Raw genomic sequence first — 72,089 nt, 5'->3', positions numbered from 1 at the left:
GCAACATAGCTGACAGTTGTCTCTGATGCTGCTAATCACAAGACTACACTTTGAGTCTACTCTAAACAACCATTTCTTCGATATCTTCATGGCTCACTTACATCCACATCACCTGGAGTGCTCATTCCAGACTTAGGGGAAAAACCCATCTGTTGATGGCATGCCATGTGATTACTATCAACATAAATGTTTGAGACTCCTATATCATGATTCTCAAGCTTGACTTTATTCATTCTGTTATTTTATAAGTGTCTAATACCTTAGTTCTATTTTCAGATATTCTCATGTAATGATATGGGGTGCAAATAGGCCATCAGGTTTTGTTAAAAAAAAAAATTCTGAGGCAATGCAAATATGCATTGAAGTTTGGGAACCAATACTTTGAGCACTATTTAAATCAGATATCATGGAAATGCACTTAGAACTTTGTTAAAGGGCCTTGCTAGTTATAAAAGCTGATAGCAAATTGACAAATTCTTCGGACATCTTGTGATTCAGATATGGAATGAGTTAAATCTACTTCGTATCAAAAATTGCCATGTTTATTCATTAATAAAAGGAGTTCTCTTCATGTAATGCAAAGGCTGCTTTCTTAAAAGAAATACATATTTAATGTTGCTATTTAATGAAGCTAGTCTTTTCTACAGAACTTTATTATACTTTGTTTTAATTGGAATTTTAGTTCATCTTTTGCCTTTTCACAGAAATTAGAGTCACAGAGAACACTTACAGCATTGTCGTCATAGCCTCAGGATTTTTCATTAACTCCTTCAAGTTATTGATAGGGACAGTCAAATCGTCCACTAATCCAGAGGAGGCTAAAAAGGCACAATGCTGGGTCATGTAGTTCTGTAAAAATGTGTTGTTTCTGTGTATGTTTATCTGTGTGTGTTTGAATAGTGTGGGGGAGGAGTAATACTTAGACCTCAAGAGGAATTTCCCATCTGGAAACCTTCTAGTAACTAAAAAAGTATGTGCTGATTTCTTGTTTATGTTGTTCCCCTTTAAATGATTATTTTATTGTTATGAACTGTTTTAACAAAGAAGGTTCTTTATGTTTTCTACGTCTAGGCATTGAAATAGGAACAGATAATTTTTGTATACAAATGCCTCCAAAAATTATGTTTTTATAGGACCTTAATATTTTTAGGTATTAAGGAGCTTGGAGGCATTTTATGCTTTCATACGTTCAACTAAGTAGTTAGGTTCTAGGGATGCTTCATCTCTCCATCTTTCATGCATTTCTCATGATTTGGAGTTTTGTCTCACTCATCCTTTAACTACTTGACTAAAGGAATATGAGCAAATTATAGTGGTTGCTGTAAATAATATCTGGTATGTTAGAATAAAAATAATTCCTGGACTAAATCAGAAAATAATGCAAGACATAGGGTAAAGGATAAAACAGACAAAAGAACATAAATTGCCATTATTAATAGGCTTGAGAGGTGATCTCTTCTGTATAGTCTTCTACTTTTCTAAGAAAAACTTTGAAGACTCAGGAAAAAAGATACTGTCTTAAACCTAAAAAATTTAATAATATCAACAATAAAAACAGAAAATGTCATATTCTCTCTGGGGAAATTTTTGCTAAATGTGATGAAATAGATTCTGAGTAAGAAAAATCTACTCTGCTCCAAACAAAGGTTTAGTCTTCAATTTGACAAAAGCATAAGAAAGGAGGCTTTAGGAAGTAATTCATTTTGTGGTCTCATGTTGATTTCATGTATCATTGTATCTACTAAAATTGAGAAAGCTAAGAATAGAAGAGGATAGCTGAAGGTAGAATGCATAGTCTTTGCATGAAAAACTCAATACGAGAATTGAATACACAATTGAAAGCCAAATACAATGAAAACCAAAAAATATTTACACATTAGCTTGGAAAAAATCTCTGAATTTAAGGAAAAAACATATTGGTAATTTTATTAGTTAAAATTGTGGAGTAACACAAATTGCCATAAAAAAATCAAGCAAAAATTCATGATCAGCTTGGATGTAAGTTGATCAATAGAAATTTATAGTAACCAAGTAAACACTGAATCAGGAAAAGGGCAGCAGGAATGATAGAATTTTGTGATGCTCTGCTTGCCTGATCCTTTCCCAGGCTCAACAGTACCTGAGGATGGAATCCTGTATACCTAGAGCTTCCTACTCATAAAAGAGAGAACACATCTTTTTAATTTGTAATTGAGTTTATCTGTTCTGTTTTAGGACTGCTGAAATAATAAATACAGAATCCTATCTTTGTTTCACAGAATGTTTAAATAACTGTTGGCAAAAAGTAGAAGGCAGTCCTCTAAAATATTGAGAGGATAGTGTTCACCTCACAAGTAACCATGAAAAATATGGCAATTAAGGCCAAAAAAAAAAAAATGTCCCTGAAGCCTGGAGGGAAAATTCAGGATAGAGGTTTTGTGATATTAGGGTATTCAAAGTGCTAGTGTGTACTAAAATTTTATAAATCATAAAAATCCCTAAGGCATAATCGTGCTTAGAAAGCTCTTGGGAACATGCTAATATATTTCTGAATGATCCATACTGTCATTTCAAAGTGAATATTGGAGAAAAATCTTTCCATGCTTTTCAGGTGCAAGGAAATAGCACAATTTTGAAATAATATAAAACATTCTCTTCATTTTCTTTCTTGATTTCACTTGAGTCTAAGCCAATGAGAAGGAGGAGATAAATTGATCCTACCTGCTGGATCTCTCTAGTACCTAAAACAGCAACTAATGCTTGGACTAGGCCAAAATGGTTAGCCAGGAATAAAATCTAGGTCTGTTGCATGGGTGGCAGGAAGCCAAGTACTTGAAGACATCACTTAATCTACTGCCTACCTGGGTACATATTAGCAATGAGTTGGATTTGGATTTGGGCCTCAAATGTAGCACTGTGGTTTGGGATGTGGAATTAGATTTTCATAATATCCAAGCCAAATGCTCACCTGTACTTCTTTTATGACTCTTTTTAAAATTGTTTTTTGATATAGTTTAGTTGGCGCTGGGGTCTCTCTTCTCCCTCCCCCACCACCTGCACTTCTTAACAAAGACTGACAAATTTCCAGAATTGCTATCTATGCAGTATTTTGACTAGTTATAAAACATCATACACACACACACATATATATCCATACGCATACATACATACATATACAGATATAGACACAGGTAGTGTATTTAATAGGCAATAGACACTGTTTGAAAAAACAATGACAAATGCCAGAAACAGACTCAGAGACGACAAGGATGTTGGAATTAGAAGACCAGTAATTTCAAAGAATTGAAGTCAATGTCCCAAGGGTACTGTTGAATATAGGTCTCATATATTAAGAAAATGGTCAATTAAACCAAAAATAACTTATACCCTTCTGCCTACCTGGATATGTAAACAGAAACAATACTGGAAATTTATTAAGAAATTGTTTATGGCATTTGAGGAAGGAAAAGATAGATCTATAATAATTGTTGATAGTATCAATATTATATTTTTGATAAGGGGTAGAAAATACATAGAAGTTTAACAAAGATATATGTTAAAACCAATATTGTAAACCAATTATACCTAATGGGCACATAGAATGCTCCACTCAGCAACATCAGCATACATAATATTTACCAGTGTGTTTGTAACATTCTGTAGAGAACTTGTATCATGCCAATAAAAAGTCTCAGTAAGTTAGGAAAGATTGAAATCTTAAAAATGTCTTCTCTGAACACTGCAGAATGAAACCAGAAATCAATAAAAGAAGGAAAACAGTAAGATATACTTATATGTGGAAGTTAGATACATTATTTATGAATGGCTCAAAATAGAAATAACAAGGGCAGTTTAAAATATATTGAATATTTCTAAGCATAACAAAATAATAAAATTATGCTGTATGTGGAAGGCCACATGTAGAAGGAACTTTAAAGCTATTGATATTAATACTGTAAAAAGATCTCAAATCCACAGCTTAATTTTATTCTTAACATGCTAGAGAAAAAAAAGGACAAATCAAACATAAAGGTAATGATAGAGAAAATAATAAAGATGAAAACAGAAGTACTAAAGCAAAATAATAATAGAGAAAAATTAATGAAACCGAAGTTTGGTTTTGCGGGAGATAATCTTATAAACCTTTAGCTAAATGACTAAGTACAGGTAAGAGACTCAACTCAGAAATGAAGTGACAGTTCTTCAAAGATTCTTTTTGTTTATACTCCCGTTTATCATTCCAACTTTAGTAGCCACTAGTAGTAGTTGTTGTAAAAATTACTATAGACCTTATAGAACTGAAAAAAAATTGAGAAAACGCTATAAACAATGGTACACTGATAAATTGGTCATCAAGTTCAAGCTGGCAATTTGAGGGAGCTCAGAAATCACACAAGATATCTCAAGAAGAAACAAAACTATTTGTGGCCCTGTGTCATATAAAGGCCTGAATCAATCATCAGAGTCTCCTTATAGCAGAAAATCCTGGGCCAGAAAGTTTCAGTGTTGATTTCCACAAACATCTGTTTTTTTTTAAAAATTAGGGCGGAAATGTTCTAATTCACTTTATGAGGCAAGGATATTCCTGATAATAAGGCCAACGGTTCTCTTATACAAGAATACTTAAGACTAATAATCCTATAAATATGATTGACCCTAAGAATGCAAATAGTAGTTCAAATAAAAAATAAATTCAAGTAATATTCCAACTTAATAGAAGGAAAGAAAAATCCACATGATCTTCTTTATTGGTTCAGAAAAAAGTATTCGACTTACTCCCATACCCTTTTATAATCAAAACACTCAGAAAACTAGGAAAAGAGGAGTATCTCTTTAAGATGATACAAGGCCTTTATTAAAAATCTCACAGCTGCTTACATAATAAATGATAAAAGACTGTAATTGTTCTCCTGTTGTAAGGAGCAAAGCAAATATACACATTTTCACTACAGTTACTTATTTCGATGGATATGATAGCCAGAACACATAAGCAACAAAAAGAAACTGAAAAGCATCCAGTTTGTGAAAGAACAATACTCCATGTATCTGAAGATGATGTGAATGTATATAACACAATATAAATACTGTGTATGTAATTGTTATAGTCTTATTGTTATAAAGATGAGAGGCAAACCATCTGTACATATTCAGTACATATGCTTTTTTAAAATATTTTAATCCATGAGTGGTTGAATCTATAGATACAGAATCCATAGTTAAAAAGGGCCAATTCTATATAAATCCCAAGCCGTCTACAATAAGCTGCTAGAGATTATGGAAAATCACTATGTTTCAGTGTTTATAAATCAGCATGCAAAAAATTGGTAGTGTTTCTACATTCCAACAGTGAACAATATTAACTAAAAGGAATTTTTTAAGAAATCAGTTTAAGATGACATTTAAAAATATCTAAGCCTCAGCTTGCCCCAGGAAGTTAAAGATTTAAATATTGAAAATGCCAAAATAATCCTAGAGAATGGGGTACAATGACATTTCATGTTTATGGACTGGAAGACTTCATACTGCTATGATGTTAATACTACTTGGAGTTATCTATAGATGTAATGCAACCCATATCAGCATTCCAGTGATGTGCAGAAATGGAAAAGGCAATCTCAAATTCTTATGGAATTACACGAGTCCTTGAGAAGCCAAAACAATACAAAACAAAGCACAAAATTTTAAAAAAAGGAGAAGAAAATGAAGGTGCAAGCTCATTCTTCCTGATTTGAAAATCCACTGCAGAGTTACAGAGATGAAAGCAGCCTGGTATAGCATAAGGTTGATGTATAGATTAATACCTCTACCATCAACTGACTTTCAAATAGAACCTCTCAGCTATCCACCAGTGGTGCTAAGATGCTTTTACAGTTGGTTCTGGGACAACTAAGTATCTACCTGCAGAATAATACATATATTTTTATTTCATAACATAAGTAAATATGAAATTAAAATAAGTGATTTAAATTCAAAGATTAAAACCAGTAATAACGTGAAATGATACATAGGAGTAAATCTATATTATCACGAATCTGATCATGGATTTTTGAAAATTCCACCAAAAATATGAGCACAAAAGAAAAAAAATTAAGACAATTACATCGTACCATACAAAAATTGTTTTACATTAAGGATGCTATCAAGAGAATAAAAAGAATATGTATAGAATGGAAGAAAATATTTTCCAAATCATGTATTTGATAGTGATCTCGCATTCCGAGTAAAGAACATTACCTTGCAGTTGTAGGAAAAAACAACGCAGTTTAAGCAATGGAACCAAAACTTGAATATATATTTATGCAAAGAAATACAAATGGCTAATAAATATATGAAAATTTATTCATCATGTATCAGTAGGGAAAAGCAAATAAACTCATAATGAGAAATTACTTCACATGCACTAATTTGCTCATAATATTTTCTATTAAAAAATTAAGAAGTGTTAGAATAGATACGTTAAGTGTTGAACACATGGTGCTACTGGAAAAATGAAAGCTTGTAGCACAACTGTGTGAGACATTTTTGTGATTCCTCAAAAACTGAAATATACAATTACCATATGGTCTTTCAATTGCATCCATAGGTATATGTCCCTGCTCAAAAATAAAAGCAAGCACTTAAAAACTTGTTCGTGAATATTTGTAACAGATCAATGTACAAAAAACAAAAATTGATAAAAAATTGTTATCAAGGGATTAATGGGAAATTTATCGATGTTTATGGTTAACAGTATTCAATTGTAAAAAAGATTGAGATAATGGCAAGTGTTCTAAGTTGGATGATGCTTAACAAACATTATGCCAAGTGACAAAAACAAGCACAAATGGTCCACGATTCAATTTATATGAAATATCTGTACATAATCCCACAGACACAGAATGAGTGTTGATGATATTAGGTTTGGGGGAGGAGAGAATGACAAAGAGCTGCTCACTGGATTTGAGTTTCCTTTTAGGATAATTAGAATGTTATCCCAGTTAAAAATTTTGGATGCAGATAAAGGTAGTGGTTATATAACATCAGGAATTATACTATATACTACTTGATTGTTTACTTTAGAATGACTAATGTTTTGTTACACATCAGCATACGAAATTGAAAAAAATGACGTGTTAGACATAATAGTATATGTGTATGCATATTAGTTAATATATACAACTATAATAAGATACAATAAAATCTCAAAAGGAAAATAGGAGGGTATAGGGATTACTGAACCAGTGAGCTGAATACTATAGTAAATAATGAGTAAGACAAGATCCACTCAACCATAGCTTGCCGAAGGGGTGGACGTTTTGGGACAGCAGGATAACCGGGTACATGTAATGCCAGTGTCCCACATCGGAGTGTCAATTAGAGTCTGAGCTGCTCTGCTTCCAATCCAGCTTCCTGTCGCTATATCTTGGGAGACTAGTGGATAATTTCTCAAGTGGTTGATTCCCTCTAGTCCGTGTAAATATCTGGATGACGGTCTTGGCTCTCAGCTTTGATCTACAACTGTCCTGTCTATTATATTAAGTGGGGCATGGAACAGAAGATGAAAGATCCTTTTCTTCCTGTCTCTGTCATGTTGCTTTCAAATAAAAATAGATAAATGAGTGAACTAATGTAAGACATTTTTAAAAATATCAAAGAAAGAAAATGATGACATGGTTTTAGAGCTAGTGAAAAAGTGATCATGATGATACATTTTGTGAACTATAATATTAAATAATTTATACGAGCCAAATAAAAAAAGTCAACTTTTGTGTCATACTAAGAAATACACTGTATTTTGTTGGCAGTAGGTAGTATGAAGTAAATTAACTGACAATGCATCAGTGTTATTAAGAGCTTTGGCTTTCCTGGAAATCCATGTCCCCAAATTGGACAGTAGGATGCAAATGTCACTTATCTGGTTAATGATAAAAATTGGGAATATGAATTGGCAGGTACTCGGGATTCTGGGTAGAAAAAAGAGGATGAGATGATGGATCGAGCATTTCAGACATGATTATGGCAGAAATCGTGCCACTTTTAAATTCAGAGGTTGTGGGAAGCGAGTGAAGAGTCATTTCAGAGAGTTGTTTCTCTAGAAAAAGGGTAGAGAAGACTAGACAGTGAGCAGTAAACAGCAGTTACCATGAAAAACATCCTCATCAGAAAGGCCTTCGAGGCCTCAGCTGTGGCCTTTTAGAGTCAGTCAGAGATAGTAAGTGCAGAGTTTAGCATAAACTCTGCTCAAAGACGGTGTTGGATTGGATGTGAATCATTTCAACTTGATGGCATCTGGAAATTGTCACATATTAACGCTGTGCAAGTATTAATTTATTTGTTATTGTTACAGTCCTAAATATGAAAACCTGAATTTAAATAAAGAGATAGATAACACATTAGGAACATTGAGCGTGTCTGACTATGAACCATGAGAGCAAAATAAATTGGAATGTTGACACTTCTGCTTTTAAACTTCCAGAAAGTAATACTTACTGAGATGATTTGGCTTTTAAGGATGCTGTGAACATAAAACGTTTTTTGAAATGGAATTTTTGCAGTGGTTTTAACCCCTAAATATTGCTTTAAATCATACTTTCACACCTGGAGAGCAACCCTTGGTTTCCTAGTTCTCTCTCTAAGAAGTTTCTGTTCTGAATATACTGCATTATAACTCTGAATTCAGATTTAATGAAAAATACTGAAAACAGAATTATTTTCATGTTTGTTTGAAGTGTGAAGTCTAAGAAAGCATTTTTTTTTCCATGTTCTTTTTAAGTTTATTATGTAACTAAACTCCAGGAGAAAATAGTCAAAAGTGAAAATGAATGATTTGGGAAAATATGAGAAAAATAGATTCACATACCAAAATGGAATCATATGGCCACTATTATGTTCCCCACTTTAATTCTTTAAATAGTATTTATTACCAGTTTCCGTTTTGTTTGAAGATATATTGTGTTGATTTATTTTTTAAGATTTATTTTTATAGGGCCTGGCACAATAACCCAATGGCTAAATCCTCACTTTACAAGCACTTGAGTCCCATATGGATGCCTCAGATTGGTGTCCCAGCTGGTCCACTTTACATCCAGCACCCTGATTATGGCCTGGGAGGGATGCCACAAAACCTTGGGACCCTGCGCCTGCATAGGAGACCTGGAAAAAGCGCCTGGCTCCTGACTTTGGAACGTCTCATTTCTGGCCATTGTGACCATTTGCAGTGAACAGGTGAAGGGAAGATCTTTGTCTCTCCTCTTTCTAAATCTCATCTGCCTTGCCAATAAAAGTTAATAGATATTTAAAAGATTTCTTTTTATGTGTTTCAAGATTGAGTTACAGAAATAAAGGGAAGAAGGAAGAGAGAGAGAGCTACTTTCCTTCCTTTGATTCGTGCACAGTGGCCAGGCCCATACAAGGCTGAAGTCATGAGCATGGAACTCTGTTTGGGTCTCCCACGTAGTTGGTGAGACTGATGCTCTTTGGGGATGCTGGCACCACAGGTAGTGCTTTAACACATTGCTGGTCTGTAGTCAATGCTGGCCTGTAGTTTGTTAATTGTTTCTGTACTTTATTGGTAACTGCTTCATTGTTGAGTATGTGAATTCACATAATCTTGGAGGATATATGAAGCATGATATTTAAGAATTAATGTAATATAAACTTGATATATTAAATATATTGTTTCTAAAATGGTTAGTATGGAGGGAGGGAGGGAGATAAACAAAGGAAAGAGGGAGTAAAGGAGTGAATGGAAAAGAAAAGCAATTTGAAAGAACTGAACTAAAATTAACAATAATTATTTTGGGTTTTTTTGTGGGTAGTGATTTTTTCTAATCTTAACATGTTATATGATCAACTAACCTGTAATCTTGTAAATCTCATTGAGGTCTATGTTTATACTTAAATGTTTTATTTTTTTTTTTAAGATTGAAGAGGGTGCAATGCCAATACTTTTGTCTTCCCAGACATGTAGCATATTTAATTTTTTTTATTGCAACTTGTGATTAAATCAAAAGACAGATACCCTGATCAAAATTGATAAACTGGGAGGAATATTTCTATTCCTGTGGATTTTCTTTTAAGTACTAGGACTAACTTGCTAACATTTATACCCTCAAGGACAGTCTAGGCGCCTGAATCTGTGGCTTACAGTTTTTCGGAAGCGAGGAGCATTTCTTTGTCAATGTGTGCTGAATGCTCGCTGTGCTCAACTGCTCTTTATTCTTTCTTTCTTCAATTTGTGAGAAATGGGAAGAGAAGAATATGGGATGAGGTTGTGTACAGGAAGCTGCAGTCAGTCTTTTTCTTCTTTTTTTCAATAATATAAAGAACAGATTTGACTCATTCCATAGATTTGATCATCACATTTCCCTCATCCCTTCATTCTCTTCCATCCCTTCCTTCACTCTGTATTCACCAGTTTTTGTGAAGATGAAAGGATGTTGTATTGAATCACATACTTTCTCTGCATGTATTTGGATAATCATATGGCTTTATTCTTCAGTTGTAAAATTGATGTGTCACATTTATGAAATGCAAAAGTTGAAACATCGCTGCATGCTAGGGATACACAGCACATGGTCTGGTGGGATGATATTATTTTGTTTTGGACTTGATCAGCTAGTATATTGTTGAGAATTCTTATATTCATGTTCATCAAGTATATTTGTTTATGGTTATCTTTGTTGTATGCTCTTTTGTTTTTGGAATTAAGGTGATGCTCGCCTCAAAGGAAATTTAGAGAATTTCTCCCACCCTTTTTACAATTGCTTTGAGTAGTTGGAGAAGAGTTGCAATTAGTTTTTCTTTAATGCTTTGGGGTTTAACAGGAAGCCACCATATCCTGATGGGAGAGTCTTTACTATTGATTAAGACCCCATCTTACTTATTGATTTATTTAGTTTCTCTATATCTTCATTAATCAATTTTCACAGATTGTAAGTGTCTAGAAATCTATCGATTTTTTCTAGGTTTTATAATCCTTTGGCATATATGGCTGTTTGTAGCAATTATTGATGATTCTTTGTATGTCTGGTGCCTGTTTTTTGTATTTCTCTTTTCATCTCAGATTTTATTGATATGAGTCTTCCTCTGATTTTTTTGATTTATTGGGCCAATGGTGTGTCAATTTTGATTATTTCATTTTTAGATCCACTGTTCATTTCATTGATCTTTCTCTTATCTTTTTTGATTTCACTTTTATTTGCTTATTCCCTGATTTTTTATTTCTTTTGTCCTAATAGTTTTAGGTTAGGTTTGTTATGTCTACTTAGTTTTGGAGGTACATTACTAGGTCTGTTGATGCCTTTTCTGTGCCTTTATATATGCATTAATTACTGTGAGCTTCCCTCCTAACAGTTGTTTTGCTGTATCTCATCAATTATGATATGTTGTGTTGTCATTTTCATTTGTTTCTAGGAATTTTAAAATTTTCAATTTAATTTCTTAAATGACCCACTGTTCTTTCATTACTCATGTTTGTATATTTTCTGGGGTTTCCTAAATTGCTAATTTCCAGCTTCACTCCACTGTAGTCAGAAAAGATACATGAAATACTTTTGTTTAAAAAATTGCTGACACCTGCTTTATAGCCTAACGTATGATTTGTCATTGATTAACTTCTATGCACTGAAGAATAGAAAGTGTGTTCTGCAACTGGGAAGAAATGTTCTGTACATATCAGTTGGATCCAGTTAGTCTAAAGCATAGATTAGCTTTGTTGTTTCTTTGTACTTTTGTGTCTAGTCGATCTGTTCATTGATAAAAGTGGAATGTAATCACAACTTCACCTCTTCTCTTCCGCAGTGATCCATATCTGGTGCCAGCCTGTAACTGCTGCGGTCCCTACTGCGTCTGTGCGATCCTCAGTGTGAGCACAGCTCCCAACCACAAGTCCTCCAGGCAATCAGGGAACTCTGGGCCTCTGAAGACAGGCATGATAACTGGCCAGAGATCATGTGCATTCCTTGCCCTATTGTACAGTTATAGGATTTGCATAGTCCAGGGCACAGGAGATTCACACTCAATCCCACAGGTCATTTCTGTTCACAGGGAGAGCAGGAGCATTCCTGGAACCAGCTGCTTGTGGGTACTGGACCTTCACAGTTTGTACCCCAGAACCTGTGATAGACTGGGATTACAGGAGTACCCCATAGTCCTAAGTGGGTACTCAGCCACCTGTCAACCTTCCAGTCCAGACTCAAGTCAGTGGGGAATACAATTTTATCCCTCTAATACAATCCTTTAATAGCTTGTGTGTGTGAGTTGCTGCAGCCTGTAGTCATTTTAAAATGTTGCCTTCTCTCTGCTGATTGCCAGATGCGCTTTTCCGGCAATATTTAGAAAGATGTTTTTCCTTTACCTGGTTAAGCGGCCCCTACTGCCCCCTACTGACCCCTACTGGAAGGACTCAAATTCAGTGTGGTCTACCCAATGTTCTTCCTTAGGCAATATTATCAGTGAAATGGACTATCACTGTCTGCTCTAAGATCACTCCCAGAAGATCTTTTTCCTTTTTCCCTGTTATCTTCTGATCAAAATCAGAACTTTTTTTTTTCCCCCTGTTCAACCATCTTGGATCTTTCCGTAGTCATTCTTTTACATTGCTTTCAGGAAGACTCACAGCTGATCCAAAGGTTGATTCTCAGTCATTGTGAATATCTATTCTGAGCTGCTGTGATTACCTACCATTTGTCTATTATTGAAATCTGTCTCTCTACCTTATTATCATCTATTTATGTTTGTTCATAATATTAGAACGTGATATCTCACCCATCTCATATCTTGTGTTTTCATGTGTTAGTCATCCTGACTAGACCCCCCAAACACAGAGTCTGTGAATTGATTACTTTTTGTTGTTGCAGTTGTTCACTGATTAGCAATATCCAAATCCTTACTTTTCTGACATGACTAGATTTTGGCATAAGGAGACAAGAGAAAAAAGGTCTTTCCATTTCAGTTCCAAGGCAGACTCTTTGAAACAACTTTATACTTAGTGTCAATCATATCAAACTGTGCTCGTCTGCAAGAGAATTTTTTCCTTTAGCCTGATTTCTGCATGCTGAGATAATCTCTGAGCAATGCATATCTACCAAGAGCTGTATTGCTATATTTTGTTTTGTGTAAAAGAAAGAAGCTACCTGGTGCTAGGTATAACTTCCTTGTAATGATTTCTGATATTTTAAAAGTGTTTCACATGCAGCACTATCACATAGATCAATGCTGCACAAGAAAGCAACTGGAGATAGTTTCATTTCTATAAATGAAATGGATCTAATTAGTGTGATTTATTATTTAAATTGATTTACTTGAATGTGCATTCAAAAATTAAAATCCTAATATTAAATATATAACTAAAATGATAACTATTATTAAATCCTGGTGTTACTAAATGTCTATGCAAAGATCGCTTAGCTTTACTTTATGTATTTCAAATATTTATTGAAAAACTCAGTGTATTAGGACAGAATAAAATTAAAATGTATTGATCGCTTATATGGCCTGGGGCAAAGCATACATTATTTGTTTCCTGTTTTGTGGAAATATGTATAAACTATGGTTATGACTAATGTTTGTTAAACAAGGATTTGAGACTTACAGAAGTTTCTTGGTATGCCTGAAGATCCCTAACTTGTGAGAGCTGAACGCCCAGTAGTCAGGCCATCTTATACTGCTTTCCCAGGCCGTATGGAGGGAGCTGGATGGGAAGTAGAAGAGCGGGACCATGAAGCAATGCTTATATGGGCTGCCAGCACCACAGGATGGGCTTTACTGGAAACACCAAAGCATCTGTTTCCACAATCACCATTTTCTATAACACAAGAGCTCTGATTGTTCAATTTTGTTTATCTATGAATTTTGATGTATGCTTTTATTTGCATTTCTGTTTTACTGCAATAGTTAATAACTTTCTAAAAAATATATATTTTTAACAATTCAAGAATGTTGCTGGCAGTGACCTTGCTCTGGTTTCTTGTTTATTGTCATTTGATTTTTTTTCTTTGTTTTTAGAAGTATTTCAAAATAGTACATTTATTTCTTTAAAAAATTTTTGAAAGGCAGAAACAATGAAAAACTGAAAGAAAGCTTGTTTCTGTTGGTCCACTTCTCACATGCACCAGATGCCACAGCTGGGTCGGGCAGAGGAAATCAGCTGGTGTCTTCACATGGCTGGCAGAGACCCGACTGCTTGGTGTATCCATTGCTGCCTTCCAGGGCGCGTGGTGCAAGAAAGCTTGGATGGAGAGCATAACCAGGACGGCAACCCCCAAATTGCGATGTAGGATGTGGCCATCCTAGTTGGTATCTCAGCAACCTGATTATCACATCTTCAAAACAAAATTATCTTTTGAAGAGTCTTCTACCATGTATCATTTAGAGTTATTTTTTGCATTTTTGCACTTTATTTCATCATTCCTTTTAAATAAGTTTTATTTATTTTTATCAGAAAGGCAGATGTACAGAGAGGAGGATTTTCCGTTTGATGGTTCACTCCCCAAGTGACTGCAGCCTCTGGTGCTGCGCTGATCCGAAGTCAAAAGTCAGGAACTTCTTTCCAGGTCTCCCACATGTGTGCAGGGTCCCAATGTTCTGGGCCATCCTCGCCTGCTTTCCCAGGCCACAAGCAGGGAGCTGGATGGGAAGTGGAGCTGCCGGGATTAGAACTGGTGCCCATATGCGATCCCGGTGCGTTCAAGGCGAAGACTTTAACCACTACGCTATTGCACCGGGCCCATTATTTCATCATTCTTTCCAAGTATTTCTGAGTGATTTCTTATCAATTCTTTGAATACCTTCCAAACAAGACATTTTGTATGTTTTAGGAATACTCAACTTCAAACAGAAATTTGCACTTAGATATGACTTGTTAAATTCCAAATGTGTTAAAACTCCATTAAATAAGATCTTTCTGTGTATCTTTGACTCTTTAGTCCTGATATTTACATGTTCTTCTACACTAACCACTCTTGTGCCGTCCTTTAGCTCTTTTCCCATATTGCCACATTTTATTTTATGTATTTTTTAATTTACGAAGCCCTGGGTGTTTTTGAAATGTTATCAACTCTACCTTTTCCTTTCTATGCATGTATAAACCTTCTCTGTCCTACTTACTTCATGTAGAAGTCATTAGTTTTTTTTGACAGACTTCATAATTTTGCATCTTAACTTCATCATGAAAATTGATGATACATCTGAAGGGAAAAATTTGAGTTTTAGATCAATGAATAGTATCTTTATTCTTTCTGCTTGAACAAAGTTATTAGAGATCAAACTTCCTTAGAGGTAGGCACTTGGTAGAGCAGTTAAGTTGCCAAGCTAGACACCCATATCTCATAAGGTTTTGTTTGGAGTCTCAGTCCCATTCCCAATTCCAGTTTTCAGCTAATACACACCATGGGAGGGAGCAGGTGATGACTCAGAGTGGACTCATGTATGAGATCTAGACTGAATTCCTTACTTGGATTCAGCATCAGTCCAGGCTGAGCTGTTTTAGGTAGTTCAATAGTGAGCTAGCACAAAGAAACCTACTTACTTTCTCTGCTTCTATTATGAAGACAGATTGGGGCATGGCACAGTAGCCTAGTTGCTAAAGTCATTGCCTTGCATGCGCCAGGATCCCATATGGGCAATGGTTCTAATCTTGGCTGCCCTGTTTCCCATCCAGCTCCCTGCTTGTGGCTTGGGAAAGCAGTCGAAGACAGCCCAAAGCCTTGAGACCCTGCACCTGCATGGGAGGCTCGGAAGAAGTTCCTGGCTCCTGGCTTCAGATTGTGCAGCTCCGGCCATTGTAGCCACTTGGGGAGTGAATCATCGGACGGAAAATCATCCTCTCTGTTTCTCCTCTCTGCATATCTGACTTTTCCATTAAAAAAGAATCTTAAAATTAAAAAAAAGAACAGGTCAATATCCTTGTCTAAATTAGGTAGATGTTATGCTTAGTCATTAACACCTGATCAATTAGTTCTCTTAATGTCAAAATTGACACTTGGATTTGCTTTGTGGCAAGCAGCCTAGTGGGTAAAGCCTCAGTTTATGATGCCAGGATACCATATGGACACTGGTTCAAATCCCGGCTCTCCCAGTTCTGATCCAGCTCCCTACTAAGGTGCTTGGGGAATGGCCCTGGGGCACCTGGTACCCACAGGGTCAATTTGGAAGAAGCTCTAAGTTATTTCTTCAGACTGGTCCAGCTCTGACCGCTTTGACCATTTGGGGAGTGAACCAACATATAGGAGATCTTTCTCCATTTGTGACTCTCCTTTTCTGTGTTGTATCACTATCTTTCAAACAAATAAATCTTTTTTTTTTTTTAAGATTTATTTATTTTTGTTACAAAGTCAGATATACAGAGAGGAGAGAGACTGAGAGGAAGATCTTCCATCCGATGATTCACTCCTGAAGTGAGTGCAATGGCCTGTGCTGCGCCTATCCGAACCTGGGAACCAGGAACCTCTTCTGGGTCTCCCACGTGGGTGCAAGGTCCCAAAGCTTTGGGCCGTCCTTGACTGCTTTCCCAGGCCACAAGCAGGGAGCTGGATGGGAAGTGGAGCTACCGGGATTAGAATCGGCGCCCATAGGGATCCTGGTGCATTCAAGACGAGGACTTAAGCTGCTAGGCCACGGCACCGGGCCCCACAAACAAATAAATCTTTTTAAAAAATCGTTTCTCACTAGTGAAAAAGAACAGCAGAGGGTGGCTTCTTAAAAGAGAGGCATAATGAATAAATAACCCAGAGAAATAAGTAGTTTTCTCTCAGAAATTAGAAGTACTTTGCAATGGGGAGAGAAAGATATTTGATTTAAATGTAAGGGTGAAATTCTAAATATGAGAAAAGGACTTACCCTCTAATAAAACCCCTTTACATCTTCCAATATATGCCTTATCTCCTACCGTCATTCTTTAAGCACCTTAACACTGCATAGGAGCCATCACCTCTTCATATTTTACCTGTCACCTCTCACCCTTACCATTTCGCCATATTCTCCCTTCGGCTTCCTGCTGGAACAACACTCACCTGCCTATAATTCTCAGACTCCTTAGCATTTTGTTTTGACTATATTCTTTGGTTTATCTTAGCTCTCCTTCCTGCAGTCTCCCTGAATCTATTACATAGATATTGATCATTTAAGTCTCAATGTAAAAAAAGACTCAATATACACTTTTTTTTTTTAGAAAAACTTGTTTACGCTAAATGCTTTGTATGGTCCCTTTATGTTTATAGTACTATGTTCCATTTTCTGTGATGAAGAGTCCCTATGTTGAGTTGTTACAAGCTGTTCCTTTGTCACCAGGCTGTAATCTCTTCCATGTATGGATAGCGCCACACAATGAAGAAAATTGCAGACAATTCAAAATGTTTGATAAGTAAATCTCTCTTCCCCTTAAACTTTGACCTACTTGTCTAATCTCAGTTATGTTTTCCCCTTGGATGTGACATTAGCTTTGGCTTCTTGGCTTTAATTCTTTTAGTTTTTGAAGATATGAGTTCATCTTCAAGCTACTTTGACCTCCACAACCTCCACTGATTCGCATGTCACTCAGGACCTCATTACAATACCTGCACTTGGCCTGCACTGGACAGGCAAGACGTGAAACTTCCCTTTGGTCTCCCCCATCACATCTCAGAGCGTTCGGTTTAGAACTCTGTACCGAAATATCAAAATGATATAAAAAATGAGAGCCAACTTCTGTGCTAAGAGAAAAAAAAAACAAAGGGAATATTAATTGCATCCTACATTTATTGAATGTGTTGTGGTCCAAGTTTTTTAATTGTTGTTTCTTACTGTGTTGTTAGGCTAGCCTACCAACAGAAAGCTAAATACAGGGAGCAAATTTTAGAATTACAACCATGTAAAACTTTTAAAATTAATTTAGAATAAATTCATATTGCTCGTAATATTTATTGTGTATACGATAATATGCTACTAATAATAAATGATTTTGGAAGATGCTTGTCACTGATACTGTTTTCACGTGGTGACGCCAATTACAGGTTACCCTCTTATTTTGGATTCTCTTGTATTTAGAAACAGCAATAGATGTTAATCAGTTTTCCCCAGATGGCATGTATTATTTAATTCTCGTCTTGCACATAGTTTTGTTGAGTTTTTTTTTTCCCCAACATTTTGACTTTAATTCCTTTCTCTGAATCTCTATCCTTCTGGGATTCCAAGGAGTATAATAACCTTGACACCTGATAATTCTAAAGTGGTTTGGACAGCTCCTTACTTCCTACTTCAATCTAATGGGAGAAGAGCCTGTGGATAGTTAACTTATTAAATGACCGATGAAACAACACCAGGTAGGAGTGAGACAGTACCTTTATAGGCAACAGTGGCTCCTAGGATGATTGTATCCGGTAAAGCTAACTAGTTGTAATAGCAAACACTACTTTTTTTCAAAGCTCAGTGTGTATGAATTTGTACAGATTTTCAAATTAGGTGTTACAGCAAAGTAGTTTTATGAGGGTACACTAAATAAAACCTTTGCTACCTGTCTGAACTTTACCTTCACATGCTGTATTAGCTGCAGCTTTATATCATCATGATCAATTTCCTTAAAATGAATTTGTCATCATGTCTGTATTTAACACAATATTTAAATACTTTCGTCAACTATACCTACAATACTGTTCTTCTAGAACTTAACTGCTTTATATAAATTTCACAATGAAATATCTCTCTGTTCCATTTAGAAGAGGCATCTGATTTTAACTGTAATCCTTCCTAACAACATTTATGCCTAACATTAAAGTTTCAATTGAAATAATTAGTACTTTCCATATAAATTATTTTCTGATGACAAGGACCACTTTTTTGGAAACTTTCAGATATCATGACTTAGGAAGATAAGGTTTAGGAAGGGCAGAAGTATATTATTTCTGTTTTCACAAACATTTAAATGTTTGGGACCATTACACCACATTGTTTGACCTTCAACTCATTTATGTAAGTTAGTCATAGATAAGCTTTCACGGACCAGACTGGAAACCTAAAAAAAAGAAAAAAAAAGAAAAGAAAAGAAAACTTCAAACTTATATATTACAATTTCCAGTAAAGGCACATACAAACATAAATTTAGCCTGACAAACTGTGCCCTTACTTCCTTGACTAAGCATCTACCAACTGCTCCAAATTTACAAAATAACATGTTAGTAAATACTACATGTCCTTCTGAATATAATTAACTCTATAGTTCATTCTGTAGACAATTTTGAATGCAAATTTTTTGTTTCCCGGTGAACAGTAATGAGAGGAGGGTCATGACTTTCTCAAGCCAAAAAGGGCTTTTGCAATTTATTTTAGAAGTCCTCTGGGTTGTCAGAGAGAAATCATTTCAAGTATTAGGTTAGCATTTCTAGAAATCAAGATGTTAACTTTCATATAAGAGGTCTGACAATGTGGTCCATTCAGCTGCAGTTGTAGGTCATTGACTGCTAAGTGAATCTTTGAGCTTGGCTCTCAGGAGCGTCGGCTCTGCAGCTGAAGAGAAATTATTTCAGCAATGTCATATAGTTTTTCATTTGTAGCTTCTGACTTGAGGAAACGATTCTGAAATTAAAATTTGTTTTTTCTTGCCCTGCTACAATCTGCCACATGGAAGTAACCATATTCTATCTGTTTTTAAATTCTTCATTTCCTTTAAAACCATACAATTGAAACATCCTTCCGATCCTGATCTTCACGTTAGTGATGATCTTGCATTAGAACGTTTCATTATGGGCTATCACTTTCCCATGTTTACCAAATAAGAATTTATTTCCATTTCACCTATATTATAGTCCATCCAACAAAGGAACTAAGAATGCATCATTATTGAGTACAGTAAAAAGAAATAAATAAGCAATAATGGAAATAGGAAGGAAATAAAGTTAATAATAGTGTTTATCAAGGAAGAATAGAATTGTAAAGTATCACAGAATTTTATTTTATCTTTTTTAAAAAAGGTTTATTTATTTTATTGGAAAGGCAGATGTACAGACAGGAGGAGAGACAGAGAGGAAGATCTTCCATTTGATGAATTACTCCCCAAGTGGCCACAACCACCGGTGCTGTGCTGTTCCAGAAGCCAGGAGCCAGGAACTTCTTTCCAGGAGCCAGGAACTTTTCCCCATGTGAGTGCAGGGTCCCAAGGCTTTGGGCTGTCCTCGCCTGCATTCCAAGACCACAAGCAGGGAACTGAATGGGAAGCGGGGCTGCCGGGATTAGAACCGGTGCCCATATGGGATCCCATTGCGTGCAAGGTAAGGACTTTAACCACTAGGCTATCACGCCAGGCCCTGCCAGATCATTTTTATCTGGTGTGTGACAAGGCTCATCACTTTGTTCAAGTGATTGCTCTTCAAACACTCCATCACTGCCCTAGTGTTGCTCTCTATGTAGTCTACAGTAAGCTATTATTTTATTATTTTTATACTTCCTTGTTTTTAAATTAATTAATTATATTATATTATATCATATTATATTATTCCATGATATAGTTCCAAAGACTCTGGTGTTTCTCCTCTTTGCTCCCCAGATTCCTGCTCCCAACCCCCAATTTCCCACATGTAATTACAATAGTATAGTCCTTCACAATCCATCAGAAGTCCATAATTCTGCTGTTTTAGTGTATCCCCACATTGTAGGCATGGACAATGGCAGAGTCCAGCATGCAATTGTCAAGATGCATTCAACAGTTTCATTGAGAGTCCATCTTTGATTTCCCAGCAGAGATGCACACTGAGTTGTATCTTCACATCTGTAGTTGATAACTTCTACTACACAGTTATTATACATCCCCTTAATTGAAAAGCAATAAAACAATTAACAATAGAGAGAAAAATAGAAAATTTGCAATAACAGAAGTTAAATAATATGCTACTTAATGAACATTGTGTCACCGAAGAAATGAAAAAGTAAGTCAAAGACCTTACTAAAGCAAACAGTGCTGCTGTGTGACCTATGAGTCAGTGAGGAAATTAATGAAAAAGACAAAAGCTTTTTTTGGATGAATGAAAAAAAAGACAAAAATATCAAACACCCTGAGATGTAGGAAAATGAGTACTAAATGGGCTGTTGACCTTGCATTTTGCTTGAAGGTTGTCTTATATCTGAGAAAACATGCGATAATTGTCCTTTTGAGATTGACTTGTTTCACTGAGCATAATGGTCTCTAGTTGGGATACTTCGGTTGCAAATGGTGTTGATGGGAGTGTAGGCTAGTGCAACAACAATGGAATTCAGTATGGAGAGTGCTAACAGAAGTGAAAATTGACCTGCCATATGAACCAGCTATCCCACTTCTGGGAATATATCTAAAGGAAATGCAATCTGCATATGAAAAAAGGATCTGTAATCCTATGTTTACAGCATCTCAATCTATAATAGCAAAGACGTGGAAACAACCTAGATGCCTATGAAAAGAGGAGTGGATTAAGAAACTGTGGTAAATCTTGTCCTGGTATGATAGCCCAGTGGTTAAAATCCTCACCTAGTATGCACCAGAATCCCAGATGCACACTGGTTCTAATCCTGAAAGCCCAACTTCTCATCCAGTTCCTCGCTTGAGTCCTGGGAAATCAGTCGAGGACGACCCAAAGCCTTGGAATCCTGTATCCATGAGGGTGACCCAGGAGAAACTCCTGGATCCTGGCTTTGGATGGGCCCAGCTCCAGCTGTTGTGGCCATTTAGAGAGTGAATATCCGGATGGAAGATCTTCATTCTTTCTCTCCTCCTCTCTGTATATCTGACTTTCTAATAAGAAATTTAAAAAATAAATCTGAAAAAAAAAAAAAAACAGAAAGAAGCTGTGGTGAATGTACTCCATGGAATGCTGCTCAGCCATTCAAAAGAATGAAATTATACCATTTACAACCTATCTTATTTTTGTCACACTTTGTTTTTGTCAATTCACATGAATTGTTCTTCAGTTTTAAATCCTTATACCCATACCATAGATTCTACATGGATAGGATATTTGGCTGTCCAGTTCACTATCCTCAGTGCTATAAATTTTCTCTGACCACAGTTAAGCAACTGCTTTAGATGTAGTAAAAGGGAGTAGGAATTCAAATCCTGCTATCCTACTTGTAAGACCCTAGAGGCCTTAGTATGTGCTCATCAGTTTAATATTACTGCAGTGATTCCAAGACTGGCTCAATACAGGAAGCCAAATGATCTTTCTAGGCTCATCTTAAGTAGCAGCCCAGTAGATATTTTCTAAATTTCTTTTATTATTTCTTTGATGTTATCTATATGATGCTTTTCAGCATCATTAAGTGAAAGCGTAGGATTCCAGATAGAAAGGAAAACGTGATGTGGACAAAGATTACACCCATAACAGTGAAACCGAGATTGGTTTTGTCTGGAAAAAAAAAAAGTTTGGGCACATTTGACCTAAGGAACAAATTTTGTCCATGCAGTGTCTTCCCATACTGTCCTCTCCAAATGCTTACATAGCAGCAAAAGCCATATTCCCTCCCCAAGGAGCATTTCATCCTTTGTGATGTCAGTTATCTGTTCCTGTATGATAAGTAAATTGGCAGAATTAAATGAAAGATGCCATACAAGAGAAGGTGTGAGCAGCATCTGTGTGTGAATGTGTTACAGGGAAGTGTGTGTCTGTGTGGGGGGGCTTATAAATGAAATTGAGCCAGCACCTTCAGCTGTTATGAATTCACTTTCTCAAATGGAACTGAGAATAGCAGGTGTACCACATACTTCCTTGACATTTGTGTCTGCAAAAGTGTGAGTTTGAGGTGTTCTAAAGAAAATCAGAACCTACTTTTATTTAAAAAAAATAAAATATTGTTATACTAACTTTGGCTGCCAGAGTTAGACGTGTGGAGATGACACGTCCACTTAATATGTTTGCAACCAGAAATATTTACTTGGATCGGTTTTTGAGAACTAGGAGTGGAGGTGTTTTGAGATGAGAAGATTGATTCTAAATCACTTTATGAGAACATTAAGGTCACCTCACAGGTGGCATTATTCATACGAGAAAATTCTTAGTCTTATTGTACATTATTGCTACAATATAAACAGAAACAACTGTTTGGAGTTCCATCTTGTGGTAGTTGTAAAATTGAAAATTTATAGGTAAACACATATATGAATGTGGCCATTGCATCTTTTTGTGTGTGTGTTCACGGAGAACTGAACCACCCTAAATGGTGTTAATTAGGGATTAGTCACATGACTTGGATTCTTTGGTGAAATATACACATTATGTCACCATGGAGAAGAATTATGGCCGTGTTTAAGAAGCATGTCATGTGTATAGAGAATTAACATCAATTCAAAATGAACAAGTATCTGTCGCTACTTCCTCTGCAGTAGGAGAGAGTTGTCCGTGTCAGGAGCAGCTGGTTTTGTACGGATTTTATTCTTCAGATATGTGGGTTGACACTACATCTAAACCACTGTTCGTTTCCTTTACTCACAGCATACTAAGTTGTGTGATATGGTTCTTCTTTCAACAAAACTGGCCCTGAATGTATCAGTTCCAGGGACTACTAAAACTAGTTGTCTGTTCCTTTGAGATAACCCCATTGTCCAGAAGTTGTATTTAACATTATTCATGGATTTCATATTATAAGTTAGACAAACACACACTTTAGAGTAGTTGAAATTTACTTTCCAAATTTCTTGAACGTTTGCTCTTGTGGTAGCAGAAGTAGAACGGATATTTTATTTGTCTTAGCTAATTATGCAACTCTCCTTCATAGTCTAATAACATGAAAGCAAATATTTCCCACTTGGCAGATCATGTTCTTTCTTATTTGTCCTCAACTTGAAGCTCTAATAAAACTTGGGCTAGGGCCTGGCGTGGTAGCCTAGCAGCTAAAGTCCTTGCCTTGCACATGCTGTGATCCCATAAGGGCACCGGTTCTAATCCCGGCCGTCATGCTTTCCACTCAAGTCCCTGTTTGTGGCCTGGGAAAGCAGTCGAGGACGGCCCAAAGCCTTGGGACCCTGCACCCACGTGGGAGACCCAGAAGAAGCCCCTGGCTCCTGGCTTCAGATTGGTGCAGCTCCGGCCATTTCGGCCGCTTGGGGAGTGAACCATCAGATAGAACGCCTTCCTTTCTGTCTCTCTTCCTCTCTATATATCTGCCTTTCCAATAAAAATAAATAAATATTAAAAATAATAATAATACATGAGCTAACTCTGTCTAAAGGATCACTTAAGTATCTTCGCATGAAATGAAAACATAGATTGTTCTCCTTCACTGCCTTCACATATTAACGCTGGACAACCGGTTTGGCCAGCAATGCTTGTTGATAACAGCGGTGCTTGCCAGGTTATCTCCTGTGATTGCAGAAGTTCTTCATGGAAGCATTCATCTCTTCCTCAATAGTAATAAGGTGAACCTAAAGTTAGTTATTACTGTCAGGCTTGTCTGTTTCAGTTCACTAGTACCCTCAGTATATGCTGAATCTGAGAACGGTGTGCTGCTGGTAAGGACACCAGGGTGTGTCACTTCATAGACCTAGAAATTCCATCACACTTCATGAAGTGCTGAGGTACCTTTTCATGGTATAAGAGATCTTGCTATGGCTTGCTTCTGTGGACAATGAAACTGCTTATCTTACGTCTGTCTACTGCTTGGGACTATAAGGTTGTTATCTGTTTATGCCAATTTGGTGAAATAGCTGACACTTCTCTTGCCAAATAAGTATCAAAAATAACAAAGTTAAATTCTGGCAGGCATTTCTTTGGTAAGGCATATTGCTATATGTGTCATGGAAAGATTTATAAATATATGTGTATAGATATGTAAATATATATGCTTATTTTTGCAAAGAAAGTTTCAAGAGGAATATATAAGAAACGGTTTATAGTGGCACTGCTGAGAGGTGGCGATGTAGCGTTTGAAGTACATCTACTTTCCATTTTTAGCTCTTGTTCTGTTTTATTTTTAATGTCATTATGTTATATAATTTTATCAGCATAATTAAAAATAGAGAAGTAGGGTTTCTTGTTCATTTTAATTAAAAAGAGGATGACAAAAAGGAAATACTGTCCCTCACAGAAATGTTGAAACATTTACAGTTAATTACAGGTAGGATTGACTTTGCTTACAAATCAGCTTGTCCAGCGTTCTAAGGAACTTTCCTTTGATTTGGTCTTGTGTCCAAACCAATCATAGTATGTCTTACATTTACATGGCTCTTTTGTTTTACGAAATATGTTCGGAGATGGAATAAACACATTCTCACACAAACACAGCCTTAAGCAAAAGCATGCTATCATTGCATTACTTCACAATGAGTACACAAATTTGACACAACACCATTTACAGTATTGTATATTTAGACTTTGAATATCTACTTGTCATGAGAAAGAAACAGAATGTGAATATAATATGCAATAAAAATCCCATTTTAACAAATACACTATTGATATCACCTGAGCTGTACATAATCCAGGAGGATTTTCTGAGACTCACTACATTTGTGAGCTAGTTTTAAGGGATCATATTAGCAGTCTGAGATACTTTTACAGTGTGCTAAAGTGAATTCAGACTCCATTTTTGAGAATGGATTTATTATTTGGCACTATTGAAATTATTCTATTCATGCCTACTTTTATAATTAAAAAGTATTTATTTGAAAGGCAGTGACAGAAAGACACACACACACGGAGTAGGAGAGAGAATGAGCCTGCTAGTAACTCCCCAAATGGGCTTCATGGGCAAGGCGAGGCCTGGCTGAGGCCAGGAACCCGACACTGCATTAGATCCTCCTTACGAGTGGAAGTACTTGAGCCACCCTCTTACACCTTCCCAAGGTCATTAGCGGAAGGCTAGATAGGAAACAGAAGACAGAACTTGAAACAACACTCAAATATGGGATCTTGGTGTTGGAAGCTGCACCACAAAGCTGGCCTTCCTATCTACATTTAAATTGGCTAGTCACATGAAAAAAATTATTTGATGACAACAGGGATAACCTGTGCTTCATAAACAGTCACAGTAATTCCAATATCCACATGAGAAATTCAACGTTTTTCATTTTGGGGCTTCAGGTGTGATATGATTGATTCTAGGACATGCGAGTCAGGCTAGACTGTTACTATTTAAGGATTATTCACTGTGTAGCTTTTTCTTTACTCTGGCACATACTGATGTGAGATTCTGGTGGATGAGAGTACTCTGCTTTGATACATAAATCAAGAAACTGCAAGGAATTTACATTGCCAGAAACTTTCCAACCTGAAGTCAGAACTTTCATATCATTAAATTGATCCGCTGATACTTGATTTGATTAAAGCACCCGCTAACTCACAACAGCATCTGTACTCCATGATAGAGCTCAAACAAGCATAATGAATGCCTATCTTTTAATTTTTTATAAAAAGGCTTCATAATATATAATTAAGATGTTTTTTGCACGTTCTACTGATGAACCATCTGCAGGTATGACATTTAGCATCTGTACTTAAAAGTAGCCACCTGTTACAGTCTGGTAATTCTGAGTGTGAATCATTTCAGGAAAATGGAATTTCACATCATTTGGGTTCAGGATCCTCATGAGTCTATCATTTTCTTGACATTTATTAGTTTATTGCAGGCTACCTCTCAGGAGTTGTTAAGTCACATTCATTGCAAAGTGTAATGGGTAACATTTGTTTTCAAGAAAAAGAAGCTTAGTAAATGGATAGCAAGGAAAACAGATTTTTTTAGAGGGCCTAAATTTACTCATTTCTTTCTCTTCCTCCTCCAGCAAGTCAGCTTATATCTACCTTCAGGCGCTCATAAGTCTTCAGCTACTGTTAATGTCATTAGATTCTGAACCACCCCTCACATTCTCCTTTCACTTTGAGTGCAAACTGCAACATTCAAGGAAATTTGTATCAAATACATGATACAATTTTACACCAGTTTTATACAGAGTGAGGAAATTATTTCTAGAGGATTTGTGGAGAATGACTTGAGATGACTGTAAAGGTTCATGTAGTCCTTTAGGGGGGGTGTAAGTATCATTCCAGAATTTATAAATTGTAGGGTATAGGCAGTGTGTTATTCTGCCTTTAGGTAAGCATAATCTCTGTCCAATTGACAGGACAGAAGTGAGTCTTGCAGAATCTAAACACTCGCCTTGTACTACATTGACAAAATATAATAGCGGACAATAATAACCTATGAATCTAATACTGTTTATTTACCATTTACAAAGAAATTGGAGTAGTACCTGACACACGGTAGCCTCTCAAATAATATAAATAACTTAAACAAGTAAAACAAATTCTGTGAACACGTAAAATGTATGCCAAATACAAGATAGGGTACTATGCCCAAGCTTATCTGTGGGAATGTTCCGTGAGGTCCCTTATTTTCTGGAATTCATTGGGACACACTAGCCACCTTTTCATTATGGAACCTGACACACTGTTTTGGTTATTTAAATGTTTGGTGTGTCAGTGTCATACCGCTTGACAGGGAGTTTGGATAATTCAGGGACTTTGAAAGGTATGCATTTCTGTACATACATGTTGAAGCAAGTTACGTGAGAGTCAGATTTTATAGAAATCATGTAAGAAACAATAAAACATGAATATAATCCTTAAAGAAATCTGTTGATTACCAGTTGAAGAAGCTGGTACCATGCTTTATTATGCCAATATAAAAAAGTATTTAGTTGGGTGGTATCACCACGTATCAGCCCTGAGAACAGAGAACAACACAGAAAAGTCTAATTCATAGCTACTTATCCACTACCATGTGATGAAAATATTTGCAGAATACAGAAGTACGTGAGTTCTCCTGTACTGTTTTAATGTTCTTTTCTCTATAAGACTGTGATGGAAAATTTAAATAATTATGTAAGGAAGAGCCACTGCATTTATACAGATGTAAATGTATCCCACTATTGCATCTTTTCAGGTACTATAATGTTCAAGTGATGTTTACATATTCTCAGACCATAGAGCAAAATGTGTCATGTCTTGCAAATATCCAAACTATACTTATTAAATTGTATGATTAGTTTGTCAAATGATTCATTTCACCAAAAGCAAAATTTACTGATAAACTGAACTTTTCTACGTTGTATTATAGGCCATCCAGAAACTTTTAATTTTTTTTAAAATTTTAACAATGGTCAATATAAAGAAAATGTATTCCATGGATTCTATAGGCACAGCTCCAATAAAGCAACCACACTTCCCTCTTTCTTCCACACTCTTCCATTCCTTCCCTCTCTTCCACAGTGTTTGCTCAATCATTATCTTAATCCACTCTACATTCAACAGCTTAAACTACTAGTGAATATTAATGGCTGAATTGTTTGAAGCGACCAAGTAGAGTGGGAGACTCGATCAAGTTTATGCAAAACTTCAATTAAGAGAGAATTTAATTTGGGGCTAACTCTTTGTATACATTGCAGTTTCTTTCATAATATGCACTTCCCATGTACTTTTCAAAGACTAATTTTCAGAATTATGTATCAAAATAACCCTGTCTTTTTTTGTGTGTGTGAATCTTGATAGTACACTAGTGTATGTGTGTTTAAATTAATTTAATTTTTCTATGCTTGCACACACAGCTATTCTGGCTGTGTCAGAGACCTGATGACTCCTCCCTTCTCCCCTCCCCTCTGCCATTCAGTGTTGCCAGAGGGACTTACAAGACATAGCTTATAGTTGTACTCACAGGTGAGGTGCAGCATAATGAACAGAAACAGAATAGAATCAATACAGTAAAAGACACAGGTAGTGTTTGGAGAGATCCACGCACAAGATCTTTTTTCCATTCCTGTGGTGATGGGATATATCTGGTGTGCCCCTTCTCCAGCCACTACCTAATGAGTAATACATTCATATTTCTGTCAAGGCAAGCTTATTAGGGAGTCATTATTCAAACGTATTGAAAGATGGTTGTGTGGGCATTTCTGCCTACTGCATAAAAATATATCACACTCCCAGAAAGAAAGTGTTAGCAAAAGCCATGCTGTTTGTAGATGAACTACTATTATCATTAAGTAAGAGCAAAATGCACAAATGCCAGAAATGGCAACTTTGGAGATCAGCCCTTATGAGGTCAGCGGTTTCATGTTTGCTACATTAAGTTCTTTTTGCATTTCATCTCATGGCTCTCAGCAAATCTGTCTTTATAGTAAAACTATAGGGTAGAATACTGCATATCAAGATAAAATCACTGTGTAATACTGGCCTCAGTTATACCACCGGATCCTAGATTTAGCCAGCTAAAACAAATCCCATGAACTGTGACTGACAGTCTGAGCGAGCTACTGGTCTTTCTTTTGTTTCTTTATTTGCCTATAGACTTGACCATTTTCATCTACCCAGTCACAGACTTACTTTAATTAATAAGCTGAAGCTGAAGTAAAGCATTTCAGAGTTAATATCACAATACATAGGGTAAACATAAGAAATGTAATCCCAAAGGCACATATGATGTCATAAAAAAAAAAAAAAGAAAAAAAAAGAGTTTACAACAAGCAGGACGTGTTTTAGGCAGAAACATCATTAATTGAGTTGTCAATGTGGCTTTCTTTTTGTGGAAATTCCTGTCTCATGTTCCCAGTCCAGTGTGGATAATCAAGTTTAAAAAGCTGTGTTTATTTTCTTTGGTCAGTGAAAAACATTTTTTCTGCTCCGTGACATTGATTCAGATTCATTTTAAGTGTGAATTAGGTATGGTGATGTTTGGGTAAAGAATGGGAGCGTTCTGTTTCTCTGAAGAACTGAGACTAGTTCAATTACCAAAATAATTTCCCATCCTATGTATTCTATTTTATTTAAAGGCTTTCTGAATTAGGCAACATTTCTTCAAGTTCCAAAAAAAAAAAAAATACCTTGCACTGGGTCTTGTTACTACATATTCCCCACTGTTTTATAACTGCTTGATAAAAGCCTGTTTCCTGGGCTGATGTGGCCTGTCAAGGTAAAGCTATTTCCTGTGATGTTGGTAGACTGCAGAGGCACCAGTTCGTGTCCTAGTTGTTCCATGTCTGATCCAGCTCCCTACCCTAACTTGAGGATGCAGTGAAAGATGGCCCAAGAGCTTCGGACTCTGCTACCAGTTGGGAGAGTGTGGTTTCTGGTTTCAATCTGAATCAGCCATGACCACTGCAGCCATTTGGGGAGTAAACCTGTGATAAATCTTTTTCTTTATCATTCCCTCTCTCATTTATTTCAAATAAATGAAAAGTAAATATTAAAAAAAAAAGCCCATCTCCTTCACTAAACTTTCGTATTCTTAGTCAGAAATTCTATTTATCTTTTTCATTGTTGTATCTTTATTATGGAGTATATTAGAAAACTTACTTAGAGCTTATTACAGATCTTTTTAAAGTACAGTGAAATATTTCTCATTCTAATAAATACTGTAAATGGTATGCCAAACATTCTTCATTTAAAAGCTTACCTGCACTTTCTTGTCACTTCATTTGCACTTGGCTTTTTATCACTTGAAGAAGTTGGGGAATACAGTTTTAGATTTTTGGCTTTCTGTGGGGCAAATTCATGTCAGCTTTTTATAGGTGAGGAAATTGGGTAGAAGTGGATATTTACTACAGCTCATTTTCACAAAATGTATTTTTTCTACTTGGCAGGATATCTGTCTTCTTTCTTTCTATTGTTACCACTGTCCCCATGGGGTCTTTCTAGCTTCAATCCATGCACATAGGAACATGGTTAACAGGCATTTCATAAATGTATTTTCCAAGGCACCCACTTTCCAGTATTTGATTTACTCATGAACTCCTAGAAGAAAATAAGACATAGAAATTTTCCTGTGCAACAAATTGATGCAGAGTATGCCATGATATATTTTATAAAATATTAAAAGAAGAAGAAATAAAGATTGTGCCAAAGAGGAAGCTGCATTTAATTTGCAAAAATGTCTTTCTGAAAATACATCAGTGCTGTGATCCTGGGTATGAAGCAACTGACAATGCAGGTACTAAAAAGTCTGATACAGAAATGTGTTAATCCCTGAAAAAACAGATACAGTTGCTTGTCCTAGGAAAAGATACTTCCTTAAAATTGTGCTTGGAGAATTTATTGTGATTGGGGTGAGAGCTGTGAAAGTTGCTGTTAATGAATTTATTAACCAGCAGTGAGCACCGTAATAAGAGATAGAGTCATGATCTGAGAGTAAACATTCGGGTACTAAAAAGCCCAGAGCAAAGAGCTACAGATATGCTTAGAGGTTTTTAGTGAATTTTTTTTTCTTAATTTCAGTAATTCTATGTGAATAGCTCTTTATTGTATGGAACAATGCAGAGCATGCTGTTCAACCGCTGTGATTGCTTCTGTATCTACAGATAACCAAAGTCTACCTTCCCAGCTCCAGCTCTCTCTCTATGCATTTATACAAATACCTTCCTTGTATGACACATTTTGTTTTGTGATATAGCATTTTCCTTTAGGATATATATATATATTTTATATTTATATTTATATATTTATATATTTAATATATATAAATATATATATTTATATATTTATTTATTTAAATATATATTTATATATTTATATACTTATATATTTATATATTTAATATATATTTATATATTTACATATATTATATATAATATATATATTTATATAATATATATAATTTATATAATATATAATTTATATAATATATATTTATATATAAATATATATTTAAATATATATATATTTTATATATATATATAAAATTATCTCTAAGTGTCTGGAGAGCAAATTTCTAAAAACTATAGTCTTGTATTTTATGAAATATTTCATAAATGTACGATGATTTCTTTAGCTCTTGCTCTTGCCCTAATGGTGGTGATTTAGTTATTATTTTTAAACAATAAGCAATGATTTTTAAAGAGGCATCATGATACATATGTACAAGGTTTTCAAAAGTTCGTGGAAATGCATAATAAGAAAAAAAAGATTCATGGAATTAAAACTATTTTACACAAAACACAAAATTGCCTTTTAACTCCCCTGATATTTAGTATAGAAAGGAAGTAATTACTGTGGGACACTAACAATAATGGACAAACATGTGCTTAGTGTTTATGATATTTAAGGCTGTATGTAAAGAATTTTATATCTCGTTTATTCATGATAATACTGTGGGTTACTATGATTTTCCCCTGTTTACAAATAAAAAAAATGCAGTTTCAAGATATTAAATAATATAGTTGAGGCCAGTCTGGTAGAAAGAGATGAAGTTGGATGATAAAGTGATACAAAGTATTTTTTTTCAGAATTGAGCTAGAAATCCATTGTTGAATGTGGTCTGTATCTCGAAACCATCAAATGACTGAAAGCCTGTGTGTTTCAAATTTGATTTTACTTGATATTTTCTCCTTTTGGTTCAAAACAATGTCAATCAATTCTCATTAAATGCTTGCTAATTGTTAATCTTTCTGTTAGTTTACACGTATCTGACATTTCTCCTCTGGGCAGAGCATCTACAAGTCACAGAATACAGTTCTGCATTTGATTTAAAACACCAGGTCACCTGTTAGCAGGCCATTAAAATTTTTTCCCCTATAGAATGAGAGAGATTAATCACTTTCCAATATTTTCTATTATATAATAGTGCTCTTCAAAACAAATTTTACTGCATTTTATCACATAATTACGTGGCAAATTTACGTCACTTATATATAATATTATATACATCACTAATCTATAATCTATAATATGTAATATATATATTCATTGAAAAGTTTCTGTCATTATCCTATGTTTATTTTTGTTTGTCTTTTTGTTAATAGAAGTTCTTTACGTACTCTGTATATTGGTCTTGCATTAGATATATTTTGTATAACTAAGTTTAGTGGAGGCATAGAAATAAGTGTCATCATTAGTTTCAACTATTAACAATCTTTCTAAAATTGTGCACTGTACTGAGCCAGAGATAACAAAGCTCCTAATTGTTATTGCTTCAGATACAGAGATTCTTTGCTCATATTTCTTTATTTACAGTAACAATTCATGATGGCACATCAGGTTAATCCTCCACTCTGCGGTGCTGAGACTCCAGTTGGACAATAGTTCATGTTCCCCCTGCTCCACTTCCCATTCAGCTCTATGCATATGTACTGGGAAATCAATGGAGGATAGACCAAGTCCTTGTTACGCTCTGCCTGCGTGGGAGACCTAGAAGAAGCCCATTACTCCCAGTTTTGGATCAGCTCAGTTCTGGTCATTGCACCTGTTTGGGAGTGCACCAATGGGTGTAGCCTTTCTTGCTCTGTCTCTGCTCTGTCTGAAATCTGCCTTTCAAATGAAAAATAAATAAATTTAGATAAAAAAGGAAGAATATAGCTTAGAACTTACTGAACACAATACAGCAAAATTTATGTGCTATTCAATGATGATAACATCAGGAGCTTTTAATGGCCCATGTCCAACACATAATAACTGTTAAATGGTGTTTCATAGTCATTAGTCCAAATGAAAACTCTCAATGTTATCATCATTCACTGTTCAATTTTACATAATTTTAAACCAGTCTGATTTTTCAGTATCAGAAATGCAGCACTGAATAAAAAGGATGTTTTTCCTGGTTTTGAGAATTTTGCTGGGCCGGCTTATAGCATGTTAGATTGCTACTTACAGTGCTGACATCCCACACTGGTCTGCTGGTCTGAGTCCCACGTACTCTACTTCTGATCTAGTCTCCTGGTAATGAGCCTGGAAAGGAAGCAGAAGACTGCTCTCAAGTTCAGATTCCTGCCACCCATGTGGGAGTCGAGGGTCGTCTCCTGATTTTGTTCCAATTTTTTTCCCCACTCCTGATTCTGCCCTGAATCATACCTGGCTGTTGTGGTCATTCCTGGAGTGAACCAGCAAATGGAATATTTTCACCTGCTCTATCCCTCCCCTGCCTGCCTTTTTTTCTTTCTTCCTTTTCTTTCTTTCTTTCTTTCTTTCTTTCTTTCTTTCTTTCTTTCTTTCTTTCTTTCTTTCTTTCTTTCTTTCTTTCTTTCTTTCTTTCTTTCCTTCTTTCTTTTCTTTCTTTCTTTCTTTCTTTCTTTTCTTTCTTTCTTTCTTTCTTTCTTTCTTTCTTTCTTTCTTTCTTTCTTTCTTTCTTTCTTTCTTTCTCTCTCTCTTTCCCTCCTTCCCTACCTCCCTCTGTTGTTCTCCTTTTCAAAATATAAATATTGATAGCAAATTGTAAGTATTTCATATATGTAGTTTTAGGACCATGATACTATTTGTCCTGGCCACCTTCCCTCATGCCCACCCTCCTTCTCCTTTTGTCTCTCTCTCTTTCATTTTTATATGTCATACTATGATTTTTTTTTCTCTAGTTGAAATCTTAATCCTTCACTAAATATATAATTCAACAAATAGAGAAACCATGGTTCCTCAAGAGCACAGATGAAGGCTCAAGTAATTGTCAAATTTCAGAATGTCAGTTTCACTCATTAAATTATAATATTTCTATGTTTTATATAGAATCAATTTTTATATTATATTACTTTTGAATGTATTAGTTACCACAAATCAGGGAAAACATATATTTATCTTATTTAGGACTGATTTATTTCACCAAATAATAATTAGCTATATCCGTTTTGTTAAAAGAAATTTCAGAAATTGTTACCACGGCTCATGTTTGACCTAGTAGTTAGTAACCATCTCACGTACAACTGCCTGGGTTTCAATTCTGACTGATTTTCGATTCTGTTACTGCAGACCCTGGAAGATCACGATAATGGTTCAAGTGGTTGGGTTCTTGCCATACATGTGGGAGATGTAGCATTGAGGTTACCATGCTTGACATCAGCCTTGGCCCAGTCCCTGCTGTGACATGCAGGGAGGTCAGTGTCCTAAGCTGCAAGTTAATACCATATCCACAATGCTGGCTGCTATAGTTTATATTTAAAATTTTGTTTAAAAAGTAGATACATCCATCAACACAGAGAAAGTTCTTCAATCCACCTGTTCACACCCCAAATGCCTATAAACAAGCAAGGCTAGACTTAACTAAACCTTGGAGGAAAGAATTCAAACTGAGTTTCTCATATGGGTACAGGGACCCAAACCTGAGTCATGATGCAAAGCTTCACAGAGTACACATTTATAGGAAAATGGAATTGGATTTGGGGACAGGCAGCACTTATACCTAGTTTCTTTGATAAAGGCTTGGGGATACCAAGTGGTTTATTCAGCACTGTAACAAAAGAAAAAGTATAGATTCACTTGGGTTAATGAGTATAAAATTATAACCTCTTAGAAAAAAGAGAATAGAATAAAGGAGAAAAACAGTTAAATAATAGATGATGCCGCCAAATTATTTGTGAGAAAGAGGCCATAACGTAGGTAAGAGACTACCCTTCCTCCTGTGAAAATGTGTAATTTCTATGGGATTTGCTTTTGCATTACAAACCATTAGATAATTGAGTATCCCCTGGGGGAGTGGAAGTATAATTCTTCAAAGTACTATACTAAATAGTAAAGTAGAACAAACTTAATCAAGTTATATGAAAAATTTAGAATATATAAAAATATTCTACCCATATAATAACAGAGAACACGTTGTTTTCAATAAATTTGTAAGGATTCAAATAATCAGTGGCATATATTATTATAGATATTGAAAATAATAATTATAGATATTTAAATAAGAACAAACTATATTACAATCAATATAAGGATTAAAAAAAATCTCCACATATTTGAAAATTTAAGAACAACTTAGTAAATCTGTGCGTCAAAAAAGTAATCATAAAGGGAATTATAGTATATTTTAAATAATGAAAATTACTTGTACTGCAGCTGTATAATATGAATAGCAATCTATAGTTTTTATTTTTGATATTAAAAAAGGATATACATCTAGATACTAACCTTCCATCAAGAACAAATTATACCTGAAGTAAGAAAGATAAAACAATAAAAGCAATAATGGAATTACATGATAAAGAAAACAAATAATAGCAAAATTCAGTGCAATCAAAGCTGTTTCTTTAAAATGGACAATATAGTTGATGAATGGCTGGTTTGACCAAAAAGAAAAGAAAAAAAATGGGCAAAATAGTACTATTAAGAATCAGGGGTCAGCATGGTAGGGATTCTGGTGCAGCGATGAAACTGCCACTTGTTAGACTGGCATTCCATATCAGATGACCAGTTTGAGTTTTGGCTTCTTTACTTATGAGTCAGTTTCCTGCTAGTATGCTTGACAAGGCAACGAAGCATGTCCCAAGTGCTAGAGACTCTGTTAACCACATGAGTATCAGGTTGGTGTTGCTGGTGGTGTGGCATTTTAGAGAGTTAACCAGTATTGGGAAGAGAGGCATGGGCTCGCTCCCTCTTTTTCCCAGTATATCTTCCTCCCTTCTCATCCTCCCCACCCCATCTCTGTGCCTTTCAAATAGACAAATAATTCCATAGAATATATTTAAGGGAATATCAGCAATCAAAGAAGGAACTTCATTCACACCCCATGGATTGAGATTTCTTATCCTAAGCCCTATTGATATTTTGTACAGGTATTTGTTTGGCAGCCATTTTTATGCTTTTTAGGATGTTTAACAGCATCTCTGGACTCTACCCACTAGATGCCAGTAGCAAGTCATAGTGCTGACAACCAAAAATATCTTCAAACATTGCCAGTATCTCTTTGAGGCAAAGTCACCCGTGTTGAAAACCAATGCAATAAGCACTACAAAAGTAATAATGGTGTATTTTCAAAATATTTTTATAACAAATTTAGATAAAATGGTGTAATTTTGCCAAGTTTCACAAGTGGTTTTTTAAACAAAAAATGAAAATAATCTAGCACTCTATTAATTTGAAAAGTTGCAATTAATTGAAGCATCCTCTCCATAATGATGCCTAGGTGTTAACTATCCTGTATTTCTAACAAACTGTTACTCCAAAAAACAATTTTAGAAACTTTAGAAATGTGTTAGGAACCTGGAAACTGTAAAAAAAAAAAAAAAAAGAAAGAAAGAAAGAAAATCAAGCAACGTTATTAGAAAAATTAGAACCAGAAGCAGGTGAGAAGTGTAAATCTAAGTTGAGTTCTTCGACTATGAATATGACCATAATCCCAACAGTCTCCATGTGCATCAGTTAAAAATCCCATGGAAATACCAGCCATCATTCTTCCTGAAAGAATTTTAGCAAAGAGCCAATCTATAGAAATGTGGGAAGAAATACTATCAAGGGTAGAATAAGACAAAGTTGACTCTTATTTCTGTATATAAACTCAGTTAAAAATTCTACTTTATCTATAAATCATGTTTGCCTAAGGCAAAATGTAACCCTTTGGATAAGCTTTAAGAGTTGAACTGAGATGCAAAATACTGGAGCTCAGAGTCATTGCATGATATCAGGAAAAAAGGTGTCAGTACACATGATAAAAAAATAAAAAAAAAAGTGACTTATTCTCAATGAAATATGTAGTAAAGAGATATTGACCCAAATGATTTGTTTGGAATCCTCAGAAAAATAAAAAAAAGTTCTTTCTTTCTGGTATATTTTGTTTAGTTGAAAGCCAATGTGACACAGGGAAAGAGAGAAATAGAGATCGTCCACCAGTGGTTTGCTCTTCAATTGGCCACAGTTGCAGAGATTGTGCTAGGCCCTACACCAGGATCCAGGAACTTCATTCAGGTTTCTCAGACGGATCCAGAGACCCAGGGACTTAGGCTATCCTTCTTTGCTGCTCCAGGCTCATTGGCAGAGAGTTGGATGTGAAGTAGAGCAGCTGGGACTTGAGAAGGCATCCATGTGTGATGCTGGTATTTCAGGCAGTAGCTTTACTGTCTGTACTGTGACACTGGCTCCCCAGGTTTTTTTTTCCTTTTTAAAGATTTATTTGTTTTTATTGGAAAGGCAGAAATAGAGAAGGAGAGACAAAGAGGTAGATCTTCCATCCAATGATTCACTCCCCAAGTGACCGCAACGACTGGAACTGAGCCAATCAGAAACCAAGATACAGGAGCTTCTGCCAGGTCTCCCATGTGGGTGCAGGGTCCCAAGGCTTTGGGCCATGCTCAACTGCTTTCCCAGGCCACAGGCAGGAAACTGGGTGGCAAGCAGGGCCACAGGGAATAGAACCGGCAACCATATAGTGAGGACTTTAACCGCTACACTATCATGCTGGGCTCACCCCCGGTCTTTTAATTCCTTTTTTCCCCTCAGTAACTTGAGGCAGAGATGGTCACTCTGGAATTTTGAGTTAGTTGGCTCCTGGAAAGCCCACTTCTCATATCTGGTGACTGACATTGAGTCCCACCATAATTTCTAATCCAGATTTCTGCTAAGGATCCTTAAGAGGTGATGACTAAATACTTGAATTCCTTCCACCAGAGTGGAAGATGTGGATGGAGTTACTGGTTGCCGGTTTTAGCTTGGCCCAGCTCTGGCTGTTGTGGGCGTTTTGAGAGTGAACTAGTAAATGGAGGATCTCTCTCCCCCTCTCCTTCACTACCTTTGCTTTTCTCCTTCTCTCCCTCTCCCTTTCTCTCTCACTGTGCCTTGCAAATATATAATATATTGACTGCAAAATTCAAAAAGAATACAACATTTAGTTGAAAAAAGATTCATACACACTTCATGAAGAAAGTATGCAACAGATCACATTAAAATATGGTCAACATCATTGGTAATGAAATAAATGCATGTTAAAACCATAATGAGAAGCTACTAAAAATACATTAGAATAGCTAAAAGTAAATTAAACAAACGTAATTAACAATAGCATGGTATCATTTGGATTAAGTGCAACTCTCCCTATTGGTGCATATTAAGGTTGGAAGGCAGAGTTGAATAGCCAAATTTGTTGACAACAAAGACTCACAAATGTATGCCCAGATGAACACTGTATGTAGTGACCTATTAGGCTGTGATGATAAAGTAAACTGAAAGGATGTTACTGCAAATTTTGTTTAAAAAAAAAGAAAAAAACGAAGATAGAAGGTATACTTATATTCTTCAAGTTTTGTCTTTGAAATGCATCTGTTCTCTTTATATTAATAATTAAAAAAACATTAATATCACCTGTTTTCCCAAGTGTTCTTCATGGAAGTTGACATTTCTCTTACTCAGCAAAGAGGTGAGTTTACCCAAACGCAGTTAATATTATCCAGATCATTTCTTTTAATCTAGCCACATGTTCCCTAGACATGAGCTGAATATAAGAACTGTATGTTATCACAAATTCCAAATTTTGTCTCTTCGTGGGACATAGCTTTAGAAATTCATGCGAAATGCATACGTTCGAAAAACTATTTATGGAATTAAAAATAGATTTCACCAAAATTATTTTATCTTTTAATTCCATTTTCTATGAGATTTTTAAAGTGTCCTCTTCCAGAAAGAGGAAGATCAAATTCCCCCTACACGCATGTAAAATTTGGTACATTCTTGCAAATTGAAGAATGTGGAAAACTTCTTGCAAATATCAGAGAAACAGACACATTTGTCCACAGCAAGAAATTTATGTAAATATTTGTCATAAGTTTATTTACATTAGCCATGAAATGGAAACGGCTCATCAGTGGGTAAATGAATATAAAAAAGTGACATACCCTTTCAATGGAATATGATGCAGAAGTATAAAAAAGTATAAAGAGATGAAATAGTGATGTGTACGAGAGTATTACTGAATCTAAAAGTTATACTGACAGAGAATATAACAAACATGTTTGCCACATGATTTTATGCATGTGAAACATAAAGTTATATATATATATATATATATATATATATATATAAAGTAATGGAATTTGTGGCTGTGAAAAACCACACACACACACACACACACACACACACACACACACACACACAAAGGAAATGGATTTGTAAAGGAAGGCTGAAATCAAGTTCCTCTACAGTGCTTTGAAGATAGATACTGGGTACTACTAGGTACCAGTCTCTAGGCCTCCCACTATTAATTTAAACTTTTGCCTTACCTCACCTTTTTATTCAAATTAACTCATGGAATTGAGGGAGTAAAACAGCCAACCCTCTAATCACTAGACTCATGAGATAATTGTGATGATGAATATTGTCTCAATGGACTTATTTTTGGGGGAATTTCAGGCCCAGAATAAAGTAGCTACCAATTGCACAAAGCTCTCAGACTAATTAAAACCCACCTGACCATCATAAGAAAAAATTCTTTCAATTACAGAATACCAATGATAATCAAAGAAAGGCCACGAGACAACCAATCAATGAAAAATTTGGACACAAACTAAGCACACATCTGTCCTCCTCACTTCAACCCAGTAAAACCTTAAGTCCTAACCCATCAGAGAGCCCAAGAATTAAGCAATAGCTCCTCAGCTTCTTGGTCTGTCCATTGCATTGCTCTTTTTGTCACCACTGTGATGCCAGTGATTGGCTTTGTGTGTCATTAGGTAAGCAGATCCAGATAAGGGATTCCATATCAATTCCTCTAAGCAATTTTGCGTGTTGTTCTATGCCAGTTTGAGGAATCTGCAGGTGATAATAGAAAGAGGGTTACTCCTGGATTGATGAGGCGGTGGCTTCCTGGTGAGCCCGTGCTTTTCTGAATATATTGTAATTTAAGATTGCATTTTGTATGCTTAACCTATGAAACATCAGAACTTGATGCAACCTGCCTGTTCCAATGTTCTCAGAGTGCTTACACTGGACCAAAGTTGGGCAAAATCATGTTACACTAATTGTATTTTATAATAAAGTATTGAATATGGTATATTGCTTATTGAGTGCCATACTGAAAATAAAAAACAGAATAGTTGTATACTGATGTTTTGCATTATTTTAAAGTTGAAAAACCATTAGATGTAACAATCTTAAATTAGAAAGAATTCATGTTTTGTAATTTGTTGTGGATCCAAGTTTAAGACAATAAGTAAATCCAGAGGTAAGTGTTTGGTCTAGTGCTTAGGACTCCTGTTAAAATCCGTGTATTCGATTTTGGAGTGTCTGGGTTTGGGTGCTGAATCCTGCCCTTGAATCCAGATTCCTGTAAACATAAACTCTGGGATACTGCAAAGGATATCTGAAGTACTTGGGTCCTTGTTACTGACATGGGAAATCTGAACTGAGTTCCTGACTCCCAAATTTGACCTATGACAGCCTATGCTGTTGTGGATATTTAGGGAATGAACCAGTGGTTGAAGTTCATTAGCCTTCAGTCTGTCTCAACCATTCTTTCTATGCCTTCCAGATTAAAAAAAGAAAAAGGTTGTATATAATTGTTAAAAAAAAACTTTACAATTATTTCAAATGACTAATAGGAAAAAGAAATAAAACCAAAAACCAAACGAAACAGCAAATTTTCCCCTGAACTCCAGACCTACTTGATTTTTCACTGGTTGATTTGTTTTTAACTAATTAATGAAGCAGTAATATTAACATTAAACGTACTATGAGGAAATCTTATGTTAATTTGTGAAGTCAATGTTACCTTAATACTAAAACTAAACATTTATTTTTTTTCTTTTATTATTATTATCACATTATCATTTTATGATACAGTTTCATAGACCTTTTGCCTCTACCGCCCCCTCCTGAATTCTCCCCTATCATTACAGCAGCATTGTTCCTCATAAATAGTTAAAAGTCCATCATTGCAGGCATGGACAATGGCAGAGAGTACAGCATCCCATTCTCAAGACACATCCAACATTTTTAATAGGAGTCCATTCTTGATCCGGAAGTAGAGAGTAGAAAAGCACACTGCACCGTATCCTCACATCTGACATGTCAGTCTGCACTAGACAGTCACTTTAAATCCACACTTGGTGGGGCCCAGTGTGGTCACCAAGTAGCTAAAGTCTTCACCTTGAGTGAGCCGGGATCCCATATGGGCAATTGTTTTAATCCTGGCAGCCCTGTTTCCCATCCAGCTCTCTGCTTGTGGCCTGGCAAAGCAATCGAGGATGGCCCAAAGCTTTGGGACCCTGCACCCACATAGGAGACAGGGAAGAGGCTCCTGGCTCCTGGTTTCAGATCAGCTCAGTTTTGGCCATTGCAGCTATTTGGGGAGTAAATCAATGGATGGAAGATCTTGCTGTGTGTCTCTCCTCTGCTCTGTATATCTGACTTTCCATTAAAATAAATAAACAAATAGACAAACAAACAAATAAATAAATCTTTAAAAAAAATCCACCCAGGTGAAAAGCCACAAAATAAAACCAACAACAGGAAGAAAAACAAAAATTTACAATGCCATGAAGTTAAACAACATGCCACTGCATGTGATAGTCTCCATCACACAGTTAATATGCATCCCTTGAAATGAAAAGCCACACAACAAAATCAACAACAGGAAGAAAAAATAGACACTTAAAACACCATGAAGTTAAATAACATGCTACTGAATGACTAATGTGTTGCTAAGGAAATGAAAAAGAAAAGAACCTTCTTGAAGAAAATGATGCTAAATAAGTACGGGCCCAGCTCAGTGGCCTAGCAGCTAAAATCCTCGCCTTGAACGCTCCAGAACCCACAAAGTGGCCTGTTCTAATCCCGGCAGCCCACTTCCCATCCAGCTCTCTGCTTGTGGCCTGGGAAAGCAGTCAAGGACAGCCCCAAGGCATTGGGTCCCTGCACCCGCGTGGGAGACCTAGAAGAAGTTCCTGGCTTTTGGCTTCAGATTGGTGCAGCTCTGGCCATTGCGGTCACCTGGGGAGTGAATCATTGGACAGAAGATCCTCTCTGTCTCTCCTCCTGTCTGTATATCTGACTTGCAATAAAAATAAATAAATCTTAAAAAAAAATAAAGTAAGTACATCTTGTTAAAAATTAACCTTTTGAATCAAGAAATATATAAAAAGACAATGTGTCACATTCAAATTGAGTTTATATATTGATTTACTGTGTATTCAATATTAATCAATATTATTTGACCTTATTAGCATAATCAATTCTTTTCTAAAAAAGATATCATTAGGAAAAAGTATTCAACTGAGTTTAATCCCTATTTTGATTAAACACACACACACACACACACTCCAGAAGTAACTGCAGAAATTAGAAACTGAAGGGAAATCCCTTCCCCAAATAATGGAAAACTCACAGCAGCAACTAAAATCTTAATGGTGAAGAAATGAATTTTTTTATTCTTTGGCTCATAGTCAAGGCCAAAAAGTTTCTAGTTTCTGCTTCTATTCATCATTACACTGGAGTTCTGAGACATGAGAAATAGACAAAAACAGGGAGCAAAACAGGCCATTTAGAAAGAAAGAAGGAAAGTCTCTTTGTTCATGTCTGGAAGAATGAAGTATATAAAATATCTGAAAGAACCTATAAAAAGCCACTTGAATTAATAAGCAGTTTTTTGGCTTACAAGATCAACATGAAACCATCAATTATATTTCTACATAATAGCAACACAAAAATGAAATTTTAAAAGCGTTATATTTATAAATAACTTATAAAATTCCTAGGGCACATTTAACAATGCATATAAAAAATGTGTGCATTAAAACATTAAAAAATGCAGAGAAATTAAAAAGGAGAATTATATATGAGGAAAAATAAATCTTGCTTAAAAACCAGATGTTTTAAGAAAATGTACGCCCAATACAATTGCACATGACATACTTTAATGGAAATTAGCAACTGATTTTAAATTGTATCTTAAACTGAAAAAGACTTAGATATAGCCAAAATATTTTCACACTGAACAAATGTAAGGGAACTTGCAATAGCTGTCTACCTTCAAAATATATTACTGTAGTAGAGTAATCTAGATAATGTTATTGATATAAGCATATGAACCAATGGAACAAAGTGGATCCTAAAATAGACAGGTTGGTTTGATCAACAGATTATTTTCAAAAGTTCAACAATTATTTAAAGCTAAAAAAATGATATTGAAATCATATTGGAGCAAATGTACATCCTTTTGAAAAATTGTGTATTACCAAACCAACAACATTAAAAATTTGAGATAAATTGATCATAAACTCAAATTCAAATACTTAAATTATGAATATCCTGACAAAAACATAATACATGCTTATATCCTAAGATATGATATGCAAACAATCATTGATAAATAAATCATTATCAGATAGCTGCAAATTAAATATGCTGTATCATTTTATATACACTAGAATGAATAAAGGAACACTAGAACAAGTGACACTATCAAGCATTACTGATGGGCATGCAAAAAATTTGCAACCACTTTTGAGAGCAATTTGGCAGTGTTGTTTTAAGAGTTAAGCTTAGGTCAGGCTTGGTAGCCTAGTGGCTAAAGTTTTTACCTGGCATGCACCAGGATCTCACGCAGGCACCATTTAGTGTCCAAGTTGCTCCACTTCCCATCAAGCTTCTTGCTTATGGATTGAGAAGGCAATAGAGGACAGCCAAAAGTCTTGGAACCTTGCACCCACATAGATGACCCTGGAAGAAGCTCCTGTCTCCTGGCCTCAGATCAGCTTAGTTCTGGCTCTTGTGGCCACTTGGGAAATGAACCAGTGGATGGAAAATCTTTCTGTCTCTCCTTTTCTCTGTAAATCTGCCTTTCCAATAAAAAGCAAAATAAAAAAAAAATAAGAGTTAGGCTTACTAGATGATTTTGAGTTACTCTTGTGAATACTTCCTAAGGAGAAAATGGAATCTGTGTACACATAAAGACTTGAATTAAAATACACAGCAATTGCTTTCAAAAATACCAATTCCTGGATACTAGCTAAATGACATTCAGGAGATAAATGGGAATACAATTATGGTACACCCATGTAATGGAATATTACTAAGTAGAAAAAAAAAAGTAACTGCCAATAAGATTAAGTATGCATGAATCTGAAAAACATGATTAGTGAATAAAACCAGATGTAAGAATGCATAGTCTATTATCAAGTTTATTTGTGATTTAAGTAATCACATTTTATCTGTGTTACAAAAACAATAACAAAAAATCAGAAGAGGAAGTCTCCAAAATGTTGGTGGATCTTTGGGAATACTTGACATGATAGGTACCTACAGAGAGTTTTGATAAGAATGCAATATTCTGTAACTTGATTGTGGTGGAGTTATATAATTGTTTACATTTTCTAAAATGCTGACAGACATGATTGATTTTATTTCAAAACATTTTACTGAATTATAAAATTGTATGATGGATTTCTAGTTGGAAGACCAAATGCAAATGAGAAAATCTGAAATTTTCTCTTAGTTAAGAAGAATGCTCATTAATTACAGTCTAAGAAGGGTGCTCTAAAATAAACAAAAAAAAAACAAGCAAAAAACAATTAAGCAATGTTTAGTCCCGTATTCAAAACACTCATTTAATTTCATAAACTGCTTTTTTTTTCAATTTTACAATTATACACATCACAAACAAACCAATAGGAAAGACCTCGCTGATAAAGACTTCATGATTTTAGAAAAGTATTCATAAACAATATGATAAAAATGCTTAAAAACAAATGAATAAAGTTATGAAATAAGGAAATACTGGAATATTCAACAACTTTCTAACAGAAAATTATGAATTATAGAGATATGAGTGATTAGAAATTATAATACCTGCATTCTTTCTGTTGCATGGTGGTTGATGATTCAACATTTATGGAAGGATGTGAGGAAGAAAGAATCTCTTAATTTTTTTATCTTTTTCATTTATGTATCAAGAACAAATATTGTTCTTTGCACAGATGGTATTCAAATACAAGGTGGCTGCGTTTGTGCAAACATGATTTCAAGACATTTCTCTTTTATAGATGGTGCTTTTCAAATTTGCCAAATAATCTTATTTATTAACAGCTAATTTTAGTCTTGCTTTATATATTGGTGTAACTTGAAATTCTGTAGAAGTTCTTTCTATCACTGCTTGCTGTGGAGTAGAGGAAAACCACTCTCTGATGAGCTAATGTGGATATGTCACCAGTGAACATGTGGTGCAGAATGTGAACATATGTTGGCAGGAATCTGAATTAATTAATTGAAAGGGTTGATCAAAGACATAAGTTTGCACAGCTGTTAATCATGTTGTGCTATTACACCATATATGATGGATTATGAAACATCTTGCATATTTCTTACATATGCTTTGTTTGCTTGAATGAATTTTCCTTTTGCCTGATATCACCTACAAATATATTCTAGAGTATTTGCTAGTAGAAATTGGCTTCTCATGAATTGAAAATGAGTGTTGCGTAAGTTTAACAAGAGAGACAATCAAAATTCTAAAACTTTTTAAAGCTGTATGCTGTGAGTCATATCCTGAAATGATAGCACTAATTGATTTTGTTATGAGAATTATAATTCTTTTAAACTAAATAGATAATTTGGAAAAATGTTGAATAATTAATAAAATAATATCATCTAGAAGGAATCACTGTGAACATATTTTTACTTTCTTGACTTTGAAGACACTGATAGCATAGGCTAAATGGCTTTGTATTCCATTTTTCGTCTTGGGTCTACATTGTACATTTTTGCCTGTGTATTATATAGCATATGAAATGTGTGAATTTTTGTGGCAAGATGAAAGGCTTTATTTCAAGAATATATAATTATACAATTATAATATAATCTAGTCATAATGTAACACTTATATTATTACACTGAATGACTACCATAATTAAAATGGCAATTCTATTCTGAGCAGGCATATACTTTTGATTGGTTTTATTATTTTTGGAAAGAATGCAAAATAAAATAGATTTTTATTTGGTGCTAAGGGAATAAAAAGTCTTGTGAAATACGGCAAACTTTGTAGAAGGCTCCACACTCATAGAAACGTAACACTAGGATTTTCATTTAACCCTTAAACAAAAACTGAAAGAGCTGGTGTTGAGGCAGGCCTTGTAACACAGCAAGTTAAGTTGCTGCTTCCAATCCTGGCAACCTATAATGGAGTGCTAGTTCAAGTCTAGCTGTGCTGCTTCCTATCCAGTTTCTTGCCAATGTCCCTGGGCAGGCAGTGAGTGAAGGCCCAAGGACTTGGGATCTTGTCCACTGAGAAGACCTAGATGAAGTTTCTGGTTCCTGGCTTCAATCTTGCTTGCTTTGGTTGTTGTAACTATTTGAGTGAATTCGGAGATCGAATATTTTGTTCTATCTCTCTCTCTCCATGTCATTCTACTTTTCAAATAAATATATTTGAGAGGAAGAGAAAGAGAACTGTTACTATCAAAATGTAGAAGACAAAATTATAGATGCCTATTTCTATAATTGATGAAGAGAAAATTATCAAGGCTTGAAAGCATAAAGACCTTTATCTAAGATGATTTATATGGCAAGGTGTAATACAGTCAAGGTTGTAAAGTACAACTGTTCAACAGGACTTGAGCTCTTCACAACCCATAACATTATTGAAATGTAGGGATTTATGTATGTCTCTTTTGAGCATCCCAACTTCATAGGGTGTTAACTTACTAAGCAATGAGGGAATAGTTGAGGTAGAGTAAGCTGAATAGCAAATAGGAGCGTCTCTGAGATTCAGGGCTCATAGGAGCTTAAGGATAAAGGAGAGTAAGGAAGGCAGCTACAATGGTTCATCTTTCCTTTAATTCTCTTTCTTGGTCCCTGTAATTCTCTGAGCAGATGTCTTTCTGCAATATCTCTGCACGGTTTTCCTTTCCTCCTTCTCTACCCAAATGCCTTTCCTTTTGCAAATCCTAGTCAAGCTTTAGATAAAATGATATCTTCATCTATGAGATTTCTACTGACCATTGCAGCCCAACTTGTACATATTGTCTAAATTTCCTAGCACTATTTCTTTCTGCTTCTCAGGTTTTATTTATACTGCCTTAAAATGCCTTTGAATGTGCATTATTTATGTCTGTCTTCTCTGGTTATGATTTAAGCTCTTTGAAGTAGTTCCCTCTATCTTGCACATCAAAAGCATCAATAATTCTTGAGCAGACTTGATGAAGACATATTTGTATCCCACTGCACAACATGCTAAATGTTAGATATACAGCTGTCATTCAACTAGTAGCTCTTGATTGATTAATCTCATTTATTATTTTTACCTTGTGACTCTGCTTTAATTAAATATATATTTCTTCTTACTGTTTCTAAAACTGTATTTTTAGTATCTGATCATCATTTGTGAGTTTTCTCTCTCTGAATTCCGATCCCTACTTTTCTCTTAAGATCTTGCCTCCTCATTAAATTCCATACCAAATAAGTACCCCTTTTAAATTATCATTTTATTTCAATTTTCACAAATTTTAATTAAAATTCATTGCTTTTACTTGAGAAGTAAAGTGACATTGGCCACAATGTCCAGGGAGGACTCAGCTGAATTGTGCCATGTGGGTGATAGAGACCAAGTACTAGGACCATCTACACTTGTTTTCCCAGGTGGATTAGCAGTAAGCTGAATCTGAGGCAGAGCAGCTGGTACTTCAAGCATTTCTCTGACACCTAGGTTGGTATTGTAAGCTGGGGATAAGCCTGCAGCATCAAATCACCATTCTAGTTTCCGACTTTTAAGTCAGTACAAGGGGCTGACCTTGTGGTATGGCTAAACAAGCTGCTCTGTGCAACACCAGTGTCCCACACAAATGCCTATCCAAGTCCTGGCTGCCCCACTTCAGATACAATTACCTGCTGATGTGCTTGGGAATGCAGAAAAAGGTGGCACAATTGTTGGACTCTTGACATGCATTTGGGAGTCTTGATTGGAGTTCCAAACTCCTGACTCCATTCTTGCCCCGTCCAGTAAACCACCACTTAGAAGAGATCTCTGTCTATTTCCGTAATATTGTTATAAATACATACATATGTACATTCAAGCCAGTGTAAAGATTTAAATTTTGCTCATGTACCTATGAGCAATTCAGCCTTTTATATGCATGATTTTCAATGCAAAATCTTCTATATGATTTCTTTTTTTTCAAGGATCACAGCCATCATTTTATTTATGCACATTTATGCACAGCCTGTAAAGATCAGACCTGAGGAAGACTCAAATGGATTCTCTTTCTCTCATTTCTATCCTCTGAACTTAAGTTGATCCATTTCTTTCTTCACTCTTACTAATTGGCATAAAAGGTTCTTAATCACACAAAAACATTTGAGTTACTGACAGGGAATCAAAACAAGATATTATATTTTAGGTATACTTTTTAAATTTTAAACAATCACATTTATAGTAGCATCAAGAATAATTAAATACTTAGGAATAAGTCTAACGAAGGACATAGGAGTTTTAACAGCATAAATTCTAAAGCACTGATGACAGAAATAAGAGCAGTTACAAACAAATGGAAAGAAACCCCATGTTCATATTGTAGGAAACATTGTTAATATGTACAGTAATTAAAATATACATTTTATGCATTCTAACAAAATTCCATCACCATTTAAGAGAATCAGAAACAATATTTTAAAATTCGTGTGGAACCACCTAGAACCCAAAATTTATTTATTCATTCCTTCTGTCCCTAATTCCTGGAAGGATTAGTATTTTTTTCCTGAATTTAATTAAGTATATTTTAGTCCCATTTATCTTTTTCCAAACCTAATCTGAGATCAGTTTCAATCTCAGATTTATAGAATTTTAGATTTTGCATTTTTTACCTCAATGGTGTTCATTTTATGATTATGTCTTGATAACTTAAGGCATCTTATCTATCCATCCTTTCTGTTAGACATCTGTCTCTCTGGTCAGTGCAAATATAACAAAATTTCCTTTTCTCCCTAAAAGCTTAGAAGCCATAGAATAGGTTACCCTCTTTGTGTTGTTATTTCTGACTCCTAAATTCCATGTGAAATTCTACATGGATTTATATGCCTTAACTTTTTTTTATCTGCATTCACAATGTGTCCATATTCTAAACTAGGAATATATTAACCAATGTTGGTACCAGAAGTGTTTGGGACTAGCATTTTTTTTTCAAATTTGGGGATATTTGCATGTACATAATGAGGCATCTTGGGAGAGGTGAGATTCACATCTAAACCCAAGATTAATTTATGTTTCATATATACCATCTATACATAGCCTGAAGGTATTTTTATACAGGATTTCTAGTATACTTGCATTTTGACTGTGACCTACCACCTGAGGTCAAAGATGAAATTTTCCACTTGTAGGATCATGTCAGTGCTTGAAAACTTTCATATTTTATAACACTTTGGACTTTTGGCACATTTCTCATAAATGTACACCTGATAGTAGAATTATTACATTATTAGATTACTTGCATGTTTGTTACTTATTATTAAGTTATTTCATAGGAACCCAACACAGTTTGACAACTTAAGACTTCAGTAACAGCATATGGAAGTTCAACTTTTTATGTATTTTCATCAAACATCAGCATTGCTAGTAATTTCTGTTTCTTTCTATCTGATAGACATGTGGCACTGTCTAATTGCCGGTTTACCTGGCATTATCATAAATAATATGATCGGTCAATTTAATTCTTTTGGTTTGGCAATTTGTCACTTGTTTATTAAGAATTCTAGGTATGTTCATATATTAATTTTAATAGTTTTTAAAAATATATTCTTTTACTCTAGCTATTCTTATCTCTGAAAAGCACTTTTGATACTAAAAAAACTTATTTAAAAAGTTAATAGGTTAGCATTGTGAAATGGTGGGTTAAGCCAGCCCCTGTACAGCCAGCATAGTTCAAATCCTGAATGTTCAATTTCTAATTCAGCTCCTGCTAATATACATAAGAAAGCAATGCCATAATATCCCTGTGCCCTGGAGAGAGGTCCTGATGAAGCTCCTGACTTTGACCTTGTTTAGCCCTGGTCAATAAAATCATCTGGGGAGAGAACAAGCAGATCTCTTTTTTTCTATCTCTCTCTCTCTCTCTTTCTCCTTCCTTCCCTTTCTGTCTCTGTAATTATACTTCTCAAATAAATAGTTTAAAAATAATGTAAAATATCTATGCTTTCTTTGATGTTTAGTGATATATATGCAAGATTGATTCCAGCTTATTCCCAGATTAATATATCTTATTATCTTTTAGAAATGTCATTTTTTCCTCTTTGATGTTTATGTGAGCCTGGATTTCATTTCTTCATATGATATCACTTCTGGGCACATATCAATTTATATAACTCCGTTGATTGACAAAATTGTTACTGTCCTCGTGCTTTATGCTCCCTTATTTCTGTTGCTGAAGGGGTATCTATTTTTTCACAAGAGGTAATAGTGGGGATGAGATTGACTTTATCACATGAAAAAAATTAAAAAGTCAAGACACTAGACAATAAAACAGAGTAATTTCTGAGGAAGAGAAAGAAGTCAAGGTGAGCGCTTCAAAGCGCCATGATTACTCTCTTGAGATTTTATAACTGTAAAACGAGGAGGAGAGATCTAGTGGGCTTCCTGAGTTGAGAAGTTAAGTTGAGACTCCAGGACAAGTATTTAAGTGTTGTGTGCTTGCCTGAAGGAAACATCCTGGAGCTGGGGAAAGTATCATCCAGACTGATTAGTGGGAACATTAGTCAGTATTTGGAGTTGACAAGAATATTGCCTGTTCCTATAAGCCAGGCTGGAGATTGCATAAATCAACAGATTTCTGGGAAGAATGCTCAGGGTCTTCAATAATGGCAATCGTTAATACTAGGTTTGATGCCTCTCTGTTGTCACTTAATGAATTTTAAAGGGTTAAACTTAAAGGAATAAATGAATCTTGAATAATTCATTGTATCCAAGTATAAAGCTTAAGTGAATTTATATGAAGTTTTTTTTTTTTTTTAAGGTTTATTTATTTTTATTGGAGCGTCAGATCTGCAGAGAGGAGAAATGGAGAGAAAGATCTTCTGTTCGCTGAGTCACTCCCCAAGTGGCCACAATGACTAGAGCTAAGATGGGAACCAGGAAACTCTTCTGGGTCTCCCACGCAGGTACAGGGTCCCAAAGCTTTGGGCCATCCTGGACTGCTCTCCCAGGCCACAAACAGGGAGCTGGATAGGAAGTGGAGCTGCTGGGTTTAGAACCAGTGCCCATATGGGATCCTGGGGTGTTCAAGGCGAGGAGTTAAGCCGCTAGGCCACGCGGCCAGGCCCATATTCAGGCATCTTAATTAGAGTGTCTTAACAGATAGTCCAAGTGTCAGCACCATGAATATATTTAATTCATTTATTTGAAAGAGAGAAAACACACACACGCACACACACAACAAGCAGAAGCATGATGGGGAATCAATCTCAAGTTCACATGTGGATGAGAGAGATCCCACTGCCTCCTCCATCTTCTCACCTATCATAATGCGCATGAACAGGAAGCTGGATTTGAAAGCAGAGCTGAGACTCTAACCTGGGCACTCCAACATGGTCTGCATGCATCCAAGTGGTATCTTAACCACTGCATCAAATACCCAGTCACCAAAGTGTACACAGTGTTCTAGTAGACTAGTATATGTCGTTCAAGTCCTTGTTGGACAGGGTGTTGCAAAAATCGCTCAAATGGATAAAAGCTCCAAACATCCCAAAACAGATATAAAATAACAGCAACTATGCTCCAAAAACTTCAATGAAACTGAAACACAAGAAATAGGATTTCCATACCTACAATGTCAGGATATACCTAAAATGCAGAATCATGGACTAGGACTGTTTGTGAAAGACTGTACTATCATAATAACAATATGGGGCAATCAGTGTGTGTGAAATCCCAGAGCCTGTGGAACTGTTTCATAAAATAATTAAATAAATTAATTTTTAAAAAGAAATAAGAAAATAACAGGATGCATCTCCATCATATTACCTGAAATAAATGGAAAAATAATAAAGGCATCAAGAGAAAATCTATACAACCTATCAAGCAATAATTATAAAATTAGAGTCTTTTTTTTTTGGTAGAAAAATTGCAGAGGAAAAGTAAGTGGAGCAACATCTTTGAAATATTGGATGAGCCAAACAATTTTTCCAGATATTGAAAATTTTAACCTAAAATAAATGTGAAAAAGGATCCAAAATAGAGGCAATAATTTTGAAAAAGAATATAAAAATTTGAGGATTAGCCAATTGACTAATTTATTACAACAGTAGTTGAGACTGTGTAGCCTGGTAGTTATACACAGATAAATATCAATTGTCTCAGAATTAGCCCCAATCAAGTATTACTTTAACAATAAAAAGCAAAGCAAAACCTCAGAAGTATAAAAAGCAGAAAGACCATCTTTTTAATAGAGGCACTATATGAATTGAATATCCACAACCCCCCCACACACACAAAAAAAAAAAAAGGAAGAAAGAAAAAAAAGAGAATGATCAAATTGCATTGAAACGCAAAGAATGGAACTAAAAAGGACCATAATGGAAATCAATACACTAAAGCATAAAACTGCTGGTTCTTATGATAAATATTGGTTTAGTTTTTGAAGAAGTTTCTAAACTCTTTTTGTACTGTTGTACTGTTTCTTTGTCTTCGGATTATTTGTTTTCTTTTTAAAGCCCCTTTTTTTTTTTTTTTTGTTACAACCTTTTTCTTTTGAAAAAGGCATTTTCTTTGAAAATTAAAACGAATTGTCGGGCAAGCTTACTTTCCACTGAGAATTAAAAATTTGCTTTCAGTAAGCAATTATTTTAGTTCAGATTATCTTTGTTAAAATTCAAGATTTCACAAAATTGCAATCCTTTTTGTCAGGGATGTTTAGTTTACCTCACTCTCTCCCCTGGGGAGAAGTAGAGAAGTCTAATTAAGAATTTGAGTTTCTTACAAGGAACTCTCATTAACTAAGCTTTAGTTTCTATAACCTGAAGATTATTTAAAGTTAACTTAGCATTTTAGCTTTTCAGTTATCACTTTTGCTTTCACATTTGCCAGTTACCTACGAGCAAAACCTCAAATCCAAGATGACCTCTCCTGACTGTTCTACACTGAAGGTCTTGTCATACACATCTTACTACTTTGCTAAATCTCCAAAGACGTCAGTTTTTTTCTTTCTTATAATATATATATTCAAATATGTATGTGTATAAGTGTTGCTCATATTTACTGATAAGGAACTTGAGGTGATATTAATTTTACATATTCAATGGAATTAATGTGGTCATATCATTTTAGGAATCTAGTGACTTTTCAAAGTGAAAACAACACTCTCATAGCTCATTGTGATATAAACATTGATTGCATGTGGAGTCACTTTGGATGACATGCTTTAATGATGCAGTCCAGATCAGTGCTTCAGTCTCAGTAGCTGCAGTATGTTCCACAGCTGCACTGTAGATCTTTTACTACAGTATGAAAATGGACAATCCGTGTCCAATTCTAACTGTTCATTTGCAGTCATGGGAAGGGCTGTATGCCCATATTGTTTTAAAGTTTTGTTTGTTTTCTTATTGCAAAGTCAGATATACCGAGAGGAGGAGAGACAGTGAGCAAGAACTTCTGTCCATTGATTCGCTCCTGAAGTGACCACAATGGCTGGAGCTGAGCCTATCTGAAGCCAGGAGCCAGGAGCTTCTTCCAGGTCTCGCATATGGGTGCAGGGTTCCAAGGCTTTGAGTCGTCCTCGAGTGCTTTTATCAGGCCACAGTCAGGGAGCTGGATGGGAAGCGGGTCTGCTGGGATTAGAACTGGCACCCATTTGGGATCCTGGCACATGCATGGCAGTGGCTGTGGCCAGAGTCCCTCTCATTGAGTCATTGGCTGATGTTTCTCAATCTTCCTAATTTCATCTGTGTCCCTAAGACAGTATCTGTTCCTCTAACTCTACCAGCCTTGTAATCTGTGGAAACTGAGAATATTTGTGACAGTTTATAAAAAAAAATCCATGCCAGTGATTTTAGCTATACATGGATGATAAAATATCCCAGGTTGTGTGGTCAATTTCAGTCACACTCTTTGTTCCAGAATGATAATTCATGGATCACCTCTTAGTCTCAAAAGTGTCCTGGTCTGGATAATAGTCTACATTCCCACTTCTGTTATAAAGACAACCTCACATTTTCTTTGTCCTTAATGTAGGATTATTTGCTTTTCCACAGCTGCAATGTGCTTTGTGATGGATTTTAAATCATAATAGATCATAAAAGGTCAGAAACTGTATCTTGTTTTAATCTTGTTTTATTGCTGTTGTTTACTGGTTAGTTCTCAATAATATCATCATGGCTGAAGATTAAAGTAAGAATCCAGTGAACCAGATTTCTCTTTGTAAAGCTGCCTTTCCAATAAAAAGAAATACTTGCCTTAAAAAAATAAGGAATTTTAACCAGAGAACAAAAGAAATTGACCTTCCCAAAGTAAATGTATATATACACATATTGGATAATTTATACATAATATATAGTACAAATTATATGTATGTTATATATAAATTTATATATAATATCTTTTATTCATTTTAATTTACAAAGCAAAAGTTGTAAAGTATGAATACTGTGAGTTCCCATATACTTTCACACTATTTTGCTTATTAAAAACACATTAATACCTTTTTGTAATTACTGAATCACATCCATCTTCTCCTATTTCTTAAAATCTAGTCTGTATTCCTTTCATAACTTCCAAGTTCCAGTAATCAGCATTTGTGTGTTCTAATTGTTTTTGTCTTAATTTTAGATACCACAAGTAATGCAAAACAGGATATTTGTTGTTTCTGTGTCTAGCTTACTTCACTCAACATCGTGTGCTCCAGTTCCATCAGTTTTACTGCAAATGATAGGACTTCCATTTTCTTTATATAGTTGGCAACTAAATGTACCACATTTCTTTATTCATCTGATGATGGATACCATGGTTGAGTCTAGATTTTAGCTATTCTACACACTGTGGCTATAAATGTGATGTGTCAGATATCTCTTTGATACAATGAGCTTATATTTTTGGGTATATGTTTTTTAGTTTAATCCCTAGATCATATGGCATTTCCATTTCTATATTGCAAAGGAATCTACACACTTTTTCCATTGTCACTGTACTAATTTCCATAACCCTAACAAAAAAACCCAAAGTACTGAAGACATCACTGTTTCATTTGTACATAAACATGCGTGATCTACAAAAGTTCATGGAAAGTGTGCACTGTGCAAAATTCATACTCTTTAGGACTTTGCAGAATTTTTTCCAAGGTAAACATCTTTTGACTCCATATATCCACAAGCTTTTTGAGGTATCTTTATAAAGTGATGATCATAACTTCTGTTAGTGAATGGGATTGAATAGTGAAATTAAAAATACAAATAATCCTCATTGTTTCCTTCTGAATTGTTCCATGTTTTCAGAGGGCGTTAGTTAAGCCTGTTTGTAAGAAGACAAGGAATAGCATGTCCACTTGTAAAGAAAGAGGGAGGTCATTTTCAAAGACATTGTTTGGTCTATTTGGCTCCTATGAATCTCTTGTCTGCTTCAATTTGTGTTGTCATGACTTCTAGAAGATTTTGGACATGGCAGTAGTCTTGTCCATTAGTTAAGTATTTCTCCTCAGACTTTTTTTTAAGACCTATTTACTTTTGTTGAAAAAGATTTATAGGGAGAGATGAGGAGACAGAGAGAGAGAAAGATCTTCTATCTGCTGGTTCACTGCCCAAATGGCAGCAGTGGTTGGAACTTGCAGGGTGTGAATCCAGCAGCCAGGAGCTTCATCTGGATGTCCCACCTGGGTGCACAATCTCACGGCTTTGGGCTATCCTCCACTGCTTTTTCTGGGACTTGATCAGAATTGGAGCAGCTGATATTTGAACTGGTACCCAAACAGGATGCTGGCAATGTAGGAGAAAGCTAAGCCTATTATGACACAGTGCCAGCTCTCCCCCTAACTCCCTACCACACACACTTTTTGGTGTTTTTATAAATGAGTTAATAGGCCATCATCTGTTGCAGGAAAATAGATCTGAATCGCAATAGCCAGGACTACACTAGGCACTCCAATAAGAAACACTAATGTCCCAAGTGGTGGTATAACTCATCACACCACATCTCTTACCCCTGACTCAAGCTTTTTCACGTATTCCTCTCTGAGGCCTAAAGCAAGCAGTGATGTTTTCAAATACCATAATTGGATTGTTTCTGCCTTCTTAGTAACAGTAACTCAATGAGATTGAATTTCAAAGTCCTGCTTAAGAGGCAAGCTTTGTGGTGTGCAGGTAAAGCTGCTGCCTCAGACAGCGATGTCCCACAGGGAGAAGGTTCCTGTACAACTGCACCACTTCGGATCCGAAGGCTTCGAAAAAACAGAATAATTTGGCTCAAGTTATTTGGGCCCTACCATCCATGTGAGAGACTTTGATAGAGTTTTAGGCTCTGAGTTTGAACTTGCCTAGCCCTGACCTTGATAACCCATCTGGAATGTAAACTGATAAATAGAAGACCTGTGCCTCACCCTCTTTCTCTGTAATCATTTTTAAATCATAGCATTTTATCCCTGACACATCAACACTTAAAATTTATTTTTTCCAGCTCTCCTTCTTAGTTAATATTTCAAGGAAATAGATACACTTGGATGCCTTGAAGTTCCTTTTCTTCTTTAGAAACAAGGGAGCAAAATCATGAAAAGGCCTGTTCCAAATTTAAACAAATCTGCTTGCTTTTGAAATTGAGAATTTTTAAAATGCACTGTGCATTATCTTCAAGACTTTGAAAGACTAAAAAGATTTCCAAAGCCTTGACATCTGACTATTTCATCCTGCTCTTCTTGTTTATTTCTAATTATCTTTCAAAATGTGAATTTACTGTGACCCAGTCTTCATATCCTGTATGAATTCAAATCAGAAATAAACTTGGGGGAAAATGACTGACAGTCCTCAGTTTATTCTAACACATTTTAAGCTTCCTGCTTTTTTCCAAATGCTTCTCTGGTAGTTTGTTCACGTATGAAAATATTTGTAGAAAGGCTTTCACCATTGGTTTATTTCCTTCCACTGTTGTGCTAACCCTTATCAATCTCAGAAATGCCTTTGCTCATTCTTTTTTGTGGCTGTTCATAGAAATTGTCTTCATTTCCTTGCCTGTATTACTAAGGAGTAAAAAATGCCTTCTCAAAATGTTCCTGGGGTTTTGCTGCTTAGCAGTTTAGTCCCATCTTAGTAAAGATTTTGTTCTTGCTGTATGTGTTTCTATACATTTCACAAAAAAATCATTAGGAACCTCATTAAGGTTTGAGAAGAAATAGCAGCAGGTGGTGGGGGGGTGCTTCTTGTGGCAACTCCACTGCTCGAGCTGACTGAAAGCCAGAAGTACTGAGAGACCACCTGCTATTTGCGTGGCTAGCTGAAGAACAGAGAAAGTGCGCCAGTTTTGCTTCTACATTCCATAAATAGCTACAAAATTAGTTTCTTTAAATTTTTATGTAAGAAAAATGAAAATTGTGATATTATGGTTGGAGGACAATGAAATAATTCAAGATCTTCTGTTGTGTGATACATGTATATGTTCATATTGTTAAATATGCTTTTGAAGGAGAAAATACAAAGCTCATGGAAATGATTATTTTTGTATGTTATGAACGTCATGCTGTAACTACTTGAATCAGACAGGATGTTTTAGGTGGGATCCCTGGGGTTTTGCATCAGCTCCATTAATAACTAGTTTTCATTTGTATCACAGAAAAGAACTTGGGCTAGTTACGGAAATCCATTTATCAACTAGAATAAAATGTACAAGAGACAGGATTTCAGAATTTGAGGAAAGGCTGGCAAGATCGATTCAAGCCTGCAGATGTTGTTGGGATACTAGAAGGGTTATAGGATGAGAGCCTGAAAAATCAAACCAAACCAAACTAGAAACTCAGTTATTTAAACTGGAAGCAAATGGAGAATCCTTTAGGTTCAGCAGTTGGCTCAGGAACATCAATGATGCTACCTTGGTGTTTGACTGGAACTTTTTTCTTTTATATTATAAATGAAGCAGAGATGACTAAATTTTTCAAAAAACAAAAGAAGAAGGGGAAAAAGAAGGAAACTTCTGACTTAACATTTCTAGGTTATATCACAGTAATTACACAATAATTGAGGAACTCTATTCACAGCTCTGTTTAGAACTTTATGTGTATTTATAACCCCATTGCATTAAAAAACCTATGGGTCCTGTATTACTGCTAGAGTTCTGTGGTATGTGGGGGTCCAGAACTGGATAATCTGCATTTAATTCATGGTTCTCATTGCTGGATTGTAGGTCTTCAGCTAATTTTCCTCTAATTAGGTTATTGCAAAGATTAAGTGTGTTAATATATTTAAGCTATTTATAAGAGTATACATAGGACTCACAATAAGAAAAGGTGATTGCTTTAAGTGAGGAAAAGTAAAGATGGCATAGGTAAGTTCAAGTAGTGTTAAAGCATGCCTTGACTCTGTTTCATTCACACTGTAACTACCATGTGAGCCCAGTCTGCCATTGATCCAGATCTGTCCACATCTTTTCTACTATAGTGTATAGTGCTGTATGTTTTATAAGAAGTGTGAACTGAAGGTATATTGGTGATCATTAATAACTCCAATCGAAATGGTCTACCCTCTGCATGCACAGTCATTAATTTTGCTTAAATTAATGTTTAAGCAAAAGCACTTACAATTACTTAAATGAAAATTACTTAAATGTTTAGTAAAAGCACTTACAATTACTTAAAGGAAAAATGCAACTTTATGTGCTTCCAGCAGCCAAGCAGATAACATAATTTGAAGTGGCTGCATGTAAGAAAAAGTAGTAGTGAGTAGATTAATAACTTATCTCCAGAAACTACACCATATCTAAATGGACAGACCATAACATGGCTCTAGAAAGCATGTTCAATAAGCATGAAAGAGTATGTTTCAGATTTTTCAAAATAAATCCAAAAATATTTTATGAGTCATTTTAAAATTTTCATATGTGTTTGGTCAAATAAAAATATCCAAAAGGTAAACAGAGCACAAGAGTAGGCTTTTGACTTTTGATGTAGTGTCTGGAGGAAACAAGTTTTCTGAAATAGAATGTACAGGAATTGAATTGTCACATTTCCTTCCTCAGTTAATTGAATCTTTGACAAACGCTTCTTCAACAAATATTTACATGTCTATTATGTGCCTGTCCCTCCTCAATGTGCTAGGGATTCAAGGGAGAACAAAACAAGCCTTTGCTCTTGTGGAGCCTACATTCTATTATAGAAAACAAAAGAAAGAGAGTAAATAAGTAATACTTTTTTTTCCTCTTGGAGAAAATGCAGCAGAGTAGGGAGATGGGGAATACTAAAAATGCCATAGATGAGGACTTTGCTGTTTCTTACAGTCGATAGAGCATCGGGAATGAAATAAAAATTAAACCAACATGTGAAGGAAGTAAAAAAGAATACTGTGCCAAGGGAATCCAATCCGAAGGCTGTTTTTTTTTTTTTAACTCAAGGAATGCGAGGGAGAGCATTGACTAGGTTCATGTTATCCATTGCTAAACAATATCAGGAATGGCTTGCATTCTTTTAGTGCCTTACTTGTCCTTTGTCTCATAAAAAAAATTAGAAAAGATTTAGAATGATTAATAGACGTTGCTCATACCATCAAAATTCTGCACTATAACCCTCATAAATCTTTTTACCAAGTTTCTATGAGATTTACTCTAAATTAAAAACAAAGTATAGCATATTACTGGATATAAGGTTCTTGGGTCACTTTTCTCCATTAAATGTTCCCTGATCGTGAAAGATGATCACCCATAACTTTTATTTCAGAAATACCATGTTCTCATGCTTCAAGTCATTCATAGATCTTTTTCTAAAAGATTTGTTTATTTTTATTGGAAAGTCATACATACAGAGAGGAGGAGAGACAGAGAGGAAGATCTTCTATCCACTGAGTCACTCCCCAAGTGGCTGCAATGGGGCCAGAGCTGAGCTGATCTGAAGCTAGGAGCCAGGAGCTATGCCGGGTCTCCCACTTGGGTGCAGGGTCCATCCTTGACTACTTTTCCAGGCCACAGGCAGGAAGCTGGATGGGAAGCCGGGCTGCCTGGACATGAACTGGCACCCTTATGGGATCCTGGCATGTGCAAGGCAAGGACTTTAGCTGCTAGGCTACCGTGTTGGGCTCATTCATAGATCCTTATAAGTGGAATAAGAATGATTAAAAATCTTTTTCTGTAAGTCAAAGCACATATTTTCCTTAGGTCCTACATGTTGGAAGCTGAAGTAAAAAGTGTTCCTTACTGGAGTGGAAATGGCTCCTTGTACTGTGATGTTTAGGACAGAGGAGCTGACTGCACTATCCCAGCCTGTGTCTGTGGATGCTTTTCACGTCTGTGCTAAGCACTGATCTTGTTTTTCTTAGCACAGCTCTCAATCAAGATGAGCTAACCTTCCTGCCACCAGGAGGATAGTCTCATTACTTTTGTTACCTGTGACTTTTGACGTAATAGAGAAGCACTTGTTATTTATTTATGGGTCACTGAGTCGTTGAATCGTAAGACCCTCAGAGACAACTTTGATCACTCAACTTCTGAACTTGAGTTTAAAAAGATGAGAGTCTATGGTCCCATGACAGAAAGGTGACATTATGTCATATCATTCACTCTTATATTTGATGTTTGGGAAGGGAAAATGTATTTATTATGTAACTTGTCCACTGAAAATGTCTACCATGTTGTCTGGCCTAAATCATATACTAGCAAAGAATGCACCTGCATAATACTCCAGGGTGCTGCACAGGACAAATCTGGGTGTCTGAAAGTGATGCTTACTTCTAAGGCTAAAAATCTCCAGTGGAACCAATTTCACCACCATAAATCAAAGCACCTTCAGAAATGTGTTTTGTAGAGAAAGACTGTACCATGGAAAAAGTAGTGTTAGGCTGTATAATGCTAGACAGATTTAACAAAACTGTACATTCTAGAGTAATGGTAACTGGTTTTAAACTAATTTGCACTAGTGAGATTTAAGAAGATGTATGTTATTATTTGATCCAAGTTCCTCGTAACACATTCAGGCATCCATGATCTGTGGGATCAGGGGCTGTGTGTATAATTGAGATTGAAAGTAAAATGACATCTGCCTCAATCAGCATAAGATTGCCCTGATGTTTGGAGAAAACATTGTAGCAAAAATTGAGGTGATAAGTTAAAAATATTTTCATTCAGTAAAATTTTACTCTGGATATAAATAACAGAAACAGCTTGAGGAAAAAAAATCATTCTTGGGGAGTTGGCAGCACTTTGGTCAAGTGGTAGCACACCAGACTAATACAATCATTACTATTTTCTTTCTTTGATTCAATAATCTAGTAATTTCCTCTTTATAACTTGTTCAGGTTTTATACATTTTGTTCCTGTCTATGTACTGTAGAATATCAAATTTTGAGATTATAAGGAAAAATCACAGTGATAAAAATGTAAATTTAGCTTTGATTCTAATTCAGGTAGTTAGAGTGAAGTGAAAACCCTGTGGGGACTGGAGGAAGTTCACAGTGGCCCTTGGGCAAGCTTTAAGCTGATCAGCGGAGAGAACAGAGGCAGAGAATGAGGCATAGAAAATTTTATGAATAATTCATAGTTGTGAAAACTGTGGCACAAAGAAGCAAAATAATCTGGACATAATCACATAGCTGGTTGTGGTGGAGTCAGAAAAGGCATACCTAGGCTTAGATTTTAGAGTAGTTATCCTCTAAAGGGGAAAATTTTATCCCAGGGAAAATTTGGCGTTATCTGAAGACATTTTTGATGGTCATAATTTGGTGGTACGACTGGATACTAATGGGTAGAAATGAAGGATGCTGTTACGTCTTATAACCCAGGAAACAATTGTCTTTCATTGTCAATAATCCAAAGTTTAGAAACTATATCCAAGAGAAATCAAAGCAAGAAAGAGAAAATAAAAGACGTGTGCGCTACATGATAGCATGTTTCTTATTCTTTCAAAGACAGAAATAAGTTCTATTGATCATAAAATGCTTCCTCCGAAGGCAGTGTGTTCATGGAAAATCACTGGTAAACAGCATTTTTGTTCTCATTCCTAGTTCCAAAAAGGAAGTACAGAAGAAGCTATTTACCCTCCAATCGAGTGTATCCATTCACTGAGAACATGGGCTTGTCAGTAATGAATATTATCAAAATGAACTTCAGTGAAACCTCTGGACCTTTTGGATTCAACAATTAGAGCTGGAAAATGTGAAGCTAACAAGTTTCCTTTATCACCAGGATTCAGGAGACATTCATGGCTAGGAAACAAAACGGGGGGAGGGGAGGCGGTGGTGGGTATAATTTCAGAAGTCTGCTTACCCTTAATTGACCTTGCTTAGCTGGAGAACTACATCAGTTTTTCAATTTCCACCATAAATTGAATTTGCTTTTTTTTGTGGTAAGCATTTCTGGAAGAGGGAATATAGGACTTGATCCTTTATGAGATAACTAGATACTTTTCTTAAGAATTGGTAGACATTTATGAGCATGGCTGCCAGCACAGAAGTAATTCAATAATCCGTTCAAATTATGATACCAGAAGCCAACAACCTCTTATAATTCAAAGACGGAGTTTGCATTAGAGGTCCGAAATACCAACGTTTTATGAAGATTAGTATCTTGCTTGGGCACAGAAATCCTGTGGAGTGCTATTTTTCTGGGAGGCAAATGTTACCAGCTGCAGTCAGCTTGCTTTCGTTTCCTTTTGCTGATGGAGTAGTGAATTGCAGTTCAGAGAGGTGAAAATTGGGATAGTAAGGCAAAGTTTATTAGATGGACATTCCAAGGGAAGAGTAAACTAATCAAGACAGGAAATGGCAACCTTTATTTCATCCCTAAAGTATGAGGGGGTATATGTGACCCTGATGGTCATGATTGGAAATTGTGGTTGATTTGCAAACTGCGTAACTTTGGGATTTTTGCACATATGCTGTGAACTAGGTTTTTCTAGATTGGTTTGAGCAGGCTATTTTAACCACAAGTGAAACCACAGAGTACACAGTCTTGGGTGGGTGGTGGTATAAGGAATCATATAAGTTAATAAATAATTAGAGCCACAATTTCTGGTGAAATTTTTGCTTGAATATATAAAATCTTCTTCCCAAAACTTTGACCAACTCAAAGTGTCAACCTCCAGCCCCAAAGGATGAATCCCACTTCCTAAAAAACTCTTAGACAATGCAAAGGGCCTCCTTAAAAGCTATGTTTGACCAGACCAAAATGTCAGCTTCAATCTCTCAGGGCCTTCAGTTTTATCATGACAAAACAAGGAAACAGTGCCTGAGATTTCAGCAACTTTTGAAAACGGGAAGAGGAAATAGTCAAACACACGCTGACTTTTTTGTGTTGAAGAAGGAACTAGACAAGCTATTGCCCTAAATTGAGTTCATCTTACACTCTCTAATTGATCCTTTTTTTCCCCCTCTCAAAGGTGTGCTTAAAATATACCACTTTCTTCATTTGCTCATATCTTTCCTCTCTTGTAGCTTCCCTCCTGTTGCTATGGCATGAAATCTCTATCTTTAATATCTTTAATATGTTTTGCTTTACTCACTGAAATTGTTCATTTGAAAATTATTGTTTTCTGTGACAAGATTAGAGGTTCCTTACCCACATGCCCTCAATAGTTAAGTTGTCCTTAGCTGAAGCCAAGTGCCTGGAATTCAGTGGGATGTCTCTCCTATGTGGGTGACAGAGAAAACTACAGCAGCCCATTATCTTCAGTTTCCTAGAGTACACATTAGCAGAAAGATGGATCTGCGTAAGAGGTTGATCCAGGCACTCCAATACTGCATGCAGGTACCCCAAACAGCATCTTAATCACAGTGCCAAATGTCTGTTTCTGATTTCAGTATTCTTTACAAGTTAAAATACCGCCAAACTTGAGAATTTGTCTGCAAGTGCCAGAAAATTTTCAAAAGCAGTTGTAATGAATCAGAAAGTTGATATTAAAAATGGCCTAAAGCTAGAATTTTGGATAATTTTTAAAATGAAAAATTAATACTATATTAGGACAGGATTTTTTTTTTTTTTTCTGAAAGCTGGAGGAGTCTGCATTTTTCTGGCTCCTTTTTGTATTTTTTTTGGCATCCAGTGTTCTTTCAGCCTGCCATGTGCCAGCCTTGGCTAGTGAGAACTTTTACTGCTCTAAATTGTGTTTACTTCTCAGAATTCCTGAGCCTGGGTACTAGATTCTCTATGGGAGCTCAATAAATATTCATTGATAGGGATGGTAATGCATACTTGATTTTTTTGGCTCCCTGCTTTCTGACTTTAATCCAGCCATTTCCTTCTCCCTTTCCTAGGGGAAACGGCAATCTGTTTAAAGCATGTTTGCACTTTAGAATCATGAGGAGAAGCCAGCATAATTATTAGCTTCCAGTGATTCCCAGACTGTCAGTTAATTCTCAGTTCTTGCTATTTTCTCTCCTCTACACACAGATCAAAATTTACCTATAAATGAGTAGAGTATCACCCTGAGAAGATAGATCTCAGGGATGAAAGACATACTGGAAGATTCTCCTTTTTTTTTCCCTTCTAATAATAGCATGTTTCTAATACATTGTACAGTTGCCTAAAATTCTGCTATTATCCATGCATTCTTTGAACTATAAATTGTTTCTTTTAAAAGTTATTTCAGGGACTGGAGTGATGGGTTAATTAATCTTCCACCTGCAAGCACCAACATCCCATGTGGGAACCAGTTCCTGTCCTGGCTGCTTCACTTCTGATCCAGCTCTTGGTTTGTTGCCTGGAAAACCAGCAGGGGATGGCTCAAAGCTTTGGGTCCCTGCACCCACATGGGATATGTAGAAAAACCTTCTGGCTCCTGGCTTCAGATTGGCTCAGTTCCAGCCATTGTGATGATTTGGGAAGTGAACTGCCCTTCCAATAAAAATAGACAGATATTTGTAAAAAGTTATTTCAGGTAGAAATCACTATATGGTCTTAACTTTGTTAGTAAATATATATGTGACATCATAAAATCTATTGTACCATGTTGGTACTCAGTTTATTTACCTCTTAAGTAGTGGGGATAAAAAAACATGTATTGAATTCTTTCATACCTGGTAACTTTTTAAAATTATTTTTAAGTAGTAATGACTAACATGCATAAAGAATGGACAGAGTGAAACATCATCTTGTATTTGTATCTGTAATTTAAGTGTTGGAATCAGGTAAGATGTTATGACCAGTTTATAGAGGAATCCAAAGAAGAGTTGCTTTTGTAAATATAAATGTAGAATAATGAACAGAGAAAATACAGGACAAACTTTCTGCTCAGAAAGCCAGTTGATTCTATACTGTGAAAAATTTATTCGTGGACATGAATGCTCTACATCGCTTTCAGCTATCCACAAAAGAAATTGGAGAATAATAAAATATCTCCTCTAAGTTCAGAATCACATAAAAAAAAAACTACAAGATGTGTTCTAAGCAGTGGGTACTTTTCCTAAAGGCACACATTTTTCTAGATTGTAAATCAGATGCTAAGTATCCCATGAGATCAAACAGATAATCATGATTTATCAGACATTAATGGTTCTTTTAAAGTGATGGCTTCTCCATGGTCTCGCATCCAGGACTGCCACTCAAACTTTTGAACACTGCAAAAGCAATCCATTCTTTTTTGGATGCTGTCTCAACAGGATGTTGCATAATAGTTTACCTGGGAACTTTTTATTATGTTGCATTTCCTGATGCTGGAAGGCAAAGTATATTGAAAGTATGATGGCATCAGAAATAGAATTTGGAGCCACTCCAGAATGTCAGTATGTCTTTATGAGGAATATGCCAGCAAAATGCAGGTTGAATCTGTGTGTCTCTGTCCTTCACTAACCCTTACGTTTTCTTGTTTGAGAGTTGGTTAGCTGTTCAGCCCTTTCTATTTGCTTTTTACAGAAAATGTTTCTCTTCCTTTCCTTCTCTTATTTTTCCATCTTGTTTGATTTTTCACTTATTCCAACAGAAATCAACGCTTTGAAATATATCACATTCTAAATCAGTACTACTCAGTCCATTATTTGTTAAAAATAAAAATTCTAATGCAAACAGATTTATATGAGAAATATTGCATAAGTTTGGCCAAATTATGTGTGTCTGTGTTTGTGTGTGTGAAGGAGATGGGTTACTTGTATTCTTTTGGAAACACTTCCTATAATTGGATGTTATCACTGCTTCCAATGAAAATATTCGAGAAATCAATGATAAATTTGTCAAGTTGAGGGTGCAAACATGGTATTTAAGACTCAAGTGAATCAAAACTTCTAGTAGCTCTAGTCTTGCTTTGATGGATGGATACAAGGTTGTCATTGTTTTCCAGACTTTAGTCCATTTTTAAACTCTTATTTTCCTCTAGAATTACAGTTGTTCTTTTTTTGTCTTTCAAAGTTCATTTCTAATTTAGTTTCCATCCCAGACTATCCCAGCTATAAAATAAAAATAAAATAAATCTTTAAAAAAAACAGTTATAGAAAAATATTGGGGTCAGCACTGTGGCTTAATAGGCTAATCGTCCTCCTTCAAGTGCAGGTATCCCATATGGGCATCGGTTCATTTCCCAGCTGCTCCACTAACGATCCAGCTCCTTGCTTGTAACCTGGAAAAACTCAGGAGGATGACCTAAGTCCTTAGAATCCTGCATCCATATGGCAGTCTTGGAAGAAGTTCCTGGCTCCTCTCTTCCAATCAGCTGGACTTTAGCTATTATGATCATGTAGGGAGTGAACCAACAGATCAGATTTTTCTCTCTGTAAATCTACCATTCTAGTAAAAATATTATTATTATTATTGCAAAGTCAGATACACAGAGGAGGAGAGATAGGAGAGGAAGAACTCCATCCGATGATTCACTCCCCAAGTGACCACAACTGCTGGTGCTGTGCCCATCTGAAGCCAGGAGACAGGAACTTCCTCCAGGTCTCCCACACAGGTACAGGGTCCCAAGGCTTTGGGCCATCCTTGACTGCTTTCTCAGGCCACAAGCAGGGAGCTGGATGGGAAGTGGAGCTGCCGGGATTAGAACCGGTGCCCATATGGGATCTGGAGCATTCAAGGCGAGGACTTTTAGCAGCTAGGCCATGGTGAGCTCCTAATCTTTTTCTTTTTTATAAAAAGTGTTAAGTAAGGCAAATTTAAGTAAATTTGGACTCTTCTTAAGTTTGAATGCATGGGGCCTGGCACGATAGCGTAGTGGTTAAGGTCCTCGCCTTGAACGTGCCAGGATCCCATATGGGCGCCAGTTCTAATCCTGGTGGGCCCGCTTCCCTTCCAGCTCCCTGTTGGAGTATGTACTAGCAAACTCACTCAAGAATCAGATCTGGGATCAACTCAGATGAAGTTTCTTTGGATATCTCTCCAACTGAACTGCTGATCTTGGAACCCCAACCATCTAGAGACTGTCAGCCAGTGGACTCTGAATAGGTTTCATTGCGGTTGGGACGGTGAGGTTGGCAGCAATCCAGAACTGATGAACTATTAAAACTGTTTGAGCAGGACCTTTGGAGAGTGCCTCATGTTGGGGATCGGGGATGGGTGGGAGATTGGGTGGGGCTTTTCCCTTTGTTATTCCCCTAACCCCAGATACAGGGCAAAATGATTATATTAGTGTGGAAACAATGATATTACCCACTTTCACCCTGTAGCCCGTGACCCTTTGTACCCTAATAAACTAAGATTATTAAAATTAAAAAAAAAACAAATGTATTTAATGTAGATTTTATATGTCACAGGCCTTCATAGCAAAATGAAGACACAAAAGGAATGAGTAAACCTGTGTGTTTTTCTCTTTGGTTTCATGAAATAGTGGAAAAAACATGATGTAACTGATGATAACTTGGGAGAACTTGGCAAGGCCTGTTTGTGCAGATTTCTTTCTGTGTTCCTATGTGTTGAGAATTAGGGAGTTCTCTTCGTCCGATCATAGAGTGATACTATGATGTGGACATGATTTGTTCTTCAAAGATGCATGAGTTCGACGCTTGATCCCAGTGTAGTGGTCCTAAGAACTCTAATAAAGAGTCTGTTGGAAAGTGATTAGGTCATGACCGAACCAACCTAAGAGAGGTAAAAAACCTGTCTTACATAAATGGATGAGATAGCAGAATGGGATTAGTTTCTGTGGAAGCTAGTTTTTATGAAACGGATCCGCCTCCTGTGTGTGCCCTTTTACATTCATGTCTCCTCAGAAATGTACTGGCTTCCCCTTCAGCTTCTCTACCATGTCATAATGCAACCAAATGCTTTCAGTACAAGTCACACAGATGCTATTGCTGTGCTCCTGGACTTCTTGGCCTCAAAAACCATGAGCCAAAATAGAACTGTCTTCTTTATAAAGTGTGCAATGTCACTTGGTGTGTTACAGCAACAAAAAATGAATGAGACACAAACTCATATTGCTGTGATGATGTTTGGGTATTGCTGTGATGATGTCTGAAAATGTGGAAGCAGATTTGGAACTGGGCAACAGGGAAGGGCTCAAAGGGTGAGGAGGAGCAGTTCAGAAAATGTGTTCCAGTGAGGGATTAGATGATAGACTGGGGAAAGGTTGGGAATTGATCAAGTTATGATCCGAATATGGATAGAAATGTGGAGAACACAGGCCATGCTGAGTTGGTCGTATATGTACCAAGACAAAAGATTTCCTGTCATGTGAGAACCTTTTGATTGGCTTCAAAGACATAGGTGGAACAAGGACTGAGAGTGGCTTTCTGAGTTGCTATGACCCCCTTTTTGTAAGAGGAAGAAAGTGGGTAATCTCTAGCTTCTGCTATTTTCTCAAATACTAAGATGCTATATTTGGGGGTAGCATATTCTTTACCCCAACGTATATACTCAAAAGATATTAAAAATAAAAATGTATCATTGTAGTATTTTCAAGGTAACAATAGTTCTTCTAATCATTCTACCCTCGTTAGAAATGCATAAGCTTTCTTTAAGAACAGGGATGATGAAATATTTTCTGCCAAAGGGTATTTGGATATTTGTGACATCATTCTCAAGCCATACAAAATTATCAATTTAAAAAAATCACCTGCTGTAACTGATCGAACATATGAATTCACTCAGCTGACATGTGATGGCTGGAACTCCTCTCTGGTGAGGTGTTTCACAGTAGCTGGTGTTGATGATGTTGCAAATTACTGTGGCTTTTCTAGCTTTGTGACAGTCAGTTTGGGGTGCTCTCTTTGTGATGATAAGATTTGAAAAGAATTGCTCTCAGCAGTCAGTTGGTTTGATCAGAGAAGCATATTTCAGTGTGTGTCTCTTTAAAGCCGTGAATTCATCATTGCTTACATAAAGTTTATAGAACTCCAATAGCTTATTATCACTTCACAGCTGAATGATTTCATGTAGTAGATTACCAGGAAAATCAGTTGGTTCCACACAAAATAGTATAGCAAAGATGTACAATTCCAATTGTTTACTTTGCAAGTCACTGAGTCTTTCATTAAATGGCTTGTTAGTTTCTCACGTTCACCAGCATATTCAAGCAGCTACAAGGCTTTCAGCCTAGAGAGGGGAAAATGTGCTGTGTTACCCCTTTCCATTTGCACTTTCCCTAGCCTTGATTTTGATCCAAATGACTTCGTGTTTGAAAGAAGGGAACTGAGAAGCTGCTGAGGACCCTGGAGTTTGATGTTCAGCTCTGGGAGGTATTTGGGAAGAGACAGCATGAGCTCTAGATCACACAGCTACTTTCCACCATTGAGTTGCTTGATAGATTCCCCCCTTCATTTCCATGAATGCTTAACTTCACCCTGTAGTTCACAAAGGCTCATGATTATGTTCCTGCAAATCAGCTACTACACTTCTGGATAACAAGGTCACTGTACTCAGTATCACTTGGATCAAGACCAAGATCATTCAGTTCTTTCTTGACAACCCTTTTCGTGAGTCAGCCATGACCCCAGCTCCATCTGTCGTAAAACCACTTAACTTTCCAAGTGTTAACTCAAGTTTTCCATATAAAACAAGTCTCTCGTGAGTGCTTACTTACCTCTTGTAGTGCCGCACATGGATTCCAGTGACAGCAGGTCCTCTGATGTGTCAAACTCTGCAGTTAAACCATGAATGAAAATGACCAGCTGGGAAGCATTTGTTACGTCTGTTGTTTCATCACAAGCCAGAGAGAATAATTGCAGAGTCCTTCAGTTGTTTTTTCAGTATCTTGCCTAAGTCATCAACCTGATCTGAGATGGTTCTCTAAGACAATTTTACTTGAGAAATGAAAAGTCCCAGAAGCCACAATGATCTTCCTTACAAACTTTCATTCTCTGTGAGTCCTTATTTTTTTGTGTCACAAGCTTGCTGACCGCCTCAGTCATCTGGATGACGTTGCCTGTCACGCTGAGGCCTAGTACTGGAGGCTTCTTTTAGTTCCAAACCGTGCTGAAGAGCATTGATTTTTATCCAGATGCAATGACCTCCCAATTCATTGAGATTAACATATTTTGAGTGGGTGATGCTCCAGATTGACTTTTTTAGTTTAGGAAAAGGAGAAGTTAATACACAGTGCCGATATTTCCAAGAGAAATGGACAAATAATCATTTGTTTGGTGTGCCTAATTTGTGGTGATGTGTTAATTAGTAAGGCCTCCGTGTGGAAATTTAAACAGAACCTGGGGGCCCAGCGCCATAGCCTAGCAGCTAAAGTCCTCGCCATGAACGCACCTGGATCCCATATGGACGCCAGTTCTAATCCCGGCAGCTCCACTTTCCATCCAGCTCTCTGCTTGTGGCCTGGGAAGACAGTCGAGGATGGCCCAAAGCCTTGGGAACCTGCACCCACATGGGAGAGCCGGAAGAGGTTCCTGGTTCCTGGCTTCGGATTGGCGCAGCACCAGCAGTTGTGCTCACTTGGGGAGTGAATCATCGGATGGAGGATCTTCCTCTCTGTCTCTCCTCTCTGTATATCTGCCTTTCCAATAAAAATAAATACATCTTAAAAAAAAAAAAGAGCCTGGAATGACGTGCTTTTGGATTAGACATGGTTCGTTAAATTTTTTTTCTAAAAGAGTATCAGTTTTTGAAAAATTAAATTTCAACCTCCACTGTAAAATTTATTGTTGTTCAGGAATGCTATATTCTTTTTATTATTTTTAATTGAGTAAGAAGGAGGCCTATTGTATATTTAATTTTTACTTTCTCTTTCCTGTAAGTTATACTACAGGTAGATGTCCTTGGTAGAAAAAGATTACAATATTTGTGTGTAAGCCCAGCATGGAAGCCTAATGGAGAAATTCCTCACCTTGCACATGCTGAGATCCCATATGGGAAGTGGTTCTAAATCCCAGCATTCCTGCTTCCCCTACAGCTCTCTGCTTGTGGCCTGGGAAAGCAGTCAGTTGAGGATGGCCCACAGCCTTGGGACCTGTAAGAGGCTCCTGGTTCCTGGCTTCGCACCAACATAGTTCTGGGTGTTGTGCCACTTGGGGAGTGAA

Source organism: Ochotona curzoniae, unplaced genomic scaffold (genome assembly GCF_017591425.1).
Source record: "Ochotona curzoniae isolate NIBS_2020 unplaced genomic scaffold, NIBS_Ocur_1.0 contig_883, whole genome shotgun sequence".
In the NCBI taxonomy this organism is placed as follows: Eukaryota; Metazoa; Chordata; class Mammalia; order Lagomorpha; family Ochotonidae; genus Ochotona; species Ochotona curzoniae.
Note: the sequence above shows the minus strand (reverse complement) of the source record.